Consider the following 69,183-nt stretch of genomic DNA (forward strand, 5'->3'; position numbering starts at 1 on the left):
TACAAGCAGGCATTATGTAATGCAATTGTGTGTGGCAAGAAATGGAGTGGTCACAACTTTAACAGTGCACAACAATAAAATTTATTAACCTTGTGTTCAATACACTTCTATATTGTGTTCAAAAGGTAAAGATAAAAAAAGCTAGCCTTGTTCAATAGCAGTTGTTCATCGACAAACAAAAAACTTTCATTGCCAGATTTGATAAAATGAAAAAGATAAAGCTATACAATATATTTCAATTTCTTCAATACTTCTGTTTGCACTCTATGTCCTGACATCATGTGTTCTTGACAGTCTAACAGAAACAGGCAAACTTTGTAACACTTTATGAAAGTTTGGAAAGAAAGTCAAAATATTCCAATATGAGAAAGTTTAAAGGAACAGGATTTCCTTGAACTGACATTGAAAAAATCTAGGCTATGTTTTCTATTGTGTACAATACTTATCAATTAAAAAAGTCAGGAATGTTTTTTGTTACAAATAAGCATCATTTTAATAAGGAGTCGTCATTAGTTAACACACAAACACCTGTAAAATTATTTTTACAGATCTACCTCTTTTCCATTCCAACTATTGCTAAAATTCAGTAACTGTTTTCTTAAAAACATACATGATATATGATGATATTAATATTTATATTGTTTGTTGTTTGTTAATCAAAATAACATTGTCTGTTTTAATTTTAGGTTATTTAATATACACCTGTATTTCAAACTATCAATATCATAATATAAGAAATACATTAAAACACTATGAAAACCGTGATTCGTCATATCAATGAACCTACCGAACTGGCGTATACAGTTAGGTTCGGGAAAATGAGGATACGAAACCCCCGTGGAAATGTGGTGTAACAGTATCTAAGGTTTACTATTCTAACTACAACAACAACAACTCTGTTCTGTATGATAACTACTATTTAATATTGTACTAAGTTCTAAGGTAATATATACATCAATGTCTTTCTTCAGAATTCTCTATCATAATTTTCTAACATTTTCACAGTTATTAAAAGAACTTCAATTCTTCGACATAATTACTTCAACGTTAATTGCCTCGGTCTTTATCTAACTAATTCATTTTGCTAGTATCGAACATACGCATCTAATTTAACTGAGTACCAGAATGATACTAAAGCTCTGCCTCAAAGTATGCTGTATTTAAGGAAAACTGTCTATCGGATGACTAAAATGTTTTTCTCGGAGCACACACGCAAAATGACCATTAGAAAATAAACATGTCATAATTCCTATTTAGTCAGCTTGTCAAAACAATTAGTAACTGAACAAAAACAACAATCATGACGTGGACAGAGGGTAGTTAACCTGGGCGAGATATCATGACCTGTCACTTTCTCATATGACCAAGTGCTGAAATTATTTTAAGTAGCATTCCGAAATTCTTTTGTGTGTGACTTATAACTGACCATAATGCTTATCTAATAAGTATAATGAATTCTTAAAGTCATTATACAACAGAAAAAGAACAAAATTTCTGGTGGTTCTGGCTTCGAATATCACCATCAGAAACCATTTGCACCCTCAGATAGATGAAATACATTAAACTGGTAACATAAATGTACATCTGCAGGGATAATTACCAAGAAAATGAGGCCAAAATATAACGGGCACCTGCGGCAAGTTATCATCGCGGAATGGTGGATTACCTCCCATAGCAAAAATTACTCGGTCTGAAAAATGATGAAACACGTATATGTACGTGCAGTTATAACAGTATTTAGCGCACTTTTTACGTTAAACGATAATTTTTCTGGAGATAAATACCAGTTTGATCAGCGTATATGGCGTTTTTATTTTTTAATATAAAAATCTGGGAATGAATTTTTTCTTCGGTCCTTTTTCAAGGATTTCTCGAACATTATATGTTAAACACGTTATATACATAATGTTCTGATCTTTAGACTAAAGAATCGGGTACATGTTCAGTTTGGAAAATGCTGTACTTTTCCAGAATAAGCGCGTTTCTATTGGCCCTACAGTGAGGTCGGATTTCAGGAAAAAGGTAAAAAAAAATCTCCCCTGATTTGCCGTGTCGTGGTGGTTGCTATTGAAATTACTGCATGCCCGCAAGATTCTGATGTCATAACTTTTGACAACATCTCCACGGATTCAAACCTTCCCTAGATGACATGTATATTCAGGATGCTCTATCCAATTCACAGTACATATCCACTCTTTGCGAAATCTGCTATATCGACGGTTTCTTTGCGTCAGCACCGGCTATGTTTTGCTATAAACAGTGCCCAGGTTGGTAAGGGAGGCGAAAAGTCGAGCTGCCATCCACGATCATAAGCATGCTGCTCAAAAATAAGTAGAGCACGGGACATAAGATTGTCTTTTCTCTGTTTTATAGTGTTGTATAGTTAATCAGCGATTTTGCTCGCAACTCGATGGTATACTGACATGGAACACTAGCCCGACTTTTTCCACAGTCTTTAACCAGTTTTTGCTTTGATATCATACATATCAAGCGCACTATTTGTATTTATTTATTAATATTCTTCCAAATAATAAAGATAAATAGGCCGAAATGTAAATGGAATTTTTCAAAACCATTTACTTTCGGTTTTGTCGTGGCACCGGCGGTATCTCTGCATACCAGTTTTTGTTTTTTTTTTTTTGTTTTTTTTTTCTTTTCTGTTTTTCTTCTTCTTTTCTTTTGCACAGGCAGGCCTTCTGCATTACGCACAGAGAAACTCTAGGCTAATGACTATCTGGAAACATTATAGCTTAATTAATTTGGTGTGTTTATCTGACTTTTTATAACTGCCAACCTGTTTATAGCAAAGAATCGCCGGTAAAGCATATTTCCCAAAGAGTCTGCCGATATGGATATGCATCGTGCTATTGCGTATTAAATTTTAGTAACTATTTGAAATTCAGTTCATTTTTATGCAACTTCTGTGGACAAGACATTTTGATTAACGATTTACAGCTGATTTCGAGATCAAAATATATAATTATACATAATATACAATCACGAAAAAGGACAGTCCGATCAAGTACATAAATATGCCTTTAAGCTTTAAAATGTTCTTAATAGTTGGTGTAAAACAGAAGTAATCTATTCATAGTTGACTTTACGAATTCGAACAATGAGAGAAAAAATCTACTGACGATTATTAGATTAGATAATAATTACCAAACCAAATAAGTCATAAATTCAAACTGACGAATAAGTAATGGATTTTTTCTACCTATTCTATTTCAAGTAAAACACTGTTTTTTTTATTTTATTTATTATTATTATTTTTTATATAGTATTAATTTTTATAAATAACATATCTCTTGAAAATGCGAAAAGTATTTCATTTCAGCACTGTATTTTCTGAAATAATATTTTAGAAATAACACCTGCACAGAAAAGATATCTTAACAGATTGCGAATCGGGATCTATAGGATGTTGCCGCATATTTATCGATTCGCCTACTGATAGTTTCTACATAAGGTAATACACATCCACAACAGTGTCGAGGCACAGCATGAAAAAATCAATAACCTATCGGCTTATCAGTGGCGTTGCAACTCCTTAGTAGTTGCTATTTTCACGCAGAATCATGAACACATTTTTTAGCGTATTGAAACTAGTAATTGGATTTCAGAATAGGTCACATGATCAAAACAAGTGTCCGTTAATCGATCTCGTGATCAAATCAAACGTCTTTATTATTCTTACGCTTAAGAAGATCTATTATAATTTATATTTATAATGCAGTTTAGTTTTCTTCACATACTGTTGTCAATATAAAATGTGTAGATCTATTTAATCATATCTGGATCAAAAATAAAATTGCAAAATGCAATATGAAAGTTATGTTTGGTAAATACTTTGGAACTTGTTTTCTGTGTTGTCAGGTTGGTCATAAGCTCGACAAGAAAATTGAAAGACGGTTTGTTAAATCTGGGGGGCATTGCCCCCAAAAACTGTTCCACTATTCGCCAAAACAGTGTACGCCTATTCAATAATGAAACGACGAATGTTTGGACTTGCAGGCTCTATACACTGTACTCCTTTAATTAAGAAATATAAATTTTGTATTGTATTTTACTTGCGACACTGAAACAGTATTTATTAGTCTGTTTCACCAACGATGTCCTTGTCTTGGACAAGAAATAGAATCTTTATACGTGTTTCCGCTAACATACGAGAAAAAAATATATATTTATTTCGCTCAGTTTGAAGCACACTTTGTTTGTTTTTCTTTTTTTTCTTTGTATTTTTAGCTCGACTATTCGGGAATAGGGGTGCTATTCTACTCGCCTCGGCTTCCGGTTAAATTTTTTCGGCAAACTTTTTTTGTCACATCTTTTTTACTTTTGCTTAAACCTTACGGTAGCTTCGCATAAACAGTGTGCAGCATAGAAACAAAGCCTTTTTATGCAGGGTCCCTGTGTCTTTTATACCCAAGGTCAAGGAAATTCAAGGTAGTGCACTTAGTGTTTGAAATTACTTTTTGAATTTAAGCTCCGCCTACAGACACACGCTGTCTGCCTGGTTGCTTTGTACAGTCAAAGTGTGCAATGAAAATGAGTCCCGCTCATCTATCTTTCAAGACGGTGGTAGCTTTATTCAAATTATTTATACATGTAGATCAACTGATGTAATCACTAGGAGCCAGGTCATTTTCAGTTTGTTCTGTAGCGAATACTCAATAATTATGAATGAAAACGAAAAAGAACTGGATGTTAGCTTCGATCTGCTTGATTTTGAATGATACCAGCGATGCTTTAGAGCCGGATATTAAAATAAACAGAAATTACCAGTTAACGCGCTGACGGCAACTGTTTCTTTTGTGAAAGATGATAAAGTTCCCGTCGTAAAATCCGAACAAGTCTCTGAGATGCCGAAAATGGACCAAACACTGAGTTGTGCCACGTAACGATTACATGAATGATGCGCTAGTGATTTATGTGTAACGAATCTAGTCATTATTGCAAAAATCAATTTCAAACACTTTATTAGTACGCATTTACCAAATTGAGTTAGGCGCACGGCTGCGCCGCGCTAGACCAATTTAATTTGATAAATGCTTACTAACAAACACTAACGAAAAATGGAATCGAAACTGCAGTAATAGCATTTAAACTGGTCCATGACTGTTACGAAAACGAAAGAAGTTACAACTATTATATTTTAACTTTTGGTTATCATGAAACAAATTCAAAACATTGAAATATAAGAATGAAAAGAAGTTTTGAATAGGCGTACAGTTTTTCGACTAAGCGTTCAGTCTGGATTTTAAAAATTGCGATAAGTGGGCCAGTAATATATCGAATAGTGGGACAGTGTAATCGGCATATATGTCTCTGAAAAACACATTTTCCTAAAAGCGTATTCGTTACCATAGAGTCATGCTAGTATTTATCGATGCGTAAGATATTTATCTACGAATTAGCAAAGGTTTCAATTCTTTGCAAAAGCTTGAGATACATGTATTTCAAAGAATTGACAGTTTCATTACAAAATCGAACAAATACCCACACGTGATTTGACTTGAAATTAAGTATATTAAGAGTTTTAACAGGCGTGTTTGGTATCCACGTAAACAGTAATTCTTAATCGATACTTAAAATAAAAAAATACACTTACTTCATGCGTACAGAGAGTCTATACACTGTGAGTTTTGTTCATTCAGTGATATATCACACCATACGTTTATTGCGGTAGCATTTTATGTGGCATTTGGGGAAATAAAGACAGAAAATTATAATTAAAGATTGAACTGACAGTGCTGATGAAATAGAAACAATCACAGTATTCTACAGATGAATTCCCAAGGTATTAGAAAATACAATATGTAATGCATCGTATGACTTCCCAACTTATTATACATGCACTAATCTTTTGATTGAAACTTGAAAACAGAGAAATTGCCATTGAAGGATTTTATTGAATACTTATAAAGCTTTCAAATACATAACGATATTATTCGTTGTTACATATATCATGGCTATTTTATACTTCACTCATGTAACTGACCGACACAAAATAAGACATTTGCCTATTCGATGACACATTAAAGCGGCATGCCTCCAGATCGTTCGACAACAACCAAAATATATTTTTTAGATATCATGACTTGAAATAAATGCTATATTTCTTAAGAAGCCTTTAAACCTAATTACTGACAAACTTTATGTGACGGAAACACATGAGAATTTGCTGTTTTTACTACTTTTTACGATGAAAATCGAAAAGCGTTTGTCACGCTTTTACTCCAGGTAAACTGTCTCGATTATAAATATTTATATTTTGAAGTCATTATTCACTACTTCAGCTATTGGTTACGACGACGGGAAAATGTCTTTATTGCCGCGGCGTTCCGGGGTTCGATTCCCGACGCGGTCATCTTTTTTTCTCGATTTGGAATTTTTAAAATATTTTAGAAACAAAAATTCATATTCTAATGTTCATAATATGACCAAAACTTCAATTTGAAAGAAAGATTATTTTTAGCTAAATCTGGAGGCATGCTGCTTTAACGCAGTATTTATTATGGGTGCATGTACGTTTATCCTTAGTTGTGACAGAGGCATACATATGACTTACTGGTATTAATAACATTGAGGGAAACACAAATATATAATAATAATAAAAATACTTACGATATATACGTTTTGACTAAAACAACAATATCATGAATTTCAAAAACCCTTGATCAGAATGATTTGTACACGAGCATTCCGTTTCTGTGTGTACTTTGTTTTGAAAGAGTACTGATAAACTTTGCGGTAAATTCAGCTGTTGCTTCAGTTTTCATTCTCCTACCTTTGTAATGTTTTACTTTATATACATTTTCGTGATCGAAACTCCAGATAGTTTTGTTTGCAATTAAATCATGTTCAGTTTCTAAAAGAAAAATCGTTCCAAAATTGGGAAAAAGACTTTCCGAGTGTGGGATTCGAACACACGACCCTCACAAATTTTGAAAAATTAACTATGTAAAGTCAACGTTTCACTGAAGCCTGTTTTTCTAAATAAAAAGATAAAAGCAAAACCTTTATATGGGAAAATAGTTTTGAAACAAAATAACTATGACTGGAAATGCTGTAAACTTTGTTTAAGTCTTTTTTAAATATTGATTGCTATTTTCTCGGGCAAGAAATAACGATTTTCATGTTGCATTGCTTTCACCCAAACAAAAGACTTAAAAAAGACTTAAACAAAGTTGGAATAGTACATTTCAAATAATATTAAGCTATGATATTTTTTAATATCATCATGTCAGATGATATTCATTTGAGTGACACTCTGCCGGGGAATTTTCATTTCTGTTGATATTCATTTCAATAATACCCGTGCCGAAAAGCGTTCCAATTATTTGATCATTGGACAGAGTTGACAATACTGATACAATACAGAGTTTAATTAAAGTCGGCCCTAAAGTAAACAGAGAAAAGATAGTGAAACGCAACAGTACGGTGGCGAAGCGCGACAGTACGATGGTGACACTACGACGGTGTAGCGCGACAGTGCGATGGCGAAGCGCGACAGTACGATGACAAAGCGCGACAGTACGATGGTGACACAACGATGGTGAAGCGCGACAGTGCGATGGCGAAGCGTGACAGTACGATGGCGAAGCGCGACACTACGATGATGAAGCGCGACAGTGCAATGGCGAAGCGCGATACTACGATGGTGAAGCGCCACAGTACGACGGACTGTCACCATCGTACTGTCGCGCTTCGCCATCGCACTGTCGCGCTTCGCCATCGCACTGTCGTGTTGTCACCATCGTACTGTCGCGCTTTGCCATCGTACCGTCGTACCTTCGCGTTCACAGGGAGCAAGCGCTGACCCTAACGGAACACCGTAAAATATAGAACTTCCTCTATTGTCTGACCGCCTCTGTTTTCGGATGGTTAGAATCGCTGACTTACTAAAATCACTGATCAAGGGGCATGGGTTCCATCCTTGCTACCGACCAGGTCTCTTTATGTAAGAAAGATAACAGCTTGAGTACTAGTACTTGATCTTTCCAGGAACGAATGTTGGGTAAACTGCCCACCTGACCTAACTCAAATACTGTTTAAAATGGCGTAAAACCCATCAAATCAAATTACTTGTAAGTCTCTCGATTGTCTTTTCTCATATATATGATATGTAACAGGAGCTTCCGCATACACCATTTTAATAGCTAGTTCCTCGTTTCAACTTTATACACGCACCCGTTTAGTTACACAGACACTTGGGGTTCGGACATTCACACACCCCATTCTCCTTTAAGTTTAGCCAATATATTTTAGCTTTTACCATGTATTGAGCATAGGTGACGATCATAAAATGCATTTTGTAACATTTCAGCGTGTTTTTAAAAATATATTTTACCATCAATGCTCTCAATATTACAAGATATGAAACATCGCACGAACACTTGGGAAACAATAGCCAGTTAAACTTTTAAATGAACCCCTGCCAATGAATCACTGGTATCAATCGTCAGATATGTTACCATTCTGTCAAATGACACCGGTCCCGGAAACTGTCATTTGTATTCCGACGAGAAATCAATTATAAGAAAATGTGGGCAAAAATTGAGATTTGTCCAGATATTGATATAAATGAACTAGTTTGGTCAGATTTTGGTAAAAAATGAGCATTTCATTGAAATTTTGCTGCAAAAATTGATAAAAACCCAAAAAATCACATTTTCACTGTGTTGGATGTATTTTTTTTTTTAAATGCACATTTACACTCTAAATTTTGCCCATCTGTACCTTTCAGAGCGGACATTTGGTATATTTCAAGGTGTAAGTATGTAATTTGCTTGCAAATTATGGTAAAAATGTATAAAATAGGGCAAAAACCAGCTCTGGCTAGAAGAACTGGTTAAAAATTATGTCGCGACATCAATTTTGAAGGAAAATTGGCGCAGGAACCCGCATTACTGAAAATGCCATAAAACCTGGAAAACTGATTAAATCAAGCTGAAACTTGGTATTTTTCATGCAGATGTGTTACTGGTACTATACAAATGACATTGAGACTATTACAGAAAAACAGTTTTACTTATAGGCCTAACAATACTGAAGGAACCAGCGTGGGAGCCATCTGGTCTAGTCGCGTAATGGCTGCCAGGTATTTGAACACTAATTTTTCACTTGACATGGCAAAAGAGGTCTAAATTGAGGCTAGTTTCTGTTTAAATTTCATTGTGGATGTATTTTTGACATTTTGGTAGGAAAAATGGGAGAGCAGGTTGTATTTGGTGAAGTCAAGCTCAATTATAGTATGAGTTGTACTTCCAGGTCACAGCAGTGTGATTTTGATGTCAGTTTACAGTAAGCAAATGTGACCAGAGAAGTCTCTCTTAGAAGATACATGACCCCTACTTTTCTCTTCATTTTATATCAGTTTTATCATAACTCTTTAAAATGAGGTAAGGATTTGTTCTCTGAAATGGGTCTAGCCATGTTTGGTAGCTCTTTGAAAAAGGTCAGTTTTATATAGAATATATAGGGAAAACTATTTAGGCTATTGTGACCTAAATAATATAAATCAATCAATCTAAATTCTATGGAACACTTCCTTGCGAATTGATCCCTGCTTTGAACTGCGCATATCGTTGCCGGGTACCAAAATTGATATCATTTCGACTACATTATACCGGATTATCGCTTCAGCACGAGTTACACGAGGTTTGTTTACATAAAGAAGTGATGATCTGGTTTAAAATAGCCGTAAGAGTATCAATTTTGGTACCCGGTTTATGACATGCGCTACACAAAGCGAGGGTCCAGCGCAAGCAAGTGTTCCTATTGTTCGTGCGATGTTTCATATCATATAATATTGAGAGCATTGATGGTAAAATATATTATTTTTAAAAACACGCTGAAATGTTACAAAATGCATTTTATGATCGTCACCTATGCTCAATACATGGTAAAATGCTAAAATATATTGGCTAAACTTAATCAGGGGCGGAGGAGAATGGTGTGTGTGGAGGTCCGAACCCAACGTGTCTGTGTTTAGTTATACACTTGTACCTCATTTAGTCTTTACACTAACTCCCCGTTTTGTTGAAACACACAATTCTACATTTCGTCTATACACAAACACCCGGTTTGTTACACATTCACCTCTGTTGTTTTAAACACAAAATTCCCCGTTCTGAATGTGAAAAATCTCATTGCTTAACAATTGAAGATAGCTTTATTCTAAAGCCTCGGATAATTTAAAGATCATAAGAATAAGAGTTTATAGAAATATGATAACTGCAGCTACAGTAATAAAGAAGTTCCCAGTTGGTAGGTTTATAACTTACATCCCCGATTGGTTGCGTGTACATGTATGCGTGTTGTGTGTGTATGTGTTCGGGTTTAACGTCTTTTTCAACAATTTTTCAGTCACATAAACGACGGTGCCTACTTGTAGCAGTGAGCACAATGCCTAATCTTGTAGTGCTGCCTCACTTGAATATGACGCCGCAGACACGTGGTAATTGATATCCAATCCAGTCACATTATACTGACACCGGACTGACCAGTCCGAGCACTATCCTCTTAATGCTGAACACTAAGCGAGGAAGCTACTAGTACCATCTTTACTTCTTTGGTATGAAGCGACCGAGGATCGAATCCACGACCTCCTGCACTCGAAGCGGACGCTCTACCAGTAGGTTACCGAGGCAGTCTACAGCTGAAAAATGACTGGATGCAACCTGTAGTTGTTTTGGTTGTTTTAACATTGAATGAAACATTTAATTTCATGTAAATATTATTTTATGGTTGCAGTTAGTTTAAGAACTATTCTGAAGTGTCTTTTATCTAGGTCATTTATGCATAAAATATTCCTAGCCTGCTTTTACTAAGATGAGATATTTTGGAAAAAAAACTCACCTGCCAAGGTCAACGGGGCCTGAACATGGAAACCCGTTTCTAATCAATAACTTGAAAACCACTTGACCAGAATGTTGAAATTTCATACGATGATTGGACATGTAGAGTAAATGACCCCTATTGAATTTTTGAATCACTTGGTCAAAAGTTAAGGTCACAGGAACCATAACTTTGAAAACAGTTTCCAACCAGTAACTTTAGAATCATTTGACCCAGAAACTTCAATCACGATGATAGGAATTACAGAGTAGATGACCCATAATGTTTCTGGGGTCACTTGACTTAAGGGAAAGGTCACAGAGGCCTGAAGACGGAAAAACTCTTTCTGAATCAATAACTTGAGAATCATTTGACCCAAAATGACCGGTAAACATTGTTTCATCTCCGAAGAAACGGATTCCCTTAATTGTTTTCTTTGTGATAAAAAGAGGTACTATAATTTAAGTGGGGAAAAATGCCAGAAATAATAATTAAGGTTAACATAACAAGTTTGGAAAAGTATCGAAATAATTATATACATAAAAATTTCCACTTAGCTGAATTTAAGATTAAAAAAAATGTACTGGAAGCGTAGTGGCAAGAGAGATCCCTGCTTACATCATGTAATGTTTGGACCGTTATTGAATTCATATCGCCGAGAAAATGCTTATTCATTTTAAAGCAGAGATATGGCCTAAATATATATCTCATCCGCGCTTAACGATTGCCGGGGGAGGATGGATATCCGAACTGCAACTGAACTTTACTTGGCAGCAGATTTGGTTTTGTTTAACATTGCACAAAAGTAAAGTACAAAACACAAGCCCGCCCGCTTAGCTCAGTATGGAGAGATCGCGGGTCGTGAGTTCAATCGTCGGGCGAGGCGTATGTTCTCCGTGACGATTTGATTAAAAAAAAACCATTGTGTCTGAAATCATTCGTCCTCAACCTCTGATTCATGTGAGGATGTTGGAGAACAGTTTTGTACCGGTACATAATACAGGAACACTAGTTAGGTTATCTGCCCGCCGTTACATAACGGAAATACAGAATTTCACCATGTCCAATTTGCAAAAGTAGGATAGAAGAAACGCCACTAGAGAGATGCGATGTTTCCATTTTTACTAAAGTTTGTTATCATAAAATATTGTTCGGCAATGAAATATGAAACTTATTTCACTGACATGTTCGTTTATTTCATTTAAAGAGCAATTGTTAAATACATTCTTAAGTTTCAGTTTGTCATATTATAAATAATGTAGATACTTTAAATATTAATGATAACATTTAATGTGTTCCTTCGTAAATATTGTTACAAATATTGTAATTCTTATTTTAATGAAAGTGGCAAAATGAAACGTAACGACCATAAGCGGGATAAGATATCATGCAAAAATCAAGCATATTATTAAAGATATAGATACTTTAGATATTAATTTACAAACTTTTAGCTTACTCCCCGATCATATCACATTAATAAATGCTTTAATGATACATATTAGGACAATAAATATTGTTTAAAACAAATATTAATGATAAAATGTAATCTGTTCCTTTCGTAAATATTGTTGAAAATATTGCAATTCTTATTTTAATGAAAAGGGTCAAAGTAAATGTAACGACCATTAGCGGTGTAAGATATCGTACAAAAATCTAGTTTTCCATGTTTATTATTTGATATTGCTGTTGGTCTAATGTATCAACTATTTTTAAATACTAGACGAAATGATATCGGCGCAAAAACATATGCTATGAATTCAGACAATTTCACATAACTTGTATGCATATTAGAAATGACAACTATTTTCTCTCAGTCTGTATATACATCACATATATATGCGTGCCTTTAGATTTATCTCCTACATGCAATTTATTTTATGTAAATGGGATTTCTGGTTCTTGAACTTTGCATATGATAAGAAATTGTAATGTATTTAACAGGTTTTCTTCTACTGTACATGCACACTCCAGAATTTTAGCATATGTGCCGCACCTTGAGAAAACCAAAATAGTGCGTTTGCGACCAGCGTGGATTCAGACCAGCCTGCGCATCCACCGGTCGCAAACACACTATGTTAGTTTTCTTATTAAATGGCTTAATTATATTTAATTTACTGATTGAAACAGTTCAGGTTTGACTTCTTTAAATTCATTTCCACATAACACAATACTGATTTACATTCTGGCAACATTTCCAGGCCGTCTAAAAGCATAAAAGCATACAGTGATATGAATATGAGCCGCGCCATGAGAAAACCAACTTAGTGGCTTTGCCACCAGCAAGGATCCAGACCAGCCTGCGTGGATTAGAGAAACCGTTAATGAACAGCATGGATCCTGACCAGACTGCGCTCATGCTGGTCGTAAAGCTATTATGTTGGTTTTCTCATGGCGTGACTCATATGTTATAACACAACGGAAATACTTGAGATATTCCGTAACTTTTATCTTGCCAAATAATTTGGGTTTCACCAGTGTGATATCCGTGGCCAGATCAATATATGCTGCCTATAATATGCATTCCTCGGGAAAATTACACATTAAAAACATCAGTATTACAGACAAAACCCGCTGTTTGTGGATGTCTGTGAAAAATGTCAGAAATGAAGACCACAAACTTAGTCGTTGTTTGATATTCACTCCATCCTGAAAGTATTTGGCAATATGTGCAGACACCTTTTAAAATAGCTCATTCTTACTTGTGACCACTACTGTACAATATTAGCCATAAACAACTTTTTATAAACGAATTTTAAGGTGATTTTGCGTGGCATTACACCTAAAACAAGTATGACTTTTAACAAAAGCTTTCCTTTCTTGTAAATACCATCTGACAGGTTTTGATGATACGTAAGAGAAGTAGTAAAATTTGTATGAAACGAGCCGTGCCATGGGAAAACCAACATAGTGGGTTTGCGACCAGCATGGATCCAGACTAGCCTGCGCATCCGCTCAGTCTGGTTAGGATCCATGCTCTTCGGTAACAGTTTCTCCAATTTCAATAGGCTTTAAAAGCGAACAGCATGGAGCCTGACCAGACTGCGCGGATGCGCAGGCTGGTCTGGATCCATGCTGGTCGCAAAGCCACTATGTTAGTTTTCTCATGGCACGGCTCAAATGTAGTTGACAGTACATGTTTGTAATGGATAAAACACAGAAATGAATGATAAACAGTGTAAATATTCTTGTTATCTCTATTTCTCGGTCAACAAACTTTTATAGAATGACCACTGTATCGAGCTTTTATCAGATTTTAATGAAATTTCGTAGTTATAAGAAGTGTTGTTTCGCAAAGCCTTTACATTTTCCAGTTCGGTGCTTTTCAAAGTTATTGTATTGTGATTTTTGTTATTTTTTGAAGCTTAGGCAGTATGCATCTCCCCTTCAACCGCTTTATTATTTTTATAATATATCATGGCAATAATTGGTTTTAACGGTAACTTATTTATAACGTTCAGAGCTTTTTTTCCCCATGTTATTCCTTCCTCTATATACGTTAACACAGAAAGTTGTCACCAATTCAGAATGTGGATGGAGACAAACGACCATTCAAAATAAAACACCTTTGATTTAATGATAGCCATGTTGTCGGTGGTATTGTGATTATTAGAATATGTGATGATAATAAATTATAAATCTTCTTTATCGTTGTTTATTTTCACAATAAAATTATCATAAAAGTTTGGTAATTATTTGTAGGTTCCTTGTGTTTTAATATTACCAGTTGTTGAGAATTTAACGTATTGACTTCTTGGTCAAAAAAAAAGTTAGGGCATACAGTGTGCAATAACGCTTAAGTTATGCGATCTTAATGAAACTGAAGATGAATTTCATTCATTTTTCAAATGTAGAATTTACAAACAATTAGGTCCAATGTTCATGAAAAGTTGTTGTTATACCCACAGAAGTTTAATGTTTAATTTTTAGTGTAAATCTACTTTCGTTGGTTTGTGTAAATATATAACATTTAGCTGATAACAAGAGATATGAGTTATTGCTATGTCTTGGTAGCGTATGTGAGTATGTTTGTGTCCCAACGGCTTCTACTGTGTTACGGTTTGAATAAAAACAATAAAATAACAACATTTAATTAATCTTTTATATTGAACAGTTTAAGAAAAGTAAAATAATAATTCAGATTGCAAGTAAAATTGTTCTACTGCTGTTCAATCACACTAAGATATATTGTGCGTTTTAACTTGCAAGTGGTTGCACTAAGATTTGCTAGCAAAATCTGAACATTAGTCATTAAATCCTGAACCGTTTTTAATTGAGAAGAGTAGATTCAATCTGTATAAAGTACTTGATCTTCTAAACGAAGATCTGAGAATGATTCATTCTCATTCGGCTTCTGTATACTTTGAATTTCCAATATTGATATTTCTATTTACGCAATTCTATTTTTATTTGAACCAATCAGACGACTTGCCAAATTCAAGCCTGGCTTTGCTCACAAGTGAATGCACTTAATAGTGCTGAATTTGAATCAGGGATTCTAAAAGAAAACGATGAAATCTATGGGAAAGCAACGGTTACAATTATGTTTTATGTGGAAAAATTACACCAAACTCTGGCAACATTTCTATGTTTTCTGTAAGAATCCCTAGTTCCAGTTTATCACTACCAACCGTAGCTGACTTTAGGCTGAAATTGTTCAACTTCTAGTTTACAGAAGAAATGGATATAACTACTGCCTATTTTAAATGTATTTCCTAATATATTCTTTTCCATCAAATCTAGAATAAGCCCATTGAAGCAAAAATAATACTTATTTATGTTTAGGGTTAAAATATGAAGATACACTATCAACTGTAATAATTTCTCATTCGCCGATCTTATTAGAATGATTTTCGCTCCAACAAGTTCACAATCTTGTATTGTTTGCGCTTATTGCTCTTATGTACATCACTTAAATTTAAGATAGTCCATCGTAAATTTTTATTTGAGAAAAAGTCACGTGTCTCTTAGACGAAAATCCGCACATTATAAATAATTTTCATCTGTTTATTTTAGTATGCGTTGGCTGTTTCTTTGACTTCTGTTTTTGTTGTTTTGACATTTCTCTTGCTGATTCCGGATAAGTTCTTTACTTTTCCAGTCATGGTATTTGTGTGCTTTGACCAACTGAGATCTTTACCACAAGTAAAACCCTGTGTTATTTCATCCTTCTATTAATTTGAAAACTATGTTATGGAATAACTTTGTAATTCTAAATACCGTCATTTATTTCTTTCAAGTAGATTCTAATACCCCATATTTTTCTGGGTTAAAAAAAGAAAAATGGTATATTTCCGCCAATCACAAGGCTCAGGAGATTCACGTGCGGATATAGGTATAATAGGTATTGAATTTAACAAGAAAGTGAAGTGAATCTACTTGAGAAGCCTTGTAGATACTTTATTAGGATTTCACCCCTTCAAAACTTAACCAACCATACTTGTTCCTTAATATGGTATAATGCACTTTGTTGTAAATCCGTGTACCGAATTCGGATAAAATCTGTCGTTTCCTATGCACACACGTATATAATTATGTATAAGAAATATCCGTTTCGGCACTATGCTGAGCGTAGTGCTGATCCCCAATTCAATGTGTCATTTCAAAAGTCTTAGTATCGGTGTAAAGTGTATATGCCAAGCAATGATACTTTTCTATCATATTTCTGCCAATCACCAGGCTTACGAGAAACCCGTGCGTGTATAGGTATAATACAAGCACGGATTGAATTTAACAAGAAAAGTAATAGGAGTACCCGAGAAATTGGCTTCATATTTCCATGTCGTATTTAAATAGCCAGGAGATCAAATTAAGGCAAATGTGGTCCTCTTGTTCGTGAAACGGTGTTATTCAAAGGACCTATGGTCTTTGGAATAAAATATTTGCATACTGGGTGCGACATTGAGGAATGGATAGCTCAGTGGTTTGCACATTGGCCTTCCGATCCTGAGGTCGGGGGTCCGATCCCCGACAGCTACTAATTTTCAGAAACGCTTTCCAGTGTTCCCCACCCAACTAGAGGTGTACTGGTCAGAAACCCAGGGAATCCTTGCGTGTATCAATCCTTGCGTGTATCAGTGCTATAAACTGGGCACGTTAAAGAACCAGGCTGTCTATTCAAAACGAGCCAGGCTAAGTTAGCCGGACAAGCCTGTATCTGATTTCTGATCTCTCTGTCGTGGGGGCTTTGTCTCACTCTGTTCCTCTGGTCAGATCGCTCTGTGTCTGTACTAGTAGAGGATAAGTTATGCGGTAATTTGAATATGCATTTTTTTACGACTAGAGCTGTCCTTTGGTGAAGAGAATCTACTTGAATAGTCTTTCAGAGACTTTATTAGAATTTCATCACTTCAATACTTACCCATACTCTTTCATTCTATTGTTCCTTAGAAAAGTATTATGCACATCGTTGTACATAAGTGAAATTTAACCAAAAATAAATGAAATCTGTTTGAGAGAAGACTCGGGGACCGGGCTTTATATTGTTATATATAAGTAAGTTTATAAGTAAGCCGTTGGTCTTTTAGGACCCTCACAGTGCTGATTGCAAAGAAATATTTAGTGTACCGAATTCGGATAAAACCTGTCGTTTTCAAGAAATATCCGTTTCGGCGCTATATTTTGTTCTTTGACCAACTGAGATCTTTACCTATTGTGAAACCCTCTGTATTTTGTTAATTCTATTAATTTGATAATTATGTTATGAAATAACTGTGTAATTAATTGTTTGCTTTTTTTCAAGTAGTCTAGTGCCCGATATTTTTCCTCTCATATAAACATTCCAAATATACCAAGACACGGCATATGCTGACACGAATATTTTAAGGCCTCTCTTTGATTAATACCATTAATTGTATGTTTACTCTGCAAATAATATATATACAATAGTAAACGTTTGCATTAAGAATGAATTTCAGTTCAGTACTGAATGTAGTCTACTCGTCCCATTACTAAGGAATACAGTTGACTTTTGTGAGAAACTTTGTGTAACCATAGTGTAGTTATACACATCATATCAAATTAGGGGCACTTTCACAGTGCTGAGAAAGTTACCCTGCAAAAGGAATGTACTTGTAATTAAAATGTATCATGTATGCATTATTTATTCCGCCGATTACCACAGCAGTTTCATGCAGGACATACGAAACTCAAGACAGTGCCGCAGCGTATTAATACATATTCACACGAAATAGCATGTATTGCCAAAGTGATGTAGTGACCGTTTGAATATGTGACATTTAATATAATAACATTAACTGTATTTTTTATCTGTATATACATACCATTATAATAGACTTTTGCAGGAAACAAGAAATAATAAGCTATAGCGTAGTGTAATTATACCAATAACATACAATGGACAGAACTACCATAATGTAGCAACCGTTTTACATAAAAAATAACGCCGCGTAAGGATTCAGTATATTTCTGGTAATTCCTTCTATTTGCAATTGCGAAAAAATAAACGATTTTTACCTAAATACTGCAATATTTTCTATGGAAATGAGCACCCCAATTTTTCTTGTACGTATTACTCGTCTCTCCGGTATAGAGGTGGTAATGGAGAAACCAAAAATATAGCCTGCATTTTGCAGCTAAGGTAGGGCGTCGGTGTACGATAGCGATAGTCGAAAGAATATCCGGCAACTCTTCATTGGGTCGTTTATTGGTAAGAATTACGCTTTGAGAAACAAAAATCAAACAACACAAAATCATAGAAGGAAAGAGTTATTTAACATGAAAATTGAACACCATGTTCCTCGTGCTCAAAGCGTAATTCTAACCCTTACTGGACATTTTGCTTTTCGTAATCATATAAATTATATTGTTTTGAAGCATATAAGTTAAAGTCGGTAAAACTGAAACTGAAACTGAAACTATATGATTTGATTAAAACGCTTTTTATACAACGATATATTCAATGGCATTGTACATTATAATAATGATACTAATCCTTATCATAACAATATTATTAATGACAATACAGCCTTATAACAAACTGTCATGACCACAAACCTCCCCTTGAAGATATTTTACACCTATTGCAAATAAAAATGCTTAAAGCATTACATGGTACGCCAAAACGAGCTGCATATAGAGGTTCAAACCCCCGATTAATGGTGCCATCACATACTATTTAAGATAAAAGTATTACATACTACCCTACCCATAGAGCCTTACAAACAAGAGCGTTTAATTAAATAAACCTTTGAAATGTAGAGAACTGTCACCTGCTGTTTTCGCATAATAAACAGTTATCAGTTAAATCATTTGTGAAACATGCAGAACCAAACTTTTATGAAATTCTACATAATCATAGCTGTGTTGTCTTATTTAAGGCTTTAAGTTTTAGTTTGATCATAATAACTGAAAATAAATCGGCATAAAACAAACACGATCAAATATCAAAACATGCAAATTAGCTCCAAGAACGTCACAAATTTGAAATCTACGACGCTGAAATACAAAACCGTGCGTGCCGTAGACATCGAACTGATGCATGTACAGATCCGTAAAGTTAAAAAAATACCACAAAAGCCCTTTGTCTGATGAAAAATAATCGTATGCAGTCATTTAAGCAAATACCTGCAACTTTTTAAAGTTTGAAACCATTTAGCTCTCTCGAAGTAGACTTTTCTAAGTTTGCAACCACATCACGTCCTGGTTCTCGACATTTCTCGATGAAAATCTAGTAACATTCACATGCTACCCTTGTAACCATTATATAAATGACAGTGACGTTTTCTTTAGCCTAAGTTAAACTGAAAAAATCTTCGTTCGTTAAAGAACTTATAAACGTGACGACATGTATGAAACTGACTTCTCAAATGACGTCACGTACCTGTTATGAGACTGGAATGTCAGTATAGAAACTGATTGAAATCCCTATAACATTAAGTGGGATATTGTATGTTTTATAAAATACCACCATTTTTCTATTTTTATAAATTTCACAAATGCTTAAGCAATGGGTGAAGAAAATATACCCCATGGTATTTCAAATAAACGGAACACCTGAGGACACTTGTTTCTATTGAAGAGCATTAACTTTACGTTTAAATTAATGCTAAAATTGTGTAAATTTATTGTTGCGACCTTGCAACATCTATATAGCTTGAAAAAATATTTGTAACTAGTTCGTTTTATTTGCTAATAGCTGATATAGCGTAGAAACAATGCTTTATTACACATGATAAAGGAATCAACAAGGTTGTACGGAGCGACACCGTAACAATTGTTGTTGAGATGTCGTCTCAAGACATCGTCGAGACTTGACTTACGTTGGAACGTGGAGTGATTAATAGAAAACCAATTGAATTTCGCCATTTTCTTTTATGGGTCGGGTTAGAATATTGTAATTTAGAGCAATGTTTTTTGATGTCGATTTTTTCGCATTGTCATATATTAATTACAAAAAGGAGGAGATACAGAAAAAATACTCAATAATTTTATCGTGCTGTTGCTTAATATGGGGGTAGGGGGAGCATATTGTAATTTTACGAGAAAATAAATTCGATGATCCAATAATTTTATTCCTTGAATCTACAAAATGAAACCCACACATTTAATTACCAAGTTAGTTCTCTGCCAATAGTTTTCGTTTGGGGTTTTCATGAAACATGACAAAGATGGAAACTTTATATTCAAAACTCAGTGTCATGTTTGTCGCTCCAGCGTCACTATAAAGCCACTCACCAAGACAGTTTTGGTGAAATATACATTTCCACAACTTGTGGCATGAATTATATATATGAAACTGGAAACTGATAAAGCTGGTGAAAATAAAAGTTAGCTTTGGTAAAAATGCAAGAAGAATGAACATTTTCTACATTATTCGAAAAGTGTTGCAACAGTATTCTACATTCTGCATAATATTTTTGGTTATTTATGAGCATTTCCTGCAAAACTTTCATGTCAACAAATTTGTTCCAATAATTTCAAACATTTCAGTGCACACACTTACAGATTTTAAATAGAAATTATTTTTCGCCTTAAATTCGTAGGTAAGCCCCTTTAACTTTAAAATGATCTCCATAAGTTTGTCACAACTTCAAAGAGATTGTTATGAAAATATGATATTTATACTTGTTTACTGAAAAGAACAATTTATAAACATAAAATCACGACTCAGAAATTTAATACAGCAATATTATCGAATATAAAATACGCAATAAATGAGGAAAATGCTGAATTTGATATTAAACGAAATGAGGAGACTGAACACAATAACTTCAACTTGTGCGCATTTCATCTTGAGAAGCACTGTTCTCGTTCCCAGTTGTTTATGTCTGCGCTCACATGCTTGCATCGTTTAAAGCGGCATGCCTCCAGACCGATCGACAACAACAAAAATATTTTTAGATATCTTGAAATAAATTCTATATTTCTTAAAAAAAGGCTTTAAAACTTATTTACTTAAAAACTTTAAGTTACGGAAACATATGAGAATTTGCTGTTTTTACTACTTTTTACGATGAATATACTCCAGGTAAACTGTCTCGATTATAAATATCTATATTTTGAAGTCATTATTCACTACTTTATCTATAGCGCTATTGGTTACGACGACGGGAAAATGTATTTATTGCCGCAGCGGTCCGGGGTTCGATTTCCGACGCGGTCATCTTTTTTTCTTGATTGGAAACTTTTAAAATATTTTAGAAACAAAACATCATATTCTGATGTTCATAATATGACCAAACTTCTATCTGAAAGAAAGATTCTTTATTATCCAAATCTGGAGGCATGCCGCTTTAAAGTCTGATATAATAATTAAACTTTTTACAAACTTGATGTCTGCAGAAGCCTTCTGGTTATCAATAAAAGAAAGAAAATTCAACGTTTCTCTGAAAGTAAGATTTTTATGTACTTTCTGCAACACATTTGAGTTTTAACTAGTGTAACATACGTTGACTTTAACTTATATTTATCCTTTATATGACTTGTCTGCCCCTGACAAGAGAAGGTGCGAAAAGTCAGTGTTCCATATCCAGATTTCTATTTGACATAACCTTCAATCATTTTATGTTCATGGCTTCTCTCTACTAAAACGTGCAAGTCTTAGATCGAATGACTTATAAGCCGGTCTAGCCCAGCTTATAAATCCTAAAATATGGCCGAACCTAGCACATTTTAGTAGAGATTTAAGATATTACATTTCTTAAAGAACACTACCAGAAGACAAATTCTGGATATGGAAAACTTGAATCAGTCAACCATGAAAGCTTGGGCAAACTGTTTTATGACGTGTCATCATTAAGAATACCAACACAATGGCCGTATGCAAAATTAAAGACAAGGATCTGAAAACATTTCTAAAAGTGATGGCCATGAAACGTTGCATGTTTCTTGTATATTCAAATACTATTTACACTATTTACATCTACCCTATTCCAACTTTAAGAATTTGAGTGTCTGGGGTGTCTGTTTTAGACTGATATGAAAACAATTATATGCTTTAATAATGCACAAATTTTTTATATTAATTTCTTAGGGAAACACCATTTTATAAAGGAGGGAATATTAAATGGTTTATTATATTTCGTGGTTACTTAATATTTGTCTTCCACTTGAAAAGATTAAAGGCCTAGATTCACTACTGTATAAGTGTCCCCTCCAAATCCAATATACAACTCCCATCTTATCTGCTGCCTATCAGCGATTATGTAATAGCAACTGATTAGAGGGCAATTAGCACAGCAGGGACCTCAACTAGACCATGAAATGTTTTGCAGTGAAGTTGAAAAAAATTAATTTTTCTTCAGTAAATGTGAATGATAATAACAATAATTATTATTTTGATATATGTAGATGATAATAACTATAATTAACTTTAATGTTATAATAATATAATAATAATAACAGAAAAAATCATATAAATATTATTATTATTATCATTATCATTATTTATTATTATTATATTATCATTAGTATTTATTATCATTATTATTATTATATTACATATAGGATATAAAAGATAAGTAATAATATTGAAAATGATAATGATAATAAAACACATAATAAAAAAAGTATAGGAAAACTTCCTGAGTTCTTTGGTGCTGACAAACAATATTTTCCGATTGAAATTGATTTTCATGTATTTATATAATCAACATAATTTGAATATAAAATTATTGTGTTCCATCTATACTCAATTTTCATTTTCAGTATTTTGCCAAAAGGGACTTTTTTTCATGCTTTGCTTTGTAACTTTGAAATTCACATTCTGTTTTCAATTTAGACAAATGTTATTTACAATATTCTGCAAGCTTTAGATGAGTGAAAGTCACACTTTTCAGAAATATCACAATTCTCCAGACAGAATTTGAAAAATAAAACTTGCATGTTTCTTAAGTAAGTTCTCATTATTTCATTACTGTGAAATAAGTTTCTGATTATCTTTATATGTGTTTGATCAACAAATATTTTTCTTACATAGAAATGCCAGAAAGCTAGTATAACTTTAAAAGTTATCAATTATTCATTAATTTAAAATAAATTACATGTACATCGTTTCCCCTTCTCACTAATAGATACACTTGTAAGGTAGACTGGCTCTCCAATAAACAATGACCCTTGTTTATTGAAGCAATACTGTGATGGTCATTAGCCTCCAACTGTGCTGGTGAAGACAAAAAACCCTTGGCCCACTGCCAAAATCTAGGCCTTTAAATTTAGATTATAACCAGACGTAATCCAAAACCAACCAACAGTGAAAAGAAATTTATATGAGTGGCCGTAGGCGCCAAGTTTTTGATTTCGTCGTTATTCGTTACCTTATTGCTATTGGTTGTTCCTACAGTCAATGCATTGTTAGCCGATAAAGTAAAGATGCATTTTACATACATATGTTATTACCTGTAGCACCGTACGCTAAACACCTTTTTGACAGTGCTTGACTAAAGTATATAATTATAAGCCAGCCACGTTTACACTCAACAATTTCAAGTTTTGTAAGAACCTATAAATTACTACTTAAACGTGTACTGTACCATAACTCACGAAACACGTCGATATATTTATTTTAATAATTTAGTATATATATTTGACTGGCATATCCTAGTAGGTTGTCCCCCTCAAAATTATCCGATAATCAATATTGGTTTACCTAGTGATGACACTTTGAGCAATAGATTATATATTATTTTAAATGATTAATTTCAAATATAAGTTTGTGAATATTTTAACACATATGTCAGCATACATCAATTTCTCCTCTTCAATTTCATGTGAAAATATTTATTCTAATTGAACATCTTCTTGCTTCCAATTTTGTTTTAAAGTACCACCATCGCTTATATTGAACATATAGACCTTTTTACTCCGTAGTAATTCCTTAGCAACGGGAAACAATTTTCGCGCATGCGCAATCTACGTTGAGCATAAAAGACACGACTGCACAATGTAAATTACGTTAGAGTTATACTTTATTTCAATATATTCGATCAATACTGAGTTTGTTTTACAGTAAATATCCACTAAAATACAAAGGAAAATACATATAGCTCTTTGCAAACTCAAAGCTGATATAGTTTAACTAATGCGCATTATCTAGCTTTGATGATTTTAGATAATAAACATTTTTTCAGCAAAGTTGTTCTCGACAAATTCAGGTTAAGAAAAATGAAAACAAAGGTATTTTTAATGAATTAATAAAGGTTTTTCTATTTCCTTACATGATCTCACATAACTTACAGCCTGTTGCAATTAGCTTACATGATTCTTAAAATATAATTCAATGTCGCAGTTGAAAATAACAAAGTGCAGCCTTCGATTTTTTTATCCAATCATACTGATCAATTCATTCCGAATTAAAAAAAAATGAATAAATAAAAATCATAAATATAAATAATAATCATTTTAAAATTGTTACTTTTTATTTCTATTGATTCTTCGAATATGAAAGGTTTTATATGACACTATCAAACTGGTTTTGACGCTGTCAAATTAAATAGAGATGGTGCGTGTAGCGAGGAGGGTGTTCTGCATTTACATTCTTTATCTGTCCTATTTTTTGCGGAATTCAAGTTTATCATAATTATTCTATTGAATTACGAATAACTACTTTTGCTCATGATACATTTTTAATATGAAAATTATCTAACATGTAAACATAAGAAATAAAATAATTAAAAATTTATATTTGGTGTTTACCTTCAGTGTGTAGTTATAGTCCTGGCCTGGATTTGGTTCATATCTTACGAATTTAGATTTTATTTGTAACTACACTTTTAAAGTTTTAAATGAAAATGTCAATTAAAGTTCCAAAATATATTCTTATAATACTATAAATACGAGGTACCTCGTTAAATGTTTATTTTTGATTCCCCAAAACGGCTCCGCCACGTGATATATTAATCCGAGTGCGTTCTTATATTATGGCATTGATTACCGAATGCATTAAAGTACATCACATCAAAGCTTATATACTTCAGTAAATTTTATGATCCGCTCTAATGAGGGGACATCCCTGAAAGGATCTTTATTACCACGATGTCCTATGTTTGATCATGTCATTTGCATAATAGTTACGTAACGATTTCCGGTAGATCACTTAAAACAGCAACCTCAGTGACACGGAGCCGCGACCCCCAAGTATGTAAATATCATTCAGTCTGAGAAAAATATATACAACAAGGATTTGAAGTTTTGGGAAAAACATCTATGAATTTTGCATAATTACCGTAGCTTGGGTAAAAAGGTCTATAGTGAAAATCACTAAACTTTTAAATTTCTTTTACTTTAGAGGCAAATAATCTATATTTTTCAAAACATGACAACTTATTAACACATAATGTAGGTATTCTTGACTTTATAAACAATACAATGGTGTATTTATAATTGTAACAGGATAAAAGCTTCTTGCTTCCATTTAACGTCAAAGTGTCTCAAGAAATTAAAAACTGTTGGATTTCTCAAGTTCTGATGTTACTTAAACGGTGATAATTCACGGAACTCATATACCAGCAAATAACCTATGATTCAATATAGATTTTAAAAATAATAATGTTCATATTTGTCTCATTAGACAAAAATAGAAAAAAAAACAAGAAAAAAAAAACAAAACAAAAAACAGAATAGAACAGAGATTTGATTTTTCACCCAACTGTTTAAGTGATTGCAACTGTGTGGTATGAGAACAATACGAATCAACATAAATTACATTATTTCCGACTGAAAGCTTAATATCTTTTGAAAATTGAAATATTCAACGACAGGAGAAAAACTACGTCAAAAAATAATTTTCTTATGAAATAGTGTAATTTGTAAGTAAGGCGCTCATTGAAAGCTGGTGAGAGGGGGAGAGAATGTGCACTTATCTCAACAAAAGACACAGCATGGTTTCCACGCTGTGCAAAGAGAGGGTGAAATTAACAGACGCGCAATATCGTGTCTATTTTAGAAATGAAATGCAAATCCAATGAAAAAAATCTTCAGTATTTCCAATAATGCGCATCGAAAATGGAGATAACTCCGCTAAATATTTACGAATTTATTTATTCATGAGTTATCTTTCTCGATCTGTAAGCCTTGGATAATCTAAGCTGGTATATAGAAAATAACAGGCTACTGTCTTTTGATATCAATCTCATCAGGTTGAGGTCGATATTGAAAAAAAATCACTTCCAGTACCAGACTCAGTCAGTGTCACTTTAAAGTTATACCGATCCAAGAATTATAATTAACACAAACAGTTTTGCTACCATTTAACAGAAAATGGATGCCTTAAATTAGGCATGTAAGTAAAAATGACTTAGTACATTGTCAAGTGTATTTTAAACCTTTCCAATACATGTAAACATTGTGATATCATGATGAACGTTACACAATTACGTCATTAAGTGTTTTTGTCTGTGTGATAAATGTAGAGACAATCATATTTAAGGAAATTAATTGGGATTACAGAATCTGTTTAGAAAAAAAATCGTACAACATTGAAACGGATTCTGCGTGGAATGAAACTGATATAGAAACTAGTCTGTCAATATGGGAGAAGCTTAATTTTGATATCAGGTCAGGTTTTTATTTTTTTTTTACATAAAGTAAGAATTAAGTATATAATGTAAAATTCATCATACAACTGATTTCACTTGTCTGGTATTTAATTTTGATATCAGGTCATTGACCTGATATCAAAATTAAGCTTCTCCCATATTGAAATCAAAGTTCAAAGATAAAGAAGATTTTAATGAAGACGATTCTGATGTAATTTATTTGCAAATTAGAAGAGGATTTTAGAAAAATTGGATGAACTAGGTTTTCGTTTCATTGATAATTGCATAACGCAAAAAAATTGGCGGATGTTATCTACCGAAGCGATTATGATGATGTTGACATGTTGATAAGAATTTCGGCTTTAATTGTCTATATTTAATGCCAACGTATATTGCTTTAATTCATTTGAAACTACTGTAGATACATATTTAGCGATTGATTTAATGTGAACTGACCTGCTGACTGGAATGCCCAAGCAATTTTTGTATTGTCTGACATCTGTATATATATGTGCCATTAGTTGTTGTTAATTTTTTCTTAGTGTGTCAGTATTATTGTAGTAACAGATATATATTAGATAGATTATATGTTTGTACATTGACGTCCTAAATTCCGGGGATAAAAAGTATATGTAATGTATGAAATTCTCTGGAATGATTTTTAATATCATCTTGTTTTTATTTAGTATTGGCGTGTAGTTAAAATAATTTAATTGCCAAACGGTTTCTCGTAATTAACGGTATTATCTGGTAGCTAATTAGATTCAACATATCTGTTTAACTTACTGACTGTATGATAAAAGTTGTCAATCAAAAATAAATAGAACATATTTGTTCGTTTTTTTGTGAATATCGATTATGTCTCACTGAGAAGTGAGAAAATTTCAAATATTTTCATGAGCGCGTAGCGAGAGTGAAAATGTGAACATTTTCTCACTTTGAGGTGAGATATATTCCATACTCACGAAAAACAAACACATTTTCTTTTTTTTTATGCTTAAGTACGTTGAGATTTGCATTTTGCAACAAATTTTAATCTCAGCATGGGAAACAGACGCACGTAAACGAACATGACGTCAGACGTGTTGTGACGTTAGAACGACGCAGACAACATAAAGTTCCATTTTATTTTATTTTTTGCTGCATAAAATTCTCATTAAGTAAAATAATTTGAATCGAGAAATATACCATCAAGAACAAAGTGCGTCTACAATTTTCATCCTGTTTTAAGCAAATAACTTAAGATTTATACACAATGTACAAGTAGATCGGCATTTACAGTAAGTGATATGCAGTGAGTGATATGAATTACTAGTATATCTCACTGATAAAACATAGTATTTCATCATTTAACATCAATTAAAAAAGCATATATTATCCTTTTATTCTATGTTGAATCAGTCGTCGTGCGCTGTGGAAGAGTCAAGTTTTGCGGGGAAAAGTCCAGTATATGCAACGTCGGCTAGCTCTGAGGTTTAACTTCCAATGCAACAAAGATGCAACCACTCCCTTTGATTTAGCTTCCATTACCAGCTGCTCATTTTGCTGATGAAATCTTTCAGGAATTATCTTGCCATATTTACCACAGTCATTTGAAAATATATTAAATACTAAATACATTTGTACTATACAATTAAAATTCTATTTAATTTATTAAAATTTGAATTTTAGCTTATGAAATTAACAATGCTCCTCGTTGTATATCGTCAAATTTTCGATGATTTAATGTTCAGATTCATATAAATAGAACCCGAATTAAGCCAGCCTAAGTAGTTAAATATCCAAGGAACTGAATAGAACAATGACAAATTACAAAAAGGCATTCTTTATTTTCTTTCTTATATAGAATCTACTTATTGAAAAAGACGCTGCATTTTGTAATCTAAAGCCATGTTTTAATAGGTCTTACTCCGAAATCTGAATCCAGTCGTAAGCTTATTTCAAAACAGAGAAAATATATGTTGAAGAGCCTTTTTAAGGAGAAAACACTTTTACAAATTATTAAATGTACAAGATACATCCTTTGTGGTTCATAGCTCTAATCATATTATGTGTGAAGGAGATCTATTCCATACTAAGACAGGAAAATGGAAACATATGTAGGAGCTTTATTAATAATTTGCAAAGATTCTATGCAAAAAATAATATTATTAAATGTCTTTGTAGATTGTACATGTATTATTACAAGATGATATTATAAAGTGCACGTATTTTGTAGCATTTAACATTAAAATCAGCTTCCCAGCCATTCTGTTCACCACACGGAACAGCTGCGACGTCCTCTAAGGAACGTTCTCCCCCGACTATACGCAGACATCGTCAAAACAGCGGTCGGTTATCACTATAAGAATTTTTCACTAGTGGTAGGTGCTGATGGGTATATCCGGATCGAGGGTAACGGTTTACGGCGGTAATGAGGCTCCTGCTACGACATTCGAAAATTTTGAATGCTTTTCAACTTTTTTCGAATGTCGTATATGGTATGTCGCGCACTGAACGACATTCAAATTTTTTGGTCAAAGTTCGAATGTCGTATGTCCATTGTCGTATTTTGCACGACATTCAACTTTTCTCGAATGTCGTATGTCGCACACTGAACGACATTTATTTTTTTATCAAAGATCGAATGTAGTATGTCGCACAATGGTCGACATTCAAAATTTTCGAATGTCGTATGTCGTATGTCGCGCACTGAACGACATTCAATTTTTTTTTATCAAAGTTCGAATGTCGTATGTCCAATGTCGTATTTTGCACGACATTCAACTTTTCTCGAATGTCGTATGCGGTATGTCGCACACTGAACGACATTCAATTCAATTTTTTTGGTCAAAGATCGAATGTCGTATGTCGTATGTGGCGCAATGGACGACATTCAAAATTTTCGAATGTCGTATGTAGTATGTTGCGCACTGAACGACATTCAGATTTTTTGGTCAAAGTTCGAATGTCGTATGTCCAATGTCGTATTTTGCACAACATTCAACTTTTTTCGAATGTCGTATGTCATGCACTAAACGACATTCATTTTTTGTCAAAGATCGAATGTCGTATGTCGTCTGTCGCGCAATGGACGACATTCAAAATTTTGCCATCACTTAAAAGTGCCCGCGAAATGTAAAAGTGGTGCAAATAAATCATCCCGCTTATTTACCAGATCTAAGGCCTTGCCAACTTTTCCTTCTCTTACTTAAAGCAAGACTTGACGCATGCTTGGCGCAAATATTTAACGAACACAAAGCACTAGGGAGTAGTAGTTTTGAGTTACGTAAAAACATACAAAGTGAAGACTACACTGTAGCTTTCATTTCTTGGATTTCTCGACTGCGTAAGTGCATGGAAGTCATTGGCGAATACTTTGAAGGGATAAACTAAGATTGAATGTCTGTACACAGACTGTGTACCATAATCCAGCAAATTTGTCACTGTTTTTAGAAAATAAAATCTCTGAAACGGACCTTTCCGTTTCCTAAACAAATCTTAAAAAAACGTGTGAGAGATGAAATATGTAAGGAAATGTTTGCTTTAAGGTTAAAATAAACGGCTGCCTTATTTTGGCTGTAAACATTATATAAATTGTGTTAGGTCCTAATTTAGATGCAATGGTTTCATATCAAAGGTCTCAATATATACTTCACATACTTGAAAGAGATATAAAACCATTGTTGTTTTAATTTTCTTTATGGGCCTGACCATATAAGCCTATAACCCCCATAGTAGCCTAGTGGTAGAGTGCCTGCTTCGAGTGCAGGGGGTCGTGGGTGTACTTCCTGGTCGCGTCATATCAAAGACGTGAAAAATGGTACTAGTCTGGCTTCCTCGCCAGGCGCATGTGTACAAAGACTGGTCAGCCCGTTGTAAGTATATTGCGACTCGGTGGAGTGCTATGTCACGTGTCTGGGTCAGGATATTGAAGTGAGGTGGCACCTTTAAAGATGGGCATCGTGCAAGTTGTCGTTTATATGACTAAAAATGTTTATTAACGACGTTAACCCCAAAAACAGACAAAGTTCAAATGCAGTATTGAGTGTTCAAAGTGTTTTTCTATATAACCATGTGAGGCGAATAAAATAGTTTGTTTCCGGTATACCGACCTACCCTAATTTTTTGGCCCGGCTCTAGATGTTTTTATGGCCTTGGATATTTTTTTTCAACTTTGTAACAAGGCAAAACTGCACTTTTTAACAAAAAGTTGCAAAACTGCACTTTTTATGCTTTAAACATGATCAGTGATGTTAGAAATCAACTTACCGAGGCTCTAAAGGCAAAACCCTCTTAATTGTATTCATTTTGTGAAACAGAAATAATTTCCGAAAGGTCTCACTTAAAAACAAGAAATATCTTTAAAAATGATGGTCGGCGAATTGTAATAAGGAAAGAAGTTTATGAATTTTTCATCTAACATTCATCTTTCATCTAACATTTTTCAAATTGCAAAACTAAACACCGCACTTTAACAATTTAAATGGTTCTCTTTTAATTTTTCGCAAAGGTTTCGTAGGGTTGCAATTTTGTTTCGTTTATCCTTAGACGAATAATTACAGCAAAGGGGTCAAATGTCCTAGCTGAACAAAGTTGGCTGCGGGCCTAATAAAGATGCTACAAATCAAGTTTGATTAGAATACATGAGAAAAAAAAATCAATTAAAGGATTTTTTTATTTATTTCTAAAATAGGCCAACTGATCCCGCTTAAACAAATAGCATATTTGCTATTCATGAATCTTTGGACAATGACGTCACACCTATAAAAAAGTGAAGGTCAAGCAAAACATACAATTGTAATTATTTCAATATTTCTGTTTCATAAGCAAAGTTTAACCGTAGTCATATCACATAGATAAACTGTATGCAGCGTACCTTCATTTCAGTGTAATGAAATTCAGTCATTATATAGCATATATATAATAAAACAGATTTCAACTGAGTTCATAATTTGCATACCATACTAAAGAAAAATGTTTATATATAATAAATCAGTTAAATAATTTATAATAAATATATCAAAGCAAACAAGTACTCGTTTTAATATGCAATCTGAATAAGTCACAAAAGCAAGAAATCTTTTCATATACAGACGACAATTGTAACAAGAAAAATCTTTTAAAAAGCACTTCTCTACATAAAAGACTCTTATCACACCCTTATTCATGTGGTACGCAGACCGTATTCAGCTCTTTCTTTAATTTGATATATGTTGGTATTTGAACAGGTTTTTATCATATTTATTAAACTTACTTATCATCTTGAGATATATCAATATTCTTGCTGAATATACTGAGCCAAAATTAGCTTTAAAACTGTGAACAGCGTCGTTTAGGATAAACGCTTTGTCTACATTTCACTCAGCGTAGCACAATCAACAGAGTGAAAGAAATTGACACTCTCGTCCAATCAGGCAGAGTGTTGCATAAATCTTCCATTTTGATAAATTATCTATAATGCGTTAATTATCAAGTAGTTTGATTTGCAAACTGAAGTCACGTGGCATAGGTAACGAAAACGAATTTAGACGGCGTCGCCGAAAAAAAGAAAAAAGAAAATCATATGACCTATCTACTCTAAAATTTTTATAGCGTGTTATCGGAAACAAAAAACTTTTAGGCCTAATTATGTGTAGTCATACACTCTATATAAAACGTTATTTTATCAGTGTCTAACATCATGGGGTATAAGATGACTGAGACCGTTTAAAACTTGTAAAAAAATAAATACTTTAGAGACTTCGATGCGTGGCTCTGTGGCTGTGTTTGGGATGCTTTTTGTTTCCGAGAAATCCACCCTTACCTAGTATTATCTTTCGAATCTAGGACAATAATATGGAAATCAGAATATGATTCAGCTTGAAGATTTGATACAAGCGGCTGGCGGATGTGGAAGGTATCAAATTATTTTGGCGCTTATTGTCCACTCAATGAAATGTGTCGTCTGCTTTAGCACATTGTTTATGGTTTATGGTGCTGTTACACCGGATTGGTGGTGTGTTGATGATATTGGTGGATTAGCTAACTATACATCTGAAGAGATAACTTCAAAGGCTTGTAGCCTAAGAAATGGAACCGCGCGATGTACTCATTTCAAATTTGAAGACACTGCTCATACAGTTGTTACCAAGGTATTTATCCCTTTTTACTTGTTGTAAGTGTTCTGTTTGGTCAATCTGTTTCTCCATGTTTTCTCTTTAGTTTTTACACATACTATTCATACAGCATTTGAATGAATTGCAAGAGCGGTAAAAGTAACTTTTAATGTTTTGAATATCTTGATTAGTTTTGAAATTATTACTCCACAGACTGCTATGAGAATGTGAGTAAAGGAGCCTATGAGTAAAGGAACATGTGAGTAAAGGAGCATGTGAGTAAAGGAGCCTATGAGTAAAGGAACATGTGAGTAAAGGAGTATGTGAGTAAAGGAGCCTATGAGTAAAGGAACATGTGAGTAAAGGAGCCTATGAGTAAAAAGGAACATGTGAGTAAAGGAGCATGTGAGTAAAGGAGCGTATGAGTAAAGGAACATGTGAGTAAAGGAGTCTATGAGCAAAGGAGTCTATGAGCAAAGGAACATGTGAGTAAAGGAGCATGTGAGTAAAGGAGCCTATGGGTAAAGGAACATGTGAGTAAAGGAGCATATGAGTAAAAAAAAATCTGATTTAAAGTAAAAGTACCCCAGATACAGTGACCGTCCATGTAAGCCTGTACATGTGTGTGCGTGTGTATGTGTTCATGCGTGTGTTCGTATACAAAAGAGAATCGTTAATGCGTTGAATAAGTAGGCCTTTTCCACCAATCGCGCGATAGAACTACTTCGTTTTTCTGCTTGACACTTTTTAATCTAGGACTTTCATTTAACATGACAGAAGTATTCGCATTAGATCCTTTCCTGAATGTTTGTTAGATTGCAAGGCGCGAAAATACATGTACTGCGTCGACATGGATAATTAAAAGAAAGAGCAAATTTTACAGCGATGTTATTTCAAATACGAGCGCGCCAAGAAAGTTGTTTCGAGTTCTAAACAAGAAGTATCCAGGAATATTTACAATCACTTGTAATGAAACAAGGCTACATGAAGTCATCAAAAATCAATCTCCAAGTTTGGTTCCCAACGCAGTATCCAAAGTAAAAGTAGCGTAGTGATTGGAGCGGGTAATCAGGTGGTATGGTCAGTTAGACGGCGGTAGAAATCATGGTCAGTTGAGTTTTATTTTCAACAAAAAATCCGAGGAGTTTGTATCAGTTCATCCAACTATAGGTATAAATGAATTCAGTAACGATTTAATTGAGGAAAAAGCTGTTATACTGAGACATCCTACTCGGAGCTGCGTCTTGAAAACAGACGCATAAAAAGTTGTTTTGTTCATTTTAAATACGTGAAACAAATGTACTATATTTCCTCAAGTCAACGACCTTGCAAACAAATAGGACAGGTCAGTGTCATATAAGGTTTCATGCTTTAAATATTAATTTGATACTGTTCTTTTTTCCACACCTTTTTACATCATAAACATGAGCTGCTTTTTTTCTATGCTTGTCAAATATTCACTACGCTTCTGCATGTCTGCGTAAAGGAAGCTACGCGTCTATATTGTATCCAGCAATAAATTCCAGAATATGACATATAATGGAATAAGCCATGTGATAGATAAACAGACAGAAGACGCATAAGTGACCCCTATGTGTCGTGTGCTGCAAGCATAAAAAGCAGAAATAACTTGTAATAATAAGTTTGTAAACAAAGCAACTATAACACAAATAGAGGAGCAGGAACATTGATTAATACGAGTTGAGAGGGATTAGGAGAGTATCTTTAGGAGTGCTAGAGAGTACCTCAAGAGCGACTATGAGTGTCTGTTTCGCTGGGAGGAACATCTATATTCATATTTCTGAATAAGGTGTATGTTTATGTTGCAAAGCACTTCTTTTAAATTTCAATCCCTTTACATTTTTATGCCCCCGAAGGGAGGCATATAGTTTTTGAACCGTCTGTCGGTCTGTCTGTCTGTCAGTCTGTCGGTATGTCAGTCTGTCCGCAATTTTCGTGTCCGGTCCATATCTTTGTCATCGATGGATGGATTTTCAAATAATTTAGCGTGAATGTGTACCACAGTAAGACGACGTGTCGCGTGCAAGACCCAGGCCCGTAGCTCAAAGGTCAAGGTCACACTTAGACGTTAAAGGATAGTGCATTGATGGGCGTGTCCGGTCCATATCTTTGTCATCGATGGATGGATTTTCAAATAACTTGGCATGAATGTTTACCACAGTAAGACGACGTGTCGCGCGCAAGACCCAGGTCCGTAGCTCAAAAGTCAAGGTCACACTTAGACGTTAAAGGATAGTGCATTGATGGGCATGTCCGGTCTATATCTTTGTCATCGATGGATGGATTTTCAAATAACTTGGCATGAATGTGTACCACAGTAAGACGACGTGTCGCGCGCAAGACCCAGGTCCGTAGCTCAAAGGTCAAGGTCACACTTAGACGTTAAAGGATAGGTCATTGATGGGCGTGTCCGGTCCATATCTTTGTCATCGATGGATGGATTTTCAAAAAACTTGGCATGAATGTGTACCACAGTAAGACGACGTGTCGCACGCATGACCCAGGTCCGTAGCTCAAAGGTCAAGGTCACACTTAGACATTAAAGGTCATATTTCATGATAGTGCATTGATGGGCGTGTCCGGTCCATATCATTGTCATTCCTGCATGGATTTTAAAATAACTACGCATGAATGTGTGACACAGTAAGACGACGTGTCGCGCGCAAGACCCAGCTCCGTAGGTCAAAGGTCCTAAACTCTAACATCGGCCATAACTATTCGTTCAAAGTGCCATCGGGGGCATGTGTCATCCTATGGAGACAGCTCTTGTTCTTAATATAAAACAATATCCATGTTTTTCGAATAAATGTTTTTACTCTTTGGTGTCTACTAAGCGACGACTGTGACAAAACGTGGGCCTGTATTACTTATGCTTTGAAGCAGTTGACTTTCTTTTTTTACATGGTTCTGTCTCATTAAAATAACTTTTCATACGTCAATATAAAGTCATTCAGTTTCATTTGAAACTCAGTACCTATTTCCTTCATAACCATGTTTTTGATATGCATAACAACTTAAGTACACGACGCTAGTTAGTAACTCGACAATGTTTGCTACAGTATCTCGTGACTCTGCACTTGCCACAGTTTCTGAGCGATATCAATGTCTTATTGCAGGTCCAATATACTTTATTGGAAAGTAACTGAAGCTGCATTAAATCCAAACTATATCGTATGAAATAAGACATGTCTTTGTAATACTCTTTCATCTGTACTTTTTTGTGATAGCAATATGGTATTATCTCTGTTAAGTAGCATTCAACGAAAAACTAAAATATCGTTACACCATATCCTTATAGATAACGTTTGCATATCTCCTACTACGAAAATGGTTGCTTTCATCAAATCCTGAAAAACCAATGAGTCAGATTTTTTCTTGAAATAAATGTACATCGATTCCTAAAGATCCTCAACATATATAAGTGTTATCAACAATACTCCCCCTTAATGTCAAGCCATAGAATAGATGTGGGACTGAAATAGTCTCCGTAACGAGTCTGCCGTATAAGATCTTAAATTGAATACATGCGTTCCGCCAGCACTGGTTTAAAACAATATTTACTAACCCACAGGCGTTGGGCAAGTCATCTCTTTTTCTGTGAGTAGAAACTTTCTGCGAGTATAGAATTTGTCACTTTACTGTTAGTCATATGGTCTGGTACTCCAAATGGAAAATAGCTGAAACCCATGCTGCAAAGTTTTAAGTAATTATTTTAATCATACACTCAATTTATTCGACCATGTTGCCCCTACTCACACTTGAAAATGATTTCTTTAAAAAGTCACGCTTACTTCTGCATTACAAATGTTTAGAAATGCGTGAAACGGTAGTCAAATACATTTACTTCCGAACTTTGAAACAACCGTATTGTTTCAAAATAAATAAAAAACTTTACATTTCTATGAAAATGACTTCTGCATCTCGATATATAAGTTCCTTGAACACCTGGTATGTCAACTTATCAACTTAAAATCGTCCAAATTCAACTGCTTTTCGAATCATTCTTGCTTTGCTGACAAACTTATTATAAGCTAATTTTATATTTCTAACACAAAATTGTGATATCAGTCGTAGGTACTGTATACATTAGTTATAGCAGTTATGACACTCATAGGCAGTTCTGAGGTACCCAAAAGCACACCCAGAGGATTTCCTCCTAACTCCTCTTAACGCGTGTCAACAAAGTTCCTACTCCTCTATTTCAGTCATTGTTGCTTTGTTTACCAAGGCATTATAAGTTAATTTTGTTTTGAATATATGCAAATTTGTATTAGAATTATACCTGAGAACCCCCATACACAACTTCTGCAGACTGTGATAAAGGCCCAAGCTACACCCGTGCAGCATGATATTTTTTCTTTTCTTCTTTTTCTTAGATTTTCCTCATTCCTTTGTTAACCGCAGCAAGGAGTATATTTAAACTTTAATTTGTCCTCAGTATAAAATTAATGACAAATGAATTGTAACAGGACACTGACCTGTCCTATTTGTTTGCAAAGCGTTAACTAGAGGAAATATAGTACATTTGTTTCATGTATTACTTAATATCTAAAATGAAAGAGTTACTTTTTATGCGTCTGTTTTCAAGACGCAGCTCCGAGTAGGATGTCTCAATATAACCGCTTTTTCCTTAGTTAAATCGTTACTGAATTCGTTTATATATAAGTGGATGAATTGATACAAATTCTTGGGATTTTTTGTTGAAAATAACTCAAATGACCATGATTTCTACCGCCTGGTTACCCGTTCCAGTCACTACACTACTTTTACTTTGGATACTGAGCTAGGAACCAAATTTGGAGATTAATTTTTGATGACTTCTTATACCCTTGTTTTATTACAGCTTGGTGTGCTTTATTTAAGTGATTGTAAATATTCCTGGATACTTCTTAACAACTTTCATAGCACCCACGTACGCAGCGGGATTTTTTCTTATTTGAAAAAATACCGTTGTAAAGTTTGCTCCTTCTTTTTATTATCCATGTCGATGTAGGTCATGTACTTCTACGCCTTGTAATCTCACAGACATTTAGCAAGAGACCTAAATTAGTGTCAATACTTTTTTTTTATTTTCAGGTTAAATGAACGTCCTAGATTGAAAAGTGTCTATTTAAAATGTCAAGCAGAAAAACAAAGTAATTGTATCGCGCGTTTGGTGAAAAAGGCGTCCTTATTCAAGTAATTAACGATTCTCCTTTGTATTCGCACAAACACTTGAACACTTACACACGCACACACACGTACATGCGAAAATGGACGGTCACCGTATCTTGGGTACTTTTACCTGAAATCAGATATTATTTTTACTCACATGTTCCTTTACTCATAGGCTCATGCTCCTTTACTCCCAGACTCTTTTACTCACAGGCTCTTTTTCTCCCACCCGTATAATACTACCGACATAGCAGCCTGCGGTGTAATAAATTCAAAGACTTATCAACATATTTGAAAACTAAAAGTTCCTATTACCGCTCTTATACTAACAGATTCTTTTTCTCACACCAATATAATACTGCTTATGTCTATGTGCCTCTCAACCTCTTTTTGGCCTTTTCGACATAAAAAATGTACTTATACAATCTGATCAAAATATAAGTTGACAATAACTTTACTGGTAGGCCTAGAATAGTGTCAGTGGAAGTTCGGAGTTGACTTACAGTTTTATTATTATGTAATCGAGATTCTATATGCCCTATAGTCTTGTTTTTTTTTCTGTAAATAGTACAGAAATATTCTGTTCTTTTTTTGTACAAGAAAAATGTCATTTGCGCAAAACGGTCATACTTTAAAGTAGAATATAATCTACAGTTGATTAAATATCATCCGCTAAAGATTTGATGTGAAATCCGAAACGGTAACAACTTTATTATTACATAGCCAAAAGTTGAAAAATATCTGTACATAAAACACAAATTGTCTTACTTTCCATGACACGGTACTATATTTACATATATATCAATAAAATATTCATGAGAATCTGATTAATGGACATATTGAGAGGCTTTTAAATTTACCATTGTTCTTAATTACCCGACCTGGGAGGTATCAACATTGTATAAATTATGTGTGTACGAATTAGCAATTCATCAAAAACAACTATACACTGATAAGGCATTTCACATAAGCAAACATTGTTAAAAGTCGAGATGATACATACATATATATTTTTGTATAGAAAAAAAAGGAAGTTTAAATTCAATGGAGATTTTTTCAGCGAGATTGCACGCGCGATCAAACATCACTCAGTGAAACACAAATAGAGCTGCTTCATTCGAAAATAATCTTGCATAATCGGCAAAATACAGAAAATTACACAGAGAGAGAGCCAGTGGTGATGGTCGAAGTCGAATCGACTTCTTTTTAGATTTTAAACTATTTCAAATTAAAGACAGGGACTACAATTTTATCATCAGGCGAATTACAATTTAACGTAGACGAGCTTTTTGAAAGTTCCAGTTGTTAATGTTGTAAAAATTCAATAGTCTAATATTAATAACAATGTTTTATAATACTTTTCGGATTTGAATAGATACACATGTAAGCCACATGTTTATGAAGCAAGCTAAAGTAAATTAGATAACATAAGGATCATCAAAGTATCCCTACCATAATTTATAGATTTGCCAGAAAGCCAATGGTGGTATACACCTGTTTACTTCAAATGAGCCGCACCATGAGAAAACCAACATAGTGGCTTTGCGACCAGTATGGATCCATACCAGCCTGCGCATCCGCGCAGTCTGGTCAGGATCCATGCTGTTCGCTAACGGTTTCTCTAATTGCAATAGGCTTTGAAAGCGAACAGCATGGATCCTGACCACACCACTGCGCGGATGCACAGGCTGGTCTGGATCCATGCTAGTCGCAAAGCCACTATGATGGTTTTCTCATGGCGCGGCTCAAATATAACAGTGAATGATGGTCTAACTTTTACCGTTTCAAACAGTTTGATTTTCATTTCAATATTAACTGTTATAAATCAGTTACCAGTAACGCATACAAAGCATTCCTGCTGCCTTCGACAATTTTTCATAGGTATCAATATGTTTGGTCAGAACAGCTGTGTGAATATCAAAACTGTTTCCATGAAAAAAAATCTCTTTGATCTATATCAGTGACAACCGTTCATTTTTGAAAATGAAAACCATGAAGACAACAAGTCCATCATATTACAGTCACTTTTGACAACGATAAAAATGGTGCTAAATGAAGTTAAGACACTGGTCTTTTATTAGCAGTATTTTATATTATTAAACTTATTTACATATTCTTGAATATTAATTAGAATATTTCAAAATGACACATTTTTGTTAAAAGATAAAGTTTCTAATTTAAATGTACCAAACAGTTTGACCTGATCTCTAAGTTTTTCAGTATTTTCTACAATTATAGTATTTTGTTACTCTAAAGGTAAATGATTTAGATAGAGATACATTTATTTCTGGGTCTAATGTACATATTCATTGCAATATAAATAACAACATACAGATAACAATGAACAAGTATGCATGTTAAATAAAGTCATGTCATATACATTATAACACAAAGGATGACACAAAACAGAGATAAAAATCATCTCTTATTTCCATTATGGTCCTTATGTAGTATAATACTGTATGACATGGGAAGAAATATCAAAGCAAAAACGAAAGACTTCGGTTATCACAGTTCATAGATATAATATTATATAAAAAAATAACATTATCACAATAGATGAATTAAGAAATAAGTATTATATATAATCATCTAATATATCAATCTATATAACTGAATTTGCTAAATTATATGTGTAACAAATAGGCTGCCTGGGCAGTCCTTATATCCGATATGTTTAGCCAATTTACACAAAATGAAGCAAAACTTAAAGCAACATATCAGGAAACAAGATATTGCTTAAGCTGAGATAAAAAATAGGATAAAATAAACTGTGATCAATAAAATGGTGATTATTTCAGGTGTGCCATACGAAATTATAGTGTACACGCTTATCTTAGGGAGGCATCTGTTTGTAACATACGTTACCCATTTTACATTACCATATCTGAATTACTAATCTTGTTTTGTGTTATATTTGTTTAGAAAGTAATATTCTGTGATCAAGTTTTTAAATACAAATACTCTAACAAAGCTATATAGTTTTTTTTTACTTGTTAAGCATTGACGTTTTCCATGACAACGTTAGCACATTCGCTTAAACATACACTTGTAAAATATAAGCTTTCCTGTCGATCTCTATCTGCACGTAAGGCTGCTGCGCCCGGCTTTGCTTGTCTATCTGCACGTAAGGCCGATGCATCCGGCTTTGCCTGCCTATCTGCACATAAGGCTGGTGCTTCCAGCTTTGCTTGCCTATCTAGACATAAAGACCGTTGCGTCTGGTTTTATTTGTCTATTCAGACCTAAGGTCGCTACGTCCGGATTTGCTTGTCTATCTGCATGTATGGCCACTGGTACGGCTTTGTTTGTCTGTCTGTACCTTAGGTGGTCGCTCCACCCGACTTTGTTTGCCTATTTGCATGTAAATCCACTGTGTTCGCCATTTGTTGCCTAATCTATCTCCTGAGATAACAGTTACCCTTGTGTTGTTTTTTGTATGCCTGTGTCACTGGCGCCAGACCAGAAAGAAAATGCCTCTGTACATGTTATACCCTACCCCTAGGTATTCTATAAGAACCATGGTCATGAACGGGAAAATATACTAACCCGTTTCAATCGTAAATTTCTCAACTTAAACGCGCAGTTCGGTGAATGGATACCTAGTATATTAAACAAGCGATAATTTATCTTCCATCGTGCACCAGTCACATGTTCAATATCCATTGCTGAGATATCAACATATTTATGCTTTGTACGTTTCAGAAAAAAATTGTACCTTCAATGAACATCGGTCTGAGGTACGAACGAATGAAGAATAAAATCATCCTGTATATGATCTTCATTGAATCGTACATGGTCTGCATCTGTCTATTATTTTATTCATTGTGCACTTTATCTGCATTTAATTAGCGAACACTGCAGTAAAATGGACGATTGAATATATTTTCCCCTTACCATCAGAATGGTTTTGTAATCTAGAACGGAACTTCACCAGGGAAGTACAGAGACATTTTCTTTCTGTTCTGGTGCCAGTGGCCTGTGTATGCCCCTTAAAGACTAGTAAGCATGTTCCCCATTTTCAAAACAATCTGAATACACAAGGTGTTCATTTAATTAAACAAATAATTTTATTGTACGATAAAACCTGCATCCATAATCATGAAATGATTAAAATAATAAATATCCTGTTTTGTATTTATTTAGTTACTCTTATGCTTTTCCTCCTTTTCTCAGCAAAAATTTGAGCTTGATTTATGACGTAAAATATTAAAAATACAGGATGAAATTATATGAATCGAACAAATAATTAGTCTCTTATTCTTCCGTAGAACCTTATAAATATTAAGAACACGCGGAAATACATTTGTAATGAAATTATACAAACCAAGCAATTTAGTAATCATTTATTCTTCATAGGAATCTTTTGTGTGACAATGACTGGGTTCCATCAACTATTACCTCTCTTCAAATGGCAGGAGTATTTGTGGGCAATGTAGCATGCGGGCACGTAGCTGATCTTGTAGGAAGAAAACCACCTTTTTTCTTGGCGTTTCTGACACTTATCATATCAAACATAATTGCTGCCTTCTCAACGTCACGGATAATGTTTGCCGTTATACGCTTCTTCATTGGACTTGAGATGGGATTTCAATTGACTGTGCAGTATAATATTGTGTCTGAATTTACTCTTGCGAAATGGCGAACTTGGGTCGTTGCGGTGCCGTCCTGGGCTATAGAAGTTACCCTATTTGCTTTAGTATCTTGGCTTGTCAACGACTGGCAGCATCTTCATTTCGTGACCGAGGCGATAGGTGTGCCTTTTCTTGCGGCTTATTGGTATGTGTTCTTTTTTGTACTTTATGTATTTTTCTCCACAAACAGACTTTGCAATCAACTGGCCTTATGCCAACCACAACTGAACTTTTGAGCCTCTCCAAGGTTAAAATTCGGTTACTTTAGGAGGAAGTTAAAAAAGAGATATTGATTCTACTCTTGTCTAGCGTCTTCCTACACCATTTAAACATTAAGTCGCCACAATGGACTGAATGCTTTGACTTAACACCAAACAATTACAAGAAAAAACTGGGTTAAATTTGGACAAGGGGTACTTGTAACTTTCGATGAAGTTTACAAAAAATAAATGCAATGATATGAAAATAAAGAAGAACAAACAAGGTCATAGGATATTAAATTGCATAATTAACAGTAAATGACACAAGTAAGCCATGAAGGGCATTTATATTATAAAAAAGATATCAGTATGACTATTAAGACTGAAGTCAGCAGAATTTGTGAAATATTTTAATCCTTTAAAAATTAATATTTTTCTGTCGGTACTCAAGACCTCAATATCTTTTTCTCTTTATAATGTTTTATAATTATCTATAAAAAGAAATATGAGAACAAAGAAGGGTGAACATTTTTATTTAACATTTCGCCGATTTTTTCTGATTTATTTTATCATGCATACTCTGTATAATTCATGGATATTTGTATAGGCATTCAAAAGCTCCGCATGGCCAAATGTCTGTCATTAACTGACAAATGACACAGTTTAAGATATATCTAAATTGTTTTACCTTTCCTTGAAATTACTTTTTTGAAACCAATTTAGGCTTCAGCCATCGTTCAAAGGCCGCTAATATTAAAACAGATACTTCTCCAGTTTTTAAATGTGGAAGTTGTTACGAAATTTCGTTCCGGTAAAGCAGACAACTATATTGTTTCAAGAGATGTAAAAAGGTTCATAATGTTCACTGATACACAATCAAAGATTACGTTTTGGGGGTGAATTTATTTCTGAATAGATCTGGATAAATGAATGGCAAATTCACTAAATTTCAAGGGCGATGCGCTGGACCAATCGCAGACTAAACAACACAAGAGTGTTGCAATGCATTTTGCAGTAATTTGTTCCGTTTTACATTATAGTAGTTTTGTTTGAACAGTACAAACAGTAATTAAGGATCTGACATATCATCTTGTTGTTAGACTCAGTTAAAGAACTAATGCATTTTTATTTTCAAAAGTAGTGTATAAACAAATCATACTAAGAAAATCTGGAATTATAAACAAGCTCTTAAAACAGCAGTTGCAATACATCAACATGTTATCATTTAATACCGCTGAAAAATTATATAGTTTTTTTTTCAATGCTTTTGCTTTGCTAGTTTCTAGTTCTAGTTGGAAAGAACTTCTCTTCCCTTTACGTTACTATAATACTCGTTTAGGTTCGTCCCAGAAAGTTTCAGATGGTATGTTGGACATGATCGCATTAGAAATGCCGAAAACGTGATCAAAAGTGTGGCAAAAGTGAATGGGAAACCACCTCCAGACTTGTCTACAATTAGCCAAATGGACCCGTCTATTACGCCACAACAGAAAGACAGGAAGTATTCTTTGTTTGATGTCCTGAAAAACAAGGACTTGCGAAAATATACTTTTCTGCTAGCGTTTGTTTGGTATGATTTACTCTACTGTTTGGGTAAGGTAACAGTGTATGGCTTTTAACTGCGGCAGTATTTGAAAAAAAAATCTGGTGTACAAACAAGTCATCTACTCCGTCTGTACGTTTCAGGAGATATGTAAAAATGAAAGCATTGGGTAACTTCAATTTGTAAAGAAATGATTATTTTGTAACTTCCACACAAAAACCATTTCTTCTGTTATGCAATCCAACCACAGTTAATATCAAATTCTACAGTATCTACGTAACCTTGTCCAGTATTATATGCTAGGTTAGAACACGTACAGACTTAATAAATGCATAACTAAACATTTTTTTTTTTAATTTTTACATTGCATTTTTAGTAAAACAAATGACAATATTTTTTTAAAAGACAGTTAGACTAAGTACAGAATTCTAATTTCGATCGGAACTCTACGTACACAACTATTTTATATATTCAGCCAAGTTACATTAATCCCTAATTATGAAGTGTTTTTAGTGAAATATGAGCGGAAAATAACTTTAAACATATATTTGTATTATCTTTATATTTTCACTCTGATGTATTTTATACTATCGTGAGTATTTTATTGCAGGATTACACTGGGTTTGGCTGTGTACGGGATACAGTTCGGTGTGTCAGCCCTCTCTGGAAATATTTATATAAATATGTTCGTCATTGGATTGATTGGTAGCCCTGTCCAGCTTATCAATATTCCACTTCAAAACAGGTAATTGCAGGTCAATTTTAATACAGTTCTCTTATCATAGCCAGAACACAGTTTCAAAAGAAAAGTATACTACTAGGGTGTCGATTTATAAGTAAATGATAAAGGACAAAATTTCGACCAAAATCGACTGAAATATATTACAATAAAATATATGACTTTGCTCATTGCTAAATAAAATCGTTTTCAGTTTTGACAGTATTTGACTGTTAGTGAAATGATATTTAACTCTCATTTTTCTTGCTGCTCAGCAGAAGCAAGTACAATATATTGCTCTTGTGGAATATAAAGTTTCCGAATGACAAAAAATAGCTAGCAATAAAAAGACGTTTTCATTTTATGTCTAAATCCTATGACGATAATGCAAAAAAACAACAACAATACATTATAAATGTCACGTATTTTGTTGTAAAGAGTTTTGTTTACAATAACAGTTCTACGCAAAATATTCTTTTCGCGAACTACATGTGTATCTGTGATAGCTGACAAACTGTTTTACAGATTAGTCCGAAAGAAAACAGCGATACTGTTCTTCGTAATATGTGCTGTATTTGCTATTGTCGTAGCTGTTACACAGTATTTCACAGGTAATAGACACAGTGTTTCACAGGTAATAGACAGTGTTTCACAGGTAATAGTTTAATTTCATCATTTAAATCTTAAATGTGTTATTAAGAATATTTGCTTTCACATAACCTATCCGAATATCAAATATCAAATCTAAAGACACAGTCACTAACTACATACAGGAAAGAATTGTGGTAGGATAATTAGATGATACACGAGTCGTAATATAAAGTTGTTGAAGTTTATAATTTCAATAATATTTCCATTTTTTAGCGTTAATATTGGAAGAAATTTTCAGCATGGCATTTATTTATGCATTTTAATTTACTCGCACAGACATTTTGCTAGCCACCGATATCTAATGATAAACTAGTCGAAACCAAGTGATGTTCAAACAAGCAGCGATAAGTGATATAATTGGTCTGATGTCAACGACGTCACCTTAATTAGTCACCCACATGGGAGCAAAAGTTTAATCTCGCACACTAAATAGTTCCTTATATTGATATTTCGTATTGGCAAATGAGTAACAGTAGGAAAAGACTGTGCCACCTACGTAAAGAGGTTCTCCGGCTTCCGCCTTGCAATTAGTTACCTAAAGCGTTTTTACATTGTCGTATGTTTCAAGACAAAAGTCCGCGACCAACTTTCCAATGTTGCCGCTATAGTGTCTCTCACGGCTATAAATGCTTGCTGGTCACCCATACAGACATTGACCATTGAGATATATCCGACAGTTGTAAGGTAGACGTGTGTATAGTTTCTATCGGTACCACAAAGTAAAGATAAGTTATCCGAAATAAATCATACATGCACCGTGTTTGTCTAAAAAGTGAAACTGTGGTATAGAACGGTTACTACTATTTTAATCGGAATGTCGTGTAAGTTTAGAAATTTAATGGACTTTGGGGGATGGGGGCGGGGGAGTGGAGGGAATGCTTAAAATTGTATGTATCATGTCGGAATTCCCTTTGATTTGTAAAAATCTCAAATTCATATGGATTACGCCGCGAGCTCCTTAAAATAAACTGATTTGACTGATACATTTTTCGTATGTTTTTAGATGTGTTAAAGACTAAATAATAAGTATTACATTTTATTGAAATACTTCATATTTCATTATTTTTATTGCTTGACAAAATATAATGGATATTAACAATAAAAGCAAGCTTAACTATTCTCCATTTCTTTTCTTCAGAAATATTGGATACGGATTACAAAATACCATGGCTAGAGTTGGTGCCATCATTGGACCTCAGCTTGTTTTTCTGGTATGGCGTAACAAAACTTTTTGTTGCAAAATTGAAAGAAATGGCTCTGCATAATTATATCAAGACTTGAAACTTATCTTCCTTTGCAATTAAAAGAGCTCTTCTTGCTGCTTTAATTCTTCATGCTCAATATATGAAATCACATCTAATTAGTCTGACGTTTTCAGTAATTCAACTAGTAAACGCTTCAGTTTTCTAATTTATCATAACAGCTATCTGTTATTAAGAAATCGCCACAAACGTGGATGCATTGTTGTTATCATGTCTGGTTATTTGGATCATGGAGTTCATTTAATGTACATTAACTGTATAGATTTTGCTTAAGCCGATGCTAAGGTTCTGTGAAGGGTATTAATTTCATAACAACATGCATGGACAGACTAATCGGGCCTGATATTAGTTTGCTCGGCCATATTCTATACTTGTCTATAAAATGGTGGTGAGCGGTGAAACATCTGTTATTTTTCAAATTTATTTCAGGTTCCCGGACTCTCGTTCTTTATATAAAATTTATGCCTTTTCATATTTAGTACATTTGACTGTATTGAAACATCTGATAGTCATTTGGAATAAGAATACAAATTATTTTAGAGGAGTATGAAATTTAATCGTTATGGTAATTTGTTTTTCTATGACTTGTATTTTAAAAGCAGGACACGAAGGTTTTCGAACACTTGTTCTTTATATAGAATTTAATGCTTTTTTTTTATTTTGTGCATTTACATTTTTGAAAAAGTTAAGAGTTACTTGAAATAAGAATACAAGTGTTTAATTTAGAGGTTGAAATTTCATCTTAATGCTTATCGTACTATAAAATATTATGTTTTGTAAACGACTCGTATTTTAAAAACAGGACACGAAGGTGGCCGGGATGATGTACTGGATATGTGGCGTTACTGCTGTGATCTCAATCTTTGTCCTTTTGCCAATACCAGAAACACGTGGGGTTGATCTAACGGACAAACTAAGCAAGACTGACCGAGTGAAAAGTGGGGAAGCTGCAATGGGCAAAACTGTCGAAACGGAAGAAATTTGTAAAGAACCATTCTCTATTTCTACAAAGCTCTGAAACATACCGTAGTTTCGTCATGTATATTTAAGTATAGGTATATATGTATATGTATAGGTACTGTTTTAATGAGTACAAATAAATCTGATTCCGATGTTGTTAAGGTTCATATGCAACAAAACTGGTTTTATATCTATAAACAAACGGGACATTTGATTTTGCCCGTCCAGCCAGTTAACACCATCAAATACAAATATAAATCAAAAGATCATATGTTTGATTCCCGGATGAGGAGACTCTTCTACAATTTGTCCTCTGTTTGTATTCAATGTGTTGAAAAAGAAGTCATGTTGATATCGAGTCAGGACTGGAAAAGAATCCAGGGACCTTGGCTGGATTAAATGATAATTGCTACATCACTAATATAATGTTGAAATGCCGCGTTAAATAAAACAAAGTGGGCACTGTTGGCTAATACGTAAGATTCTTCTTTTCTGGCAGCAAGTTCTTATTCATTTGATATTGTGTGTTCGTAAGGCTGCAGCAATTCCGGACCATTACTGATTCTAATCTGTGCCGACAGTTGTAAAAATACCAGCATACATCTTTCAGTGAATAAAACTTAATTGATAAACTATACAACAAACATTCTTGAAAGGAGTATTCTGGCAAATATTATTTCTTTAATTTAATTGTATGTACTGTAGACATTATTATGACGACATTCTTTTAATCTTTAATTGCGGTCGAAATGTCTTGCTAGCGCGAAAGTATATGCATTTTCCGGGTAAACATTTTTTTTTACCAAGAGTTTATTGCAGAGGTTATAAAAATAGTATTTTCATCGAGCAAGAAAGTAAGAGTTTTCCTACATCCATATCTTCTGGCAAAGATAATCGCTAATATTGTACACGTTCGTTATATCGGTTAATCCCGCCAGCCACCTGACCATATGGAAATACCGGATAACAGGATTTATCTTACAATGTCGAAATGGTCAATGATTTTGCTAGAAAGTTGATAAGTGTGTGTTTACCAAATGACACTTTCTGATAGAAAACACATGCAATACATTAACAAGATTTGATCATAAAAAACCACATACTCTCTGAACTTCTCTTTTCCTGAATGCATCTCGGATTCCACTATTTGAATCTGGGTTTGGCAGATCAGTAACGTGATGTCCAAAGAGTGTTGGCACTGCCAAATCTTCCAACTGAGGTCGGCCCTGAATCCCTAAACTGACCATGGCACGTGCCTGTTGCGTAAAGCACGAAGGTGATCTGAACAAACTAGCTGGGAATTCCTACCCGAAGACCGAGGGCCGCTCCACGACCATTCTCTTGAATACGGCCTAACTGTGTGCCGTAAAGCAAAATCCATTTTGTCACTGGGAAAATTGTGCAAGCTTATGTTCTTTCCTCGTCTGTTTTACAATCTCCTGCACAGCAAATTTGTGTGAACGTTTCAATGAAAACAATAAAAGCTAAAATGGCGGAGTAAATCCTATGACGTCACATGCCGGAAATCATCTATCGCTCACGATTTTCGATGCAAAAGTTGTAGACCGTCGTACAGGTAATTTTAATCGAGGATTTTAACCTTAATAAACTTATACCGATGCGGTTTTGACTCAATTTCCATACATTTACATCAATAACTATAAAGTTAGACTTAAATATGATGGCACTTTATATAACTTTTAAACGTTAGGTTTAAGTGTCAATAGATTTTGTTTGCACTATTTTATGTATTTTATTATTCCAAAGGGCTCCATTTACTATGCAGATAAATCCACCTTTTTTAACAAAACATGGATCACACTAAATTAATACAGTTTAAATAAATTAAATGTCATTTTTCCTCAGATATTTACCAGAAACTAAATCACTATATTAAGACATAAATAAGTTTATGGTGTCGACCCGGTATCATTTCTTCTTCTTTGCTGTATAGTAGAACAAGCATTTTTTTTACATAAACTGCGAATTTCACAACTAAATTACGGCAATTACAGCTCTGTATTTCTAACGTTTAACACTATCCAAAACAATTAAAACTAGAAAACAGCTGTCATGAACGATGAACGTATTTGCTACACCTCAATGTTTACAATCAGTATACACAATTTCATACACATCTGTCAAGGTTGCTGGAGTGCGTGTTTATTCCTTCCGCACAGAAATGTGGTCCGGAAGCACAACAGAAAAAACAAACGTTAAAGACTTCAGAACTGTCACAAAATGTTCACAAGGTCAATTAATACATTTGACATGTAACCAGTTAAAACAGGGATGGCTTCAAATTGATGACTTTACAATTTCGAAGAACTACTTCCTATGATACAACGACCAGAAAGTACTCCATTACGGAGCTGACTGGATAGTAATGAGAGGATACTGCAATTACCATAACTCTTTCCAAAACACTTTTCTGTTTATCTCCCCTCTTGTACTTAAAATTTTCTTTTTGTTTGCACAATAACTTTGAACCTAGTGTAATTCACGAGTTTATTGGAAGTGCGGATCCATGACATCAGTTTATTACGTCATCTTCATGAAATCAACTTAATAAGTCACCGATTTTTTCACCTTTAACCAAAGAAGATGGCTAAAGCTCTAAGACTGCACTAAGACACTCTACCAGTTTTTGCTGAGGGTATATCTGTAATCCAACATTTTGATTGCCTATTTGCCAAGATGGACCAATCAAAAAGGTAAAGCTTACTTCATTAGAAGCAATAATAGTGAACGGAATCGGCAGTGTGACTCCTCAAATTGTAGATCAGGGCATACACTTCAAAGACGTATCTTCAATGTTAGAGAGGGGCAAACAGTAAAGACACAGCGGCCGGATATTAAAACATGCTTGTAATGAGTATAGTAACTATAGCTCTGTAAATCTTAAATTTTCTCCAGATTGATACCGTCACCCTGGCCTGACCAGTGAACCGAATCGGCAGTGTGACCCCTCAAAATAAAGATCAGGGCATACACTTCAAAGACGTGTGTCTTCAATGTTAGAGACGGGCAAACAATATTAAGCCACAGCAGCCGGATATTAAAACATGTTTGTAATGCGATTTCTATATGAAATGCAGCGTATAGTAACATTAGCTCTGTAAATCTTAAATTTTCTCCAGATTGATACCGTCACCCTGGCCTGACCAGAGAACCGAATCGGCAGTGTGACCCCTCAAAATGTAGATCTGGGCATACACTTTCAAGACGTATCTCCAATGTTAGAGACGGGCAAATAATAAAGCCACAGCTGCCGGATATTAGAACATGCTTGTAATGCGATGTCTAGATGAAATGCTGCGTATAGTAGCCACGTAACATTAGGTCTGTAAATCTAAAATTTTCTCCAGATTGATACCTTCGCCCTTGCCTGACCAGAGAACCAAACGGCAGTGTAAACCCTCAAAATGTAGATCAGGGCATACACTTCAAAGATGTATTTTCAATGTTAGAGATGGGCAAACAGTAAAGCCACAGCAGCCGGATATTAAAACATGCTTTTAATGCGATTTCTATATGAAATGCAGCATATAGTAACATTAGCTCTGTAAATCTTAAATTTTCACCAGATTGATACCGTCACCCTGGCCTGACCAGTGAACCGTATCGACATTGTGACCCCTCAAAATGTAGACAAGGGCATACACTTTAAAGACGTATGTAGAATGTTAGAGAGGGTCAAACAGTAAAGCCACAGCAGCCGGATATTTAAACATGCTTGTAATTCGATTTCTTTATGAAATGTAGGGTATAGTATTATTAGCTCTGTAAATCTTTAATTTTCTCCAGATTGATACCGTCACCCTGGCCTGACCAGAGAACCGAACCGGCAGTGTGACCCCTCAAAATGTAGATCAGGGCATACACTTCCAAGACGTATCTCCAATGTTAGAGACGGGCAAACAATTAAGCCAAAGCAGCCGGATATCAGAACATGCTTGTAATGCGATTCCTATATGAAATGCAGCGTATAGTAACATAAACTCTGAAAATCTTAAATTTTCTCCAGATTGATACCGTCACCCTGGCCTGACCAGTGAACAGAATCGGCAGTGTGACCCCTCAAAATGTAGATCAGGGCATTCACTTCAAAGACGTATTTTCAATGTTAGAGAGGGGCAAACAGTAAAGCCACAGCAGCCGGATATTAAAACATGCTTATAATGCGATTTCTATATGAAATGTAGCATATAGTAACATTCGCTCTGTAAATCTTAAATTTTCTCCAGACTGATATCGTCACCATGGCGTGACCAGAGAATCGAATCGGCAGTGAGACCCCTCAAAATGTAGATCAGGGCATACCCTTCAAAGACGTATCTCCAATGTTGAGACGGGCAAGCAGTAAAGCCACAGCAGCCGGATATTAAAACATGCTTGTAATGCGATTTCTATATGAAAAGTAGCGTATAGTAACATTTGCTTTATAAATCTAAAATTTTCTCCAAATTAATACCTTCACCCTGGCCTGACCAGTGAATCGAATCGGCAGTGTGACCCCTCAAAATGTAGATTAGGGCATACACTCCAAAGACGTATCTTCAATGTTAGAAAAGAGTAAACACTAAAGCCACAACAGCCGGATATTAAAACATGTTTGTAATGAGATTTCTGTATGAAATGCAGCGAATAGTAACATTTGCTCTGTAAATCTTAAATTTTCTCCAGATTGACAACGTCACCCTGGCCTGACCAGCGAACCGAAACGGCAGGCTGACACCTCAAGATGTAGATCAGGCCATACACTTCAAAGACGTATCTTCAATGTTAGAGTGGGTCAAACAGTAAAGCCACAGCAGCCAGATATTAGAACATGCATGTAATGCGATTTCTGTATGAAATGCAGCGTATAGTATCATTAGCTCTGTCAATCTTAAATATTCTCCAAATTGATACCGTCACTCTGGCCTGACCAGAGAACCGAAACGGCAGTGTGACCCCTCAAAATGTAAATCAGGGCATACACTTCCAGGACGTATCTCCAATGTTAGAGACGGGCAAACAATTAAGCCAAGGCTGTCGGATATCAGAACATGCTTGTAATGCGATTGCTATATGAAATGCAGCGTGTAGTAACATAAACTCTGTAAATCTTAAATTTTCTCCAGACTGATACTGTCACCATGGCCTGACCAGTGAAACGAATCGGCAGTGTGACCCCTCAAAATATAGATCAGGGCATATACTTCAAAGACGTATCTTCAATGTTAGAGAGGGTCAAACAGTAAAGACACAGCAGCCGGATATTAAAGCATGCTTGTAATGCGATTTCTGTATGAAATGCAGCGTATAGCAACATTAGCTCTGTAAATCTTAAATTTTCTACAGATTGATACCGTCACCCTGGCCTGACCAGTGAACCGAATCGGCAGTGTGGCCCCTCAAAATGTAGATCAGGCCATACACTTTAATGACGTATCTCCAAAGTTAGAGAGGGGCAAGCAGTAAAGCCACGGCAGCCGGATATTAAAACATTCTTGTAATGCGATGTCTATATGAAATGCTGCGTATAGTAGCCACGTAACATTTGCTATGTAAATCTTAAATTTTCTCCAGATTGACACCGTCACCCTGGCCTGACCATTGAACCGAACGGCAGTGTGACCCCTCAAAATGTAGATCAGGGCATACACTTCAAAGATGTATTTTCAATGTTAGAGAGGGGCAAACAGTAAAGCCACTTTAGCTCTATAAATCTTAAATTTTCTTCAGATTGATACCGTCACCCTGACCTGAGCAGTGAACCGGATAGGCAGTGCGACACCTCAAAATGTAGATAAGGGCGTACACTTTACAGACGTATTTTCAATGTTAGAGAGGGTCAAAGAGTAAAGCCACAGCAGCCGGATATTTAAACATGCTTGTAATGCGATTTCTATATGAATGCAACGTATAGTAACAATAGCTCTGTAAATCTTAAATTTTCACCAGATTGATACCGTCACCCTGGCCTGACCAGTGAATCGAATCGGCAGTGTGACCCCTCAAAATGTAGATCAGGCCATACACTTTAATGACGTATCTTCAATGTTAGAGAGGGGCAAATAATAAAGACACAGCGGCCGAATATTTAATATTCTTGTAATGCGATGTCTATATGAAATCCTGCATATTGTAGCCACGTAAGATTTGCTATGTAAATCTTAAAATTCCTCCAGATTGATACCGTCACCCTGGCCTGACCAGTGAACCAAATCGGCAGGTTGACCCCTCAAAATGTAGATCAGGGCATACACTTCAAAGTCGTATCTTCAGTGTTAGAGAGGGGCAAAAAGCAAAGACACAGCGGCCGGATATAAATACATGCTTTTAATGAGCATAGTAAGAATAGCTCTGTAAATCTTAGATTTTCTCCAGATTGATACCGTCACTCTGGCCTGAGCAGTGAACCGAATCGGCAGTGTGACCCCTCAAAATGTAGATCAGGGCATACACTTCAAAGACTTATCATCAATTCATTAATGTTAGAGAGGGGCAAACAGTAAAGCCACAGCAGCCTGATATCTAAACATGCTTGTAATACGATTGCTATATCAAATGCCGCGTAGAGTAACATTACGTTTGTAAATCTTAAATTTTCTCCAGATTGATACCGTCACCCTGGCCTGACCAGTGAACCGAATCGGCAGTGTGACCCCTCAAAATGTAGATCAGGGCATACTCTTCAAAGACGTATTTTCAATGTTAGACAGGAGCAAAGAGTAAAGCCACAGTAGCCGGATATTAAAACATGCTTGTAATATGATTTCTATATGAAATGCAGCGTATAGTAACATTAGCTCTGTAAATCTTAAATTTTCTCCAGATTGATACCGTCACCCTGGCCTGTCCAGTGTACCGAATCGGCAGTGTTACCCCTCAAAATGTAGATCAGGGTATACACTTCAAAGACGTGTGTCTACAATGTTAGAGAGGGGCAAACAGTAAGCACAGCAGCCGATACTAAACACGCTTGTAATGCGATTTCTATATGAAATGCAGGTAATAGTAACATTATCTCTGTAAACCTTAATTTTCTCCAAGATTGATACCGTCCATCCTGCCTGACAGTGAACCGAATCGACATGGTCACCGTTCAAAATGTCGATCAGGGTATACCTTCAAAGATTGTATTTTCAATGTTAGAGTGGGGCAATACAGTTAAAGCCACAGCAGCCGGATATTAAAACATGCTTGTAATGCGATTTCATATGAATGCAGGTATAGAACATTAGCTCTGTAAATCTTAAATTTTCTCCAGATTGATACCGTCACCGGCCTGAACAGTGAAAGGAATCGCATAGTGACGCTAAAATAGATCAGGTATATACACTTCAAAGACTATCTTCAATGTTAACAGGGGCAAACTTTAAAGCACAGCTGCCGGATATTAATACATTCTTGTAATGCGATTTCTATATGAAATGCAGCGTGTAGTAACATTAGCTATGTAAATCCTAAATTTTCTCCAGATTGATATCGTCACCCTGGCCTGACCAGTGAACCGAATCGGCAGTGTGACCCCTCAAAATGTAGATCAGGGCATACATTTCAAAGACGTATCTTCAATGTTAGAGAGGGGCAAAGAGTAAAGCTGCAGCACTCGGATATTAAAACATTCTTGTAATGCGATTTCTGTATGAGATACAGCGTATAGTAACTATAGCTCTGTAAATCTTGAATTTTCATCAGATTGATACCGTCACCCTGGCCTGTCCAGTGAACCGAATCGGCAGTGTGACCCCTCAAAATGTAGATCAGGGCATACATTTCAAAGACGTATCTTCAATGTTAGAGAGGGGCAAAGAGTAAAGCCGCAGCACTCGGATATTAAAACATTCTTGTAATGCGATTTCTGTATGAAATGCAGCATATAGTAACTATAGCTCTGTAAATCTTAAATTTTCTCCAGATTGATACCGTCACCCTGGCCTGCCCAGTGAACCGAATCGGCAGTGCGACACCTCAAAATGTAGATCAGGGCATACACTTCAAAGACGTGTGTTTCCAATGTTAGGGAGGGTCCAACAGTAAAGCCAAAGCGGCCGGGTTTTAAAACATGCTTGTAATACGATTGCAATATCAAATACAGCGTATAGTAACATCAGCTTTGTAAATCTTAAATATTCTCAAGATTGATACCGTCACCCTGGCCTAACCAGTAAACCGAATCGGCAGTGTGACCCCTCAAAATGTAGAACAGGGCATACACTTCAAAGACGTATCTTCAATGTTAGAGAGTTGCAATCAGTAAAGCCACAGCGGCCGGATATTAAAACATGCTTGTAATGCGATTTCTATATGAAATGCAGAGTGTAGTAACATTAACACTGTAAATCTTAAATTTTCTCCAGATTGATACCGTCACCCTGGTCTGACCAACGAGCCGAATCGGCAGTGTGACCCCTCAAAATGTAGATCAGGGCATACATTTCAAAGACGTATCTTCAATGTTAGAGAGGGGCAAATAGAAAAGCCACAGCAACCGGATAATAAAACATGCTTGTAATGCGATTTCTATCCCTTCGGCATCGCTTTCCGACGTACTTGTCTTTCTGACGGTTGGCATTTAGGGCTTTCTGTAATCTCGCGAGACGATATTTCACGCTTGATTTGACCGCACTGTAAACAAGGGGAGGAGTTTCGTTCATTTTGACAGCCGGATAAAAAAATGGAAATAAGACAGGTAATTCTACTCTAAAAAATATATAACTTACCTTCTTACATGTTCTTTTGTTAATTCCAAAAATTCCAATTTAAAAATCATAAAATTCATCATTATAAAGTATTTTTTCAATAACCAAAACATTCCTCGTCTGCATTGTGACATCATATGCATTGATGACGTCATCAACTTTTGCGTTTCATGTACAGGGTGTTTCCAGAAATTCGATCCATTTTTACCTACCTTCTTATGAGTGGTAGTATTTTTTCTTGTAGTTTCAAAGTACTGTTAAGAGGAAGTACAGAACTACTTACACCCCTCAGGATGTTACAGATGCATATAACATGGTAAAAGAACACCATCTACCTGTGGAACGTGTTGCCAAACGGTTTGGCATACCAATTACAACATTAAAAGATAGAATAAGAGGAAAAACATCAGTAGATGTCCTTAAGTCTGGTATTCCTCCTCTATTCTCACAGGAACAGGAAGCATTTCTGAGTCAGCACCTTATTACAATGGCTGAGATTGGTTTTGGATTTACCCGGCAGGAAACAATTAACTTAGCCTCAGATTATGCTGTGCATCTTGGCCTAAGAGAACAAGACAAACATCTTTCTAAATAGTGGTTTTATAACTTTCTGAACCGATGGCCTAGCATTAAAGTTGTGAAATCTAGATCTTTGGAGATGGCAAGAGCAAGAAGTGCAACCCGCCCAGCTATTGACCAGTACTTCAATGAACTAAACAAAATTCTCAGCAAATACAACTTAAAAGATAAACCACATTGCATTTATAATATTGATGAGAAAGGTCTTTCACTTGAACATAAGCCACCAAAAATTGTCACAGGTACTCATTATAAACCACAGGCTGTTACATGTGGAAAGTCGAAAACAGTCACTGTGATTGGTGGAGGAAATGCTGTTGGAAACCAAGTAAATTTTCACATAACGTATTTTTATGTTGCACTATTAATTAAGATATTTTCACTTATTATAATAAGAATTTGCAAATTTTTAATGCCTACTGTTATTTATAGTTAACATACATGAAATATACAATCATATATACATAGATTTTTTTAAATTTGTATTATGTATAATTTTTCCAAACAATTTGTTCGATGCAAAAAATGTAGTTGTTGCAATACTAAATTCTTAATATAACTGACTAATAATAGTTAGGTAATCTATAACTGACTGGTTATAATTAGGTAATCTGTCTATAAATATCATATAAAATGATAAAACAATGTTCATGTTGTTTTATTGATCACCTCCCTTTCATTTTCTTTACAGGTGCCGCCCTTTTTCGTATTTCCTGGTGTAAGGATGCTTCCAGGTCTACTTGAAGGCTGTACTTCTGGCACATCTGGAACAGTATCAGAATCTGGCTGGTCTAACACTGAAGTGTTCACAAAGTATATGACAGAGCATCTAGAGCCACATCTACCCTCTCGGGCTGACGGCAGTAAGGTGCTTGTATTGTATGATGGTCACAGAAGTCATGTTTCCTTGGGGCTGATTGAGTGGGCACAGAAGAATGGTATTGTTTTGTTTGTTCTCCCCCCTCACTGTAGCCATTTACTACAGCCTCTGGACGTAAGTTGTTACGGGCCTTTTGAAATTGCCTGGAATCATGCCTGTCATCAACACCTTCGACAGTCTGGAGGTTGTTTGATTACCAGATTTGATGTGTGCAAGATTGGCTGTAAGGCATACACTTCTTCTCTTTCTGCAAGTAACATCCAGTCCGCCTTCAAACATTGTGGGGTATATCCATTTAACCCAAATGTAGTGCCAGATTCTGCTCTTGCACCTGCTTCAGTTTTTAGACCAGCACCTGATACCACAGAGAACCATGAACAAGAACAGGCCCTGGCTGTTGATGACTGCAATACTGATGCAAGGCTCTTCCTGGAAAAGAGAGGTGGGGAAATTTTGAAACATGTTCCAGTTAAAAAGGTAAGAAATACCTTAAGTAAAGTTGTGAGTGGGAAACCTATTACTGAACAAATTGTCTATGAAAAAATCAAAGAACATGTAAAAAGTAATGCCAAACCAAGTCTGAAAAAAAAGCAAACTGCTCCAGGGAAAAGAGTTGTAGCAGCAGATAAAAAGAAAACTAACTTAAAGAAAACACATACCGTCACTGAACCAATTCCAAGTACATCTGGTATTCAGGCAGCCCAGACAGAATACTCTTCCTCTTCTGAATCTGAAGATGACACTGATGTGTGCTGTATTTGTCAAAAATTCCATCCTGAGAAGTTCAAGAATTGATTCAGTCTAACCATAGTCTCTTGGGCATGCTGTGATAAATGCAATAGCTGGGTACACCTTGGATTCTGTTCCCCAGTCAAAGTTATTAGAAGAGGTGACTCCTTCCTGTGTGCAAAGTGCACATGTACAGAGGAGTAAACTGTAACATTAACATTTGCCATTACATTGTACATAGTGTTCTGTTGTGTTCACATTTATAAAAAAAACTGTTAAAAACCTAAAGAAGTGTTTAAACGTTACAAATTTAGTGTTTAGTTACTGTTGGACATGTGTCAAATTTAAACTTTGAAGAAAAAACATGTATTGCGGTATTTTTGGGCAGTGACTGTAGCTTACATCATATCGGCGGAAAGTGATGACGTCATACACATATTACACTAATGTGAGTGCCGCCGTATTTGTTTTGATTTGATAATGATGGAAACCTGTTTTCAGGAAGATATTCAAACAATATAGGTAGGACACTTTCTTGTTTACAGTTTTACAGTCTTTTTTTAATTTATAAGGTTTGTGCTATAAATACCTCCGTTTGTTTGCTTATACCGTCAGAAAGAGATGCCACCGGGATATATGAAATGCAGCGTATAGTATCCACGTAACATTAGCTCTGTAAATCTTAAATTTTCTCCAGTTTGATTCTGTCACCCTGGCTTGACCAGTAAACCGATTCGGCAGTGTCACCCCTCAAAATGTAGAGAGGGGCAAAGAGTAAAGCCACAACAGCCTGATATCAAAACATGCTTGTAATACAATTGCTATATCAAATGCCGAGTAGAGTAACGTTACGTTTGGAAATCTTAGATTTTCTCCAGATTGATACCGTCACCTTGGCCTGACCAGTGAACCGAATCGGCAATGTGACACCTCAAAATGTAGATTAGGGCATACACTTCAAAGACGTATTTTCAATGTTAGACAGGAGCAAACAGTAAAGCCACAGTAGCCGGATATTAAAACAGGCATGTAACGCGATTTCTATATGAAATTCAGCGTATAGTAACATTAGCTCTGTAAATCTTAAATTTTCTCCAGATTGATACCGTCACCCTGGCCTGTCCAGTGAACCGATTCGGCAGTGTGACCCCTCAAAATGTAGACGAGGGCATACACTTCAAAGACGTATCATCAATGTTAGAGAGGGGCTAACGATAAAGATAGAGCAGCTGGATATTAAAACATGCTTGTAATGCGATTTCTATATGAAATGTAGAGTATAGTAACATTAGCTCTGTAAATCTTTAATTTTCTCCAGATTGATACCGTCTCCCTGGTCTGACCAGTGAACCGAACCGGCAGTGTGACACCTAAAAATGTAGATTTGGGCATACGCTTCAAAGACGTATCTTCAATGTCAGCGTATGGCAACATTAGCTCTGTAAATCTTAAATTTTCTTCAGATTGATACCGTCACCCTGGCTTGACCAGTAAATCGAATCGGCAGTGTGATCCCTCAAAATATAGATCAGGGCATACATTTCAAAGAAGTATCTTCAATGTTAGAGAGGGGCAAACAGCAACGCCACATCAGCCGGATATTAAAACATGCTTGTAATGTGATTTCTGTATGAAATGCAGCGTAAGGTAACATTAGCTCTGTAAATCTTAAATTTTCTCCAGATTGATAACGTCACCCTGGCCTGACAAGTGAACCGAATCGGCAGTGTGACCCCTCAAAATGTAGATCTTGGCATAAGCTTCAAAGTCCAATCTTCAATGTCAGCGTATAGTAACATTAGCTCTGTAAATCTTTAATTTTCTCCAGATTGACACCGACACCCTGGCCTGTCCAGTGAACCGATTCGGCAGTGTGACCCCTCAAACTGTAGATCAGGGCATACACTTCAAAGACTTATCATCAATTCATCAATGGTAGAGAGGAGCAAACAGTAAAGCGACAGCAGCCGGATATTAAAACAAGCTTGTAATGCGATTTCTATATGAAATGCAGCGTATAGTAACATTAGCTCTGTAAATCTTAAATTTACTCCAAATTGATACAGTCACCCTGGGCTGACCAGTGATCCGAATCGGCAGTGTGACCCCTCAAAATGTAGATCTGAGCATAAGCTTTAAAGACGTATCTTCAATGTCAGCGTATAGTAACATTAGCTCTGTAAATCTTAAATTTTCTTCAGATTGATACCGTCACCCTGGCTTAAAAAGTAAACCGAATCGGCAGTGTGACTCCTCAAAATGTAGATCAGTACCTACACTTCAAAGACGTATCTTCAATGTTAGAGAGGGGCAAAGAGTAAAGCCACAGCAGCCGGATATTAAAACATTCTTATAATGCTATTTCTATATGAAATGCAGCGTGTAGTATCATTAACTCTGCAAATCTTAAATTATCTCCAGATTGATACCGTCACCCTGGCCTGTCCAGTGAACCGATTCGGCAGCGTGACCCCTCAAAATGTAGATCAGGGCATACTCTTTGAAGACGTATCATCAATTCATCAATGTTAGAGAGGGGCAAACAGTAAAGCCACAGTAGCCGGATATTAAAACAGGCATGTAACGCGATTTCTATATGAAATTCAGCGTATAGTAACATTAGCTCTGTAAATCTTAAATTTTCTCCAGACTGATACCGTCACCCTGGCCTGACCATTGGACCGAATCGGCAGTGTGACCCCTCAAAATGTAGATAAGGACATACACTTCAAAGACCTATCTTCAAAGTTAGAGAGGTGCAAACAGTAAAGACAAAGCAACCGGATATTAAAACATGCTTGTAATGCGATTGCTATATGAAATGCAGCGTATAGTAACATTAGCTCTGGAAATCTTAAATTTTCTCCAGATTGATAAGGTCACACTGTCCTGACTAGTGAACCGAATCGGCAGTGTGACCCCTCAAAATGTAGATCAGAGCATACACTTCAAAGACGTATCTCCAATGTTAGATAGGGGCAAGCAGTAAAGCCACAGCAGCCGGATATTAAAACATGCTTTTAATGCGATTTCTATATCAAATGCGTATAGTAACAATAGCTCTGAAAATATTAAATTTTCTCCAGGTTGATACCGTCACCCTGGCCTGACCAGTGAACCTAATCGGCAGTGTGACCCCTCAAAATGTAGATCAGGGCATACACTTTAAAGACGTTTTTCTTCAATGTTAGGGAGGGTCAAACAGTAAAGCCAAAGCAGCCAGATATTAAAACATGCTTGTAATGTGATTTCTGTATGAAATGCAGCGTATAGTAACATTAGCTCTGTAAATCTTAAATTTTCTCCAGATTGATAACGTCACCCTGGTCTGATCAGTGAACCGAATCGGCAGTGTGACCCCAAAAATGTGGATCAGGGCATACACTTCAAGGACATATCTTCAATGTTGGAGAGGGGCACACAGTAAAGCCACAGCAGCCGGATATTAAAACATGCTTGTAATGCGATTTCGATATCAAATGCAGCGAATAGTAACATTAGCTCTGTAAATCTTAAATTTTCTCCAGATTGATACCGTCACCCTGGCATGACCATTGGACCGAATCGGCAGAGTGACCCCTCAAAATGTTGATCTGGGCATACACTTCAAAGACGCATCTTCAATGTTAGAGAGGGGCAAACAGTAAATTCACAGCAGCCGGATATTATAACATGCTTGTAATGCGATTTCTATACGAAATGCAGCGTATAGTAACATTAGCTCTGTAAATCTTTAATTTTCTCCAGATTGATACCGTCACCCTGACCTGACCAATGAACCGAATCGGCAGTGTGACCCCTCAAAATGTAGATCAGGGCACACACTTTAAAGACGTTTGTCTTCAATGTTAGGGAGGGGCAAACAGTAAAGCCAAACCAGTCGGATACTAAAACATGCTTGTAATGTGATTTCTGTATGAAAAGCAGCGTATAGTAACATTAGCTCTGCAAATCTTAAATTTTCTCCAAATTGATTACGTCACACTGGTCTGACCAGTGAACCGAACCGGCAGTGTGTCCCCTCAAAATGTAGATCAGGGTATAAACTTCAAAGAGGTATCTTCAATGTCAGCCTATAGTAACATTAGCTCTGTAAATTTTAAATTTACTTCAGATTGATACTGTCACCCTGGCTTGACCAGTAAACCGAATCGGCAGTGTGACCCTCAAAATGTAGATCCGGGCATACACTTCAAAGACGTATCTTCAATGTTAGAGAGGGGCAAAGAGTAAAGCCACAGCAGCCGGATATTTAAACATGCTTGTAATGCGATTTCTATATGAAATGCAGCGTATAGTAACATTAGCCATGTAAATCTTCAATTTCCTCCAGAATGATACCGTCACCCTGGCCTGTCCAGGGAACCGATTCGGCAGTGTGATCCCTCAAAATGTAGATCAAGGCATACACTTCAAAGACGTATCATCAATTTATCAATGTTAGAGAGGGGCAAACAGTAAAGCGACAGCAGCCGGATATTAAAAGATGCTTGTAATGCGATTTCTATATGAAATGCAGCGTATAGTAACATTAGCTCTGTAAATCTTAAATTTTCTCCAGATTGATACCGTCACCCTGGTCTGACCAGAAAACCGAATCGGCAGTGTGACCACTCAAAATGTAGATCAGTGCATCAACTTCAAAGACCTATCTTCAATGTCAGCGTATAGTAACATTAGCTCTGTAAATTTTAAATTTTCTCCACATTGATACCATCACCCTGGCCTGACCAGTGAATCGGATCGGCAATGTGTCCCCTCAAAATGTAGGTCCGGGCATGTACTTCAAAGAGATATCTTCAATGTTAGGGAGGGGCAAACAGTAAAGCCACAGCAGCCGGATATTAAAACATGCTTGTAATGCGGTTTCTATATGAAATGCAGCGTATAGTAACTTTAGCTCTTATATTTTCCCCAGATTGATACCGTCACCCTGGCCTGACTAGTGAACCGAATCGGCAGTGTGACCCCTCAAAATGTAGATCAGGGTATACACTTTAAGACGTATCTTCAATGTTAGAGAGGTGTAAAAAGTAAAGCCACAGCAGCCGGATATTAAAACATGCTTTTAATGCGATTTCCTTATGAAATGCAGCGTATAATAACATTAGCTCTATAAATCTTAAATTTTCTCCAGATTGATACCGTCACCCTGGCCTGACCAGTGAATCGTATCGGCAGTGTGACCCATCAAAATGTAATTCAGGGTATACACTTCAAAAACGTATCTTCTATTTTAGAATGGGGCAAACAGTAAAGCCATAGCCGCCAGATATTAAAACATGCTTGTAATGCGATTTCTATATGAAATGCAGCGTATGGTAACATTAGCTCTGTAAATCTGAAATTCTCTCCAGATTGATACCGTCACCCTGGCCTGACCAGTGAATCGAATCGGCGGTATGACCTCTCAAAATGTGGATCATGGCATACGCTTCAAAGACGTATCTTCAATGTTAGAGAGGGGCAAACAGTAAAGCCACAACAGCCGGATATAAAAAACATGCTTGTAATGCGATTTCTATATGAAATGCTGCGTATGAAAACATTAGCTCTGTAAATCTTAATTTTTTTCTAAATTGATACCGACACCCTGGCCTGACCAGAGAACCAGATTGGCAGTGTGACCCCTCAAAATGTTGATCAGGGCATTCACTTCGAAGTAGTATCTTCAATGTTAGAGAGGGCCAAACAGTAAAGCCACAGCAGCATGATATATAATTATGCTTCTAATGCGATTTCTGTATGAAATGCGTATAGTAACATTAGCTCTGTAAATCTTATATTTTCTCCAGAATGATACCGACACACTGGTGTGACCAGTGAACCGAATCGGCAGTGTGACCCCTCAAAATGTTGATCAGGGCATACACTTCAAAGACGTACCTTCAATGTTAGAGAGGGGTAAACAGTAAAGCCACAGCAGCCGGATATTAAAACATGCTTGTAATGCGATTTCTATATGAAATGCAGCGTATAGTAACATTAGCGTTGTAAATGTTAAATTTTCTCCAGATTGATACCGTCACCCTGGCCTGACCAGTGAACCGAATCGGCAGTGTGACCCCTCCAAATATACATCAGGGCATACACTTCAAAGACTTATCTTCAATTTAAGAGAGGGGTAAACAGTGAAGGCACACCAGCCGGATATACAAACATGATAGTAATGCCATTTCTTTATGAAATGCAGAGTACAAAAACATTAGATCTGTAAACCTTAAATTTTCTCTCGATTGATACCTTCACCCTGGCCTGACCAGTGAACCGAATCGGTAGTGTGACCCCTCCAAATGTAGATCAGGTCATAGTCTTCAAAGACCTATCTTCAATATTAGAGAGGGGCAAACAGTAATGCGAACGCAACCGGATATTGAAATATGCTTTTAATGCGATTTCTATATTAAATGTCGCGTATAGTAACATTTGCTCTGTAAATCTTAAATTTTCTCCAGATTGATACCCTCACCCTGGCCTTACCAGTGAACCGAATCTGCAGTGTGACCGCTCAAAATGTAGATCAGGGCATACTCTTTAAAGACGTACCTTCAATGTTAGAAAGGGGCAAACAGTAAAGCGAACACAACCGGATATTTAAACAAGCTTGTAATGCGATTTCTATCATAAATTTCGCGTATAGTAACATTAGCTCTGTAAATCTTAAATTTTCTCAAAATTTTTACCCTCACCCTGGCCTGACCAATGAACCGAATCGGCAGTGTGACCCCTCAAAATGTAGATCAGGGCATACACTTTAAAGACGTATCTTCAATGTTAGAGAGGGGTAAAGAGTAAAGCCGAAGCAACCGGATATTAAAACATGCTTGTAATGCGATTTCTATATGAAATGCAGCGTATAGTAACATTAGCTCTGTAAATCTTAAATTTTCTCCAGATTGATACCCTCACCCTGGCCTGACCAGTGAACCGAATCGGCAGTGTGACCCCTCAAAATGTAGATCAGGGCATACTCTTTAAAGACCTATCTTCAATGTTAGAGAGGGGCAAACAGTAAAGCCAAAGCAACCGGATATTAAAACATGCTTGTAATGCGATTTCTATATGAAATGCAGCATATAAAATCATTAGCTATGTAAATCTTAAATTTTCTACAGATTGATACCGTCACTCTGGCCTGACCAGTGAACCGAATCGGCAGTGTGACCCCTCAAAATGTAGACCAGGGCATACTCTTTAAAGACCTATCTTCAATGTTAGAGAGGGGTAAAGAGTAAAGCCGAAGCAACCGGATATTAAAACATGCTTGTAATGCGATTTCTATATCAAATGCAACGTATAGTAACATTAGCTCTGTAAATCTTAAATTTCTCCAGATGATACCCTCACCGGCCTGACAGTGAACGAATCGCAGTGTTACCCCAAAAGTAGTCAGGGCATACATTTCAAACACGTATCTTCAATGTTGGAGAGGGGCAAACAGTAAAGCCACAGTAGGCGGATATTATATTATGCTTGTAATGCGATTTCTATATCAAATGCGTATAGTAACATTAGCTCTGTAAATCTTAAATTTTCTCCAGATTGATTCTGTCACACTGGTCTGACCAGTGAACTGAATCGGCAGTGTGACGCCTCAAAATGTAGATCAGGGCATACAGTTCAAAACCCTACCTTCAATATTATATAGGGGCAAGTAGTAAAGCCACAGCTGCCGGATATTAAAACATGCTTGTAGTGCGATTTCTATATGAAGTTCAGGGTATAGTAACATTAGCTCTGTAAATCTTAAATTTTCTCCAGGTATATATCGTCACCCTGGCCTGACCAGTGAACCGAATCGACAGTGTGACCCCTCAAAATGTAGATCAGGGCATACACTTCAAAGTCATATCTTCAATGTTAGAGAGGAGCAAACAGTAAATCCAATGCCGGATATTAAAACATGCTTGTAATGCGATTTCTATATGAAATTCGTATAGTAACATTACCTCTGTAAATATTAAATTTTCTCCAGATTGATGCCGTCACTCTGGTCTGACCAGTGAACCGAATCGGCAGTGTGACTCCTCAAAATGTAGATCAGGGCATACACTTTAAAGAGGTATCCTCAATGTTAGAGAGGGGCAAACAGTGAGGCCACAGAAGTCGGATATTAAAACATGCCTGTAATGAGATTTCTATATGAAATGCAGCGTAAAGTAATATTAGCTCTGTAAATCTTAAATTTTCTCCAGATTGATACCGTCACCCTGGACTGACCAGTAAACCGAATCGGCAGTGTGACCCCTCCAAATGTAGATCAGGGCATAGTCTTCAAAGACCTATCTTCAATATTAGAGAGGGGCAAACAGTAAAGCGAACGCAACCGGATATTAAAACATGCTTTTAATGCGATTTCTATATTAAATGTCGCGTATTGTAACATTAGCTCTGTAAATCTTAAATTTTCTCCAGATTGATACCCTCACCCTGGCCTGACCAGTGAACCGAATCTGCAGTGTGACCCCTCAAAATGTAGATCAGGGCAAACACTTTAAAGACGTACCTTCAATGTTAGAGAGGGACAAACAGTAAAGCGAACACAACCGGATATTTAAAAAAGGTTGTAATGCGATTACTATATTAAATGTGGCATATAGTAACATTAGCTCTGTAAATCTTAAATTTCCTCCAGATTGATACCGTCACCCTGGCCTGACCAGTGAACCGAATCTGCAGTGTGACCCCTCAAAATGTAGATCAGGGAATACACTTTGAAGACGTATCTTCAATGTTAGAGAGGGGTAAACAGTAAAGCCAAAGCAATCGGATATTAAAACATGCTTGTAATGCGATTTCTATATGAAATGCAGCGTATAGTAACATTAGCTCTGTAAATCTTAAATTTTCTCCAGATTGATACCGTCACCCTGGCCTGACCAGTGAACCGAATCGGCAGTGTGACCCCTCAAAATGTAGATCAGAGCATACACTTAACAGACGTATCTTCAGTGTTAGAGAGGGGCAAACAGTAAAGCAACGGCAGCCGGGTGTTAAAACATGCTTGTAATGCGATTTCTATATCAAATGCAACGTACAGTAACATTAGCTATGTAAATCTTAAATTTTCTCCAGATTGATACCCTCACCCTGGCCTGACCAGTCAACCGAATCGGCAGTGTGACCCCTCAATATGTAGATCAGGGCATACACTTCAAACTCGTATCTTCAATGTTAGATAGGGGCAAACAGTAAAGCCACAGCAGCCGGATATTTAATCATGCTTTTAATGCGATTTCTATATGAAATGCGTATAGTAACATTAGCTCTGTAAATCTTAAATTTCCTCCTGATTGATTCTGTCACACTGGTCTGACCAGTGAACGAATCTGCAGTGTGACCCTCAAAATGTAGATCAGGTCATACACATCAAAACCTACCTTCAATATTAGGGGCAATAGTAAAGCCACAGCAACCGGATATTAAAACATGCTTGTAATGCGATTTCTATATGAAGTCGGTATAGTAACGTTAGCTCTGTAAATCTTAACTTTTCTCCAGATTATAATCCGTCACCCCTGGCCTGACCAGTGAACCGAATCGACAGTGTGACCCCTCAAAATGTAGATCGGGCATACACTTAAAAGGGGATCTTCAAATTGTTAGAGAGGGGCAAACAGTAAATCCAAGCCGGATATTAAAAACAAGCTTGTAATGCGATTTCTATATAAATGCGAATAGTAACATTACTCTTTTAAATCTTAAATTTTCTCCAGATTGATAGCCTCACCGGCTGACCAGTGAACCGAATTGCAGTGTGACTCCTCAAAATGTAGATCAGGGCATACACTTTAAAGAGGTATCTTCAATGTTAGAGAGGGGCAAACAGTGAAGCCAAACAGAACGGATATTAAAACATGCTTGTAATGCGATTTCTATATGAAATGCAGCGTAAAGAACATTAGCTATGTAAAAACTTAAATTTTCTACCAGATTGATACGTCACCCTGGCCTGACCAGTGAACCGAATCGGTAGTGTGACCCCTTAAATGTAGATCAAGGGGATAACTTTAAAGACCTATCTTCATATTAGAGAGGGGCAAACAGTAAAGGAACGGGACCGGATGTTAAAACATGCTTTTAATGCGATTTCTACTATTAAATGCGCGTATTAGTAACATTAGCTCTGTTAATCTTAAATTTTCTCCAGATTGATACCCTCACCTGGCCTGACCAGTGAACGAATCGGCAGTGTGACCCCTCAAAATGTAGATCAGGCAACACTTTAAAGACGGGACCTTCAATGTT

General features: G+C 35.7%; 1 protein-coding gene across 1 annotated transcript; it reads left to right on the forward strand.

The window, feature by feature from the left end:
* The first annotated feature begins 32,362 nt into the window (after positions 1-32,362).
* On the forward strand, positions 32,363-48,802 carry LOC128549143 (organic cation/carnitine transporter 2-like). Its single transcript, XM_053525503.1, has 8 exons — positions 32,363-32,947; positions 42,446-42,865; positions 44,260-44,526; positions 45,074-45,208; positions 45,707-45,792; positions 46,309-46,516; positions 46,971-47,043; positions 47,897-48,802. Exons 1-8 carry the CDS (start codon positions 32,886-32,888, stop codon positions 48,110-48,112), a joined length of 1,467 nt encoding a protein of 488 aa, XP_053381478.1. The 5' UTR covers positions 32,363-32,885; the 3' UTR covers positions 48,113-48,802.
* Positions 48,803-69,183: the final 20,381 nt, after the last annotated feature.

This window comes from Mercenaria mercenaria, chromosome 2 (genome assembly GCF_021730395.1).
Source record: "Mercenaria mercenaria strain notata chromosome 2, MADL_Memer_1, whole genome shotgun sequence".
Lineage (NCBI taxonomy): Eukaryota > Metazoa > Mollusca > Bivalvia > Venerida > Veneridae > Mercenaria > Mercenaria mercenaria.

What these genes read in the sequence shown, in the direction of transcription:
- LOC128549143 (XM_053525503.1), top strand. Translation starts at nt 32,886, where the DNA reads ATGGAACCGCGCGATGTACTCATTTCAAATTTGAAGACACTGCTCATA. An exon ending in CCTTTTCTTGCGGCTTATTG is followed by an intron (nt 42,866 to 44,259) that starts GTATGTGTTCTT and finishes ATACTCGTTTAG; the next exon opens with GTTCGTCCCAGAAAGTTTCA. An exon ending in AATATTCCACTTCAAAACAG is followed by an intron (nt 45,209 to 45,706) that starts GTAATTGCAGGT and finishes ACTGTTTTACAG; the next exon opens with ATTAGTCCGAAAGAAAACAG.